Source organism: Bidens hawaiensis, unplaced genomic scaffold (assembly GCF_021521415.1).
Source record: "Bidens hawaiensis isolate Kalapana, Puna unplaced genomic scaffold, B.hawaiensis_p1.1 tig00009224_1, whole genome shotgun sequence".
Taxonomy (NCBI): Eukaryota; Viridiplantae; Streptophyta; class Magnoliopsida; order Asterales; family Asteraceae; genus Bidens; species Bidens hawaiensis.
In genome coordinates this window covers 415,267-485,464 of record NW_027491681.1, presented here as the reverse complement: position 1 = coordinate 485,464, position 70,198 = coordinate 415,267, and the positions used below count along the sequence as shown (strand labels likewise).

Sequence of the window (70,198 nt, the reverse complement as noted above, 5' to 3'; positions counted from 1 at the left end):
CTAATTTGGACTGAGTAGACGAGATCTAAAAAAATCCTCCGGCCAATAAAATTTAGACAAATGTCAAAATCCGACGAGATTTTAAAAAATATTGGGGGACCAGTCCATACTTCCTAATAAAAGTTCTTGAAAAAATACAGTCTTGCCAGACGATCTTTTAATGTTTCTTAACGAGTCCCCACAACTTCCAAAAACATGGGAAAATGTGTCTTCAAATTCAGTCTTTCAAGACGCATTTAGGGTGAATTTATACCAAGAAGACGAGTTTGTAGTTTATTTCTTATGTGTTTAAATTTAGTCTAGACCTTCAAAATTTATTTATATTCCGTCTATACCGACAATATAGTATGAGATTCCGTCTTTTCCGACATGATCATTCAAAGAATACACATGAGTTGTCTTCATCATCTTCCACTTCATACCACCCTAAACCATCCTCTCATACCACTCTAAACCTTATCTTCCATGGATTTTGACAATGCTGTTGTTTGTTATGGTGGTAATTGGCAAACCGGTAACGGAATGTATGATTATGTTCCAATAAACTGTAAACGGGGATGTGTTAGTCTTGTTTCAAACATTAACCATTCCAAGTTAATTGATTTACTTGAAGCTCGGTTTAAGGTAACACACATTTCCCGATTATCATACAAGTTCTCATCGTACTCGTATCCGGGTACCACAATATTTTCAAAAATATGATCCCCTTCGTTCAAATTTTTCAAGTAAGTGTCTTGAAAGACAAAGTTGAATGACACATTTTTCCATGAGTTTAAAATATATAGGATCTAGATAAGAAACTTATATAACCCGTCTGGCAAGACAACTTTTAATATAAAGATTTTGTGAAGAATATGGATGGCTACCACAATATTTTCAAAAATATGATCCCCTTTGTTCAAATTTTTCAAGTAAGTGTTTTGAAAGACAAAGTTGAATGGCACATTTTTCCATAAGTTTAAAATATATAGGGTCGAGATAAGAAACTTTTATAACCCGTCTGGCAAGACAACTTTTTAATGTAAATTTTAGTTCAAAAATATGGAGGGATCCCTAAATATTTATAAATTTATGATCTTATTGGTACAAATTCACCATAAATGTGTCTTGAAAGACTGAATTTGAAGGCGCATTTTCCCATGTTATTGGAAGTTGTGGGGACCCGTTAGGAAACATTAAAAGACCGTCTGACAAGACTGTTTAATTTCAAGAACTTTTAATAGGAAATATGGACTGGTCCCCCAATATTTTTAAAAATCTCATCGGATTTTGACACTTGTCTAAATTTTATAGGCCGGAGGATTTTTTTCAGATCCCGTCTACTCAGTCTAAATTAGATAGGCTATTTTGAGAATATGTTAAAACTTAAGACTATTTTTCACTTTCTCTTTCTAAAAAAGGGCTATTTTGAGAATTTTCTTCCTTAATTATTGGAGGATGCTTGCTTTTGGATTTGGTAGGGATTCAGGTTTTAAGATAGAGAGAGAAATGGTTTCCATAGAATTTAAACATTGATGATGGAATGAATCATTATATAAATATTAATTTGTAAGTTGCCGATAATTTGTTACTGTTCATAAGAGCTGCCAATTGTGTCGTTACACGTTACAAGGGATGCTAATTTCGAGGTGGGAAGTTACACTTTCCCGCGTTCTTCCGCTCATCAGCCACAATATGATAAAATCTGGTTGAAATCAAATTCGAATTTTAAACCACGCAACCTTCTGCACAAATCTTTGTTTTCCCTACTATACCAACCGAGCTAAATATCACTGTCACGAGTACTATATATTAAATGCTTCCTTTGAGCATGAGAATAAAATTTTACAAAATAGACATGGTTGTGATTGAAATTTATATTGGTTTCACATTCAACAACTTGTGTATTCATAAATTATTAAAATAATAATTATTAGTATTTTTTTTCTCATTTTACAAATCAGAAGTAACACTACAATGTTTCTCTTTAATAGTGTAACACTACAAACATCCTTACATAATGTCTTTGTTCTCTCTGATTATTGACTTCGATGGGTTTTTCTTTGTTGTTTCCATGCTGACTCATCCTTGACCTTTAGTATATATGTGTACCATAGATGTATGTTTATGAAATGTGCTCTATGAGCCACACTAAACTCTCCACCGGTGTTTGTCACCAATTGGTCACAAGAGCAACCTTTTTATCTATGTCCTCTTAGATGTATGAAGATGTCATGAAACCACCCACAAGGGTTGTTAGTTACACCTCATATTCTAGCTCAATATGAAGGATGCAAGAATCAATGAGTTTTCATCAATCTACATAAACAGCTAGATCGTTCATTATAGCAGATCAATAGCTTGTAAACAAAACGGATCGGTTGCAACAATTCAAATTTTCACATCACTATTTGTTTTTCATTTATTAACAAATTAAAAATATAGTTTTAAAGTGTTATTAACAAAGATTTAAACTTAACATTTCTTATAATGGAGTTAAATTAAGTGAAAGTAAGTGGGGGCAATAATCAATATCAAAGGGAATTGTTCATGTCATTCAAAAATATCTTTTAATATAACATCTATGTCAGTCAATTATTTCTATAATTCGTAGTCACATTGACTTGGTTTTTATGAATTACTAATGTTTAGTCTCTTTTTAGATGTTTTGAGAAAAATAAGTCAATGGTGATTAAATGAACATTGAAGACATTGCAATATTGAACTCGTAATCCAAGAAATTAAGAAATAATCGTTTGAAAAATACTGTTGAAATAGTTTGTCAAACCCAGTAGTACTACTAAACAGTAGCCAAAATTACACCCACTCGACCTCCAGTCGAGTTTAGCGTTGGGTGGGGTTTGTCAAACCCAGTAGTACTACTCAACAGTGACTCGCTATTATCCAATATTAAACGGTTCGATGTGTAGGACTTCAGTTGTTTCGTTTGCCACTTAGCCTTCACAAGTGATATATAATCTAATAACAAAATCTAAAAGCGTTTCGGAGTATGTTATCTCCCCCAAGTGAAAAGCGTTTAAAAAGTTTAAAAGGGGAAAGTGAAACTCAATGTTTGCGAAGATTACTAAAAACCAAAGTCCGAGAGATGTGCGTCACAGAAAAATCCTCACTCGCGTTCTAAGACACAAAAATGAGATTTTTCTAAGTATCGGAACTATTATCGAGTCTCTAGACCCGGCACATAACTCCTAAGCACAAAAATACGTTTCGTGTTCGTTTGTGAGTCGTGTGTGAATTAACAAGCATATTTGTGATACGTTACACGTGTGAGTAACTACTTACGTGTCAAGTGTTAATAGCGTACGTATCTAGCAATTATTCCCCGCAAAGGTAATTTGGTCAAAACATAATAATTAACTAGCAACTAGCACTTTTCATGTATTTTCACAAAGTTCAGCAGCTAACTTTACCGAGACAGATTACTACTAGTAAAGATTACTCTAATTCACAGATCATAACTCATCAATTAATTCATCAAAAATCATCACAAGAGCACACATGTGTTAGGTTTCCAGAACATATTTTATTGTATTTTTATTCCACATAAACTTCTCACAATGATCAAAACATTACAGCAAACTCACAACAGTCAAATTCATGCGCAACAGAATGTTATTTATAATTTCCGTTAAATGAAAAATCCAACAAATGCAAGACCAATTGGGTTAGGTTCTTAACTCAACAAGTTGACTTCCAGAAGTGGAACCAACCCATTTGGTCTTGTAGTTCATGAGATATAATATTTACAAATCAGCCTAACAGCAGGTCTCACTATTCAGATTTGCACAACCTTTTTGTAAAATCATAAAAGTTAACTTTTTCACATTCAAAAATTGCAAATTTATATTCTTTAGAAACTAGACTCAACCTAGTTCACTGTAGTATCAATTATCTCGACCAATTTTCACATTCACACCCCGTTACAGTCAATTGAACATCAATAACACAATCTGTCCAGAAACTGTTTGCATCCAAACTCAACATATTAACTATCTATGGACCATAATCCGTTCATATGACATTCTAGACACCATAACCACTATCCATGCACATCAATTACACACTACATACATGATTAGGGTTTTATTTGAACTCAAAATCAAAGACACCAACGATTAACATGTAATAACACCAATTCTAGTTATCAAATCACAATCAATACATCATCAAATCAAACAAAACATATGAACACTATACATATGATTTTCGGACCTAGGGTTTATAATTATAACTTCAAAAACACCAAAGCAATCAAGAGGAAGGTAGAAGATGGCTAGAAACGGGTGTAGGATGCTTCAATTGAGAAAGACAAGATCAAAAATCAAGTAATATGTGTGTGTGTGTGAGCCGATTGCAAGGAGAGGGGGGGGGCTGCCGTCGATTGTGAGGGAAAGAGAGAAGAGAGTTAGGGTTTTACATATTATTAATAATAACAAGATGTTACACTTTAGTCCCTCAACTTTTAATTGTTACTTTTCTAGCTTAATTAACTAGTTCTTGTTTCTTGTCTAGCATCACACATAATATAATCAAGTAACACATATGTCTAACACGTAATTATCATATAATTATTGTTTTGACATTTTTCGTTTATTCACCAATTGTTTGCGTCAACTTGTTTGCGTTTCGGTGCAATTCCCGAAAGACTACACATGTAGTAGTTGTCAAGCGTCATTTAAACCCTAGTTTAAATGTAATGAGGTGTGCGTTATAGATTCAATGATCTTTAAGTTTGAATTGACGGAGTTGAGTTAACGGGGTTAACCTGAAATTGACGAATGTCACATCATTCCCATGTTAAAGAATTTTCGTCCCGAAAATTTGAGTCAAGTCGTGATGAGTGTCTGAAAAAGTAAGAAAAATTTTCAGTTTGTCATATCATCCCCTAGTAGAAAGAAATTTCGTCCCGAAATTTAATTCATACCTCTGGTGATTTCTGACGGTTTGTCCTGTTTCGCAGTTTTCTATGTTTGGTCAGCCCTTCAAAAAGGTGAGGATACTTTTTCATCATTTGATCCTCGCGTTCCCACGTGAACTCCGGTCCACGTCTCGAGTTCCAACGAACCTTAACGATTGGAATTTTGATGTGCTTGAGTGTTTTGGTTTCCCAATCCAAAACTTCGACTGGTTCTTCAATGAAGCGTAGCTGTTCATCAACTTGCAGTTCATCCAAAGGGACTACTTGGGTTTCATCAGATAAGCATTTCTTCAAATTGGATACGTGGAATACATTGTGTACGCCACTGAGTTCCGTTGGTATGTCCAATCGGTACGCCACCGGACCAATGCGCTCAGTTATCCGGTAAGGACCAACGTATCGTGGATTGAGTTTGTTTCGCTTCCCAAAGCGAACCACACCTTTCCAAGGTGAGACTTTGAGTAATACTTGGTCGTTCACTTGAAATTCGAGAGGCTTTCGGCGCTTTTCGGCGTAACTCTTTTGACGATCTCGTGCTGCTGCCATGCGGTTTCGGATCTAATCAATCTTTTCCGAGGTTTCGAATACCAATTATGGACCAGTGAGTTGGCTGTCACCCACCTCTGCCTAGCAGAGAGGTGATCGACACTTCCGTCCGTACAGCGCTTCAAACGGCGCTGCTTTAATACTTGCGTGGTAGCTGTTATTATACGAAAATTCTACCAAAGTTAAGTGGGGTTCCCAACTTTTTCCGAAATCCAACACGCATGCACGCAACATGTCCTCCAAGGTCTGAATGGTGCGTTCACTTTGCCCGTCCGTCTGAGGATGGTATGTTGTGCTCATATCCAGGCGGGTACCTTGTGCGCTTTGTAATGACTTCCAAAAGTGCGAAGTGAAACGAGAATCTCGATCAGAAATGATTGAGACAGGCACTCCGTGTCTAGACACCACTTCTTTCATGTAGACACGAGTCAGTCTTTCCATTTTGTCCGATTCCTTAATCGCTAAGAAGTGTGCAGACTTAGTCAATCGGTCAACGATCACCCAGATGGTATCGCATCCCGTCGGTGTTTTAGGTAATCCCGTGATAAAATCCATTGAAATGTGTTCCCATTTCCACATTGGGAGTTCCGGTTGCTGTAGCAGGCCAGATGGTTTCTGATATTCTATTTTGACTCTTGCACAAGTCAAGCATTTGCTCACGTAGGTGGCAATGTCGGCTTTCATGCTTGGCCACAAGTAAAGTATCTCTAAGTCATGGTACATTTTATCTGAGCCGGGGTGGATAGAATATCGGGACTTGTGAGCTTCGTCCATCACTAGAGTTCTCAACTCTCCGTATCGTGGAACCCAAATCCGGTTCTCAAAATATCGGACCCCGTCCGATTTGGTTTCAAGTTGCTTGTTCATGCCCCGCATGAGTTCTGATGGAAGATTATCATCCTTCAAGGCTTCGAGTTGCGCATCGCGAATCTGATCGGGTAAGTTGGCATGAATCGTGAGTTGCAGTGCTCGCACTCGCCTGGGTTTATCGGTTTCTTTTCTGCTGAGGGTGTCGGCCACTACATTGGCCTTGCCAGGGTGGTACTTGATGGCACAATCATAATCCTTAAGCAGCTCGACCCAACGACGCTGTCGCATGTTCAGCTCCTTCTGATCGTAGATATGTTGGAGACTCCTGTGGTCGGTGTAAATGGTAAACTTGGTACCGTACAAGTAATGCCTCCATATCATAAGGGCAAACACCACAGCTCCAAGTTCCAAGTCATGGGTCGTGTAGTTCTTCTCGTGAATCCGTAGTTGTCGAGAGGCATAGGCTATAACCTTCTCAAGTTGCATCAGCACGCAACCGAGACCTTGTTTCGATGCGTCACAATGCACCTCAAAATTCTCTGTTCCCTCGGGAAGGGCTAGAATAGGGGCGCTACAGAGTTTGGTTTTCAACAGTTGAAAAGCGGATTCTTGTGCGTCACCCCAATTGTACTTAGTACCCTTGTGAGTTAAAGCGGTGAGGGGTTGAGCAATCTTTGAAAATCCCTCGATAAAACGCCGGTAGTAGCCAGCCAATCCTAGGAATTGCCGCACCTCAGTCGGGGTCTTAGGCGCTTCCCAGTTTTTGATGGCCTCTACCTTACCGGGATCGACATGGATACCATTCTCGTTGATCACATGTCCTAAAAAGTGAACCTCGCGAAGCCAAAATTCGCATTTCGAGAGTTTAGCGTATAGTTGTTCCTTCTTCAGCAATTCCAGAATTAGCCTCAAGTGCTATTCGTGGTCAGCCTCGTCCTTGGAGTAGACTAGAATATCATCAATAAAAACAATCACAAACTTGTCGAGATATGCCTTGCATACTCGATTCATGAGATCCATAAATACGACTGGTGCGTCGGTTAAGCCGAAAGGCATAACCGAAAACTCGTAGTGACCGTACCGAGTTCTGAAAGCCGTCTTTGAAATATCTTCTTCGCGCACTCTTAATTGATGGTAACCAGACCGCAGATCGATCTTCGAGTAGTAACTCGATCCTTGGAGCTGGTCAAACAGATCATCAATTCGGGGTAAGGGATAACGATTCTTAATCGTCACCTTGTTCAACTCTCTGTAGTCGATGCACATTCGGAAAGTCCCGTCCTTCTTTCGGACAAATAAGACAGGGGCTCCCCATGGCGATGAGCTAGGTCGGATAAAACCTTTATCCAACAAATCTTGCAACTGAGTGGACAACTCCTGAAGCTCCGCCGGTGCGAGCCGATACGGGGCTCGTGCTATGGGCGCTGCACCGAGGGTCAATTCGATTTGGAATTCGACTTGTCGAATAGGAGGAAGTCCGGGCAAATCCTCCGGGAAAACTTCCGGAAAATCTCGCACAATCGGTATATCCTCGATTCGCTTCTCCTCTGCGGGTTTCTCGACAATATGCGCTAAAATTTCCGGATGACCCTTTCGTAGATACTTCTGAGCCTTCATGAGGGTGATGACGCTGGTGGTCATGCCACTTTTCTCGCCCTGGATCGAAATGATCTCGCCGGAAGGGGTAGTGATGTGGACTATCTTGTCGTGACATAAAATCTCCGCTCGGTTCTCAGATAACCAGTCCATGCCGACAACGACATCGAAACTACCAAGCGTAAAAGGTATAAGGTCGATATCAAAAATATGACCTGACAGTTTCAACTTACATCCCGCAAGTACATGAGTCGTTACTATAGTCTTACCGTCAGCTAATTCAACAGGAAACTTAGCATCTAACGGGGTTGGAGTTAAGTCTAAGAGTTGACTAAAGGCTTTCGACACAAAACTCCTATCAGCTCCAGTGTCAAACAAAACAGAAGCAAAACAGTCGTTCACAGGAAACTTACCAGTCACCACATACGGATCGTTGCGGGCTTGACCCGACCCAATGACGAAAGCTCTTCCTTTACCATTGCTTCCGCCACCGCTGCTGCCTCCATTGTTCTCGTTCTGTTTTAGCTTGGGGCAATCTTTCCTGAAATGACCCTCTTGACCACACTCAAAACATCCTTTAGTCGTCGTATGTGGTTTAGGAGCACCTTTTGCCGCTAGGTCTCCTCTACATTCCTTGGCCTGATGACCCATTTTTCCGCATCTCAGACACTTGACACGGTCACACGGGCCAGCATGATGATAGTTGCACCGGTTACATTTCGGGTGTTTCCCAGCATAGCCGCTCGAACCCTGCCCGCTACCGTTGTTGCTATTGTTGGGACCCTGATGGTTGAAGTTCCGGGTGAATTCGGGCTTACGGTAGTGTTGTTGCTGTGGGCGGTTCGAGGATAAGACCTGACGTTGTCGAACTTTCTCTTTCCATTACTCGGGTTATTGTTGCTGTTGTTTTCAGTGCTCGGGTTGTCACGGGCTTTAGCGGTTGAACCTCTAGGTGGTAACGCACCTTGGGTCACTGCTTGATCCGTCAGTTTGTGAGCTAATCGGATCGCTTGTTGGATCGTGGCTGGTCTGGAAGACGTCACCATGCCCTGAATTTGCGGTGCTAACCTATCAATATACATCTCAATCCTCTTACTCGGCGGGTCTACCATCCGTGGACACATCACAGCTAACTCGTGAGAACGGGTGGTGTACGCTTCAATTTCGGAACCCACCATCTTCAATGACCAAAACTCGGATTCCAAATTTGCAATCTCATCTCGTGGACAATACTCTTCACGCATCATATTCTTGAACTCCTCCCAGTTCATAGCGTTAGCCAGTTAAAATCCAAGAATCTGTACATTCGAATTCCACCAAGTGAGAGCAGAATCTTCAAGTGTCCCTGCAGCAAATTTGACCCTACTGGCAGGTGGACAATTACACATCTCAAAAGCTGATTCGGCCTTCTCAGCCCAACGCAGGAAGCCTATAGCCCCCTCAGTGCCCTTAAACGAACTGGGCTTGCAACCCAGGTAGTTCTTGAAAGTACACGTCCCAGTTGGACCTCCAGCTTGATTCTGGACATGTGCGGCTAGAGCGGCTGCCGCGTGGTCGTTCAGCAGGGTTTGGAGTTCTGCTGCAGTCAAGTTGATGTTACCACGACCGTGTCCAGCGTTTCTTACAGCCATTTCCTAGAATCACAGCACAAAATGTTAAACATGAATTTTTCGGTTTTATATGCAACACGCCATAGGCGGGAAATTTCCTCCGGTTCCTCCTCGGGATCCTCCTCAGGCTCCTCTTCGGGATCTTCTTCGGGTTCCTCTTCAGGCTCTGCCTCAGGTTCGGCTGCGTTCTGAGCAACTTGCATTTGTAAAACATCGCAACGCTCTAAAGTTATCTCGGTTCGGGTCCTTGCCACTTGGAGTTGCTCTTGCAAGTCTATCATCTCGGCTTGCATCTTTCTCATAATCTTCATCTGTTGATCACTAGCCTCTTGCATTTCCTTCATCGCCGCTGTCAGGTGGGAAATTTCCTCTTTAGTTTCGGTTCCATCTTTTAACAGTCTGGATACGTTCGCTCTCGTATAGCGCATGTAACCAACGTCACGCTCCAAACAAGAAACAACAGCTGAGAGCACACGCTCTACAGGTTCGGTTATAGGTGGTAGGGTGTTGGGGTAAGCAGGATGGCTCGGGTGAGGTAGTGGGGGAACTTGTTCGCGATAGACCATACTCCTAATCATATTAGGGTACCAATCCCAGCTAACTTCGTTTTCGTACATGCCTCCGGATAAGCGATACCTCTTCGGTGCAGGAGCTTCGAGTTCCGGGACTACACGGGGTGGCGACGAGGTAGGTAACTGCGGTTCCTTCCCATGAGCATGAGTCATCTGATCGGATGATGATGATGGTGGCGTCGACATCCCTACAGGTAAGCCGTGTATGCGCGCGTATGAGTGAAAGAGGTAAAGAGATAAGATAACAAAGACTACACAAACATATGCAGTGCGTATCATTATAACTAATGGGTCGTCGCGGTTATAGTCTAGTATGCATGCAGCTTCTAGTTCGCTATAACCAATGGCTCTGATACCAATCTGTCACACCCTCAAAATCCACTAACGGAGTTTTACCGTCAAAGGGTGTGAACTAACAGGATCGGATTCATTAATTATAATCAAACCATAAAACAAAGTTTTCAAACCACAAAACGTTTACGAGTAATTAATGCGGAAGCGTAAAAACCATAAAACAAATGTTACGTCACGCAGGACGAATTAAAACCCAATGATAACAGTTTAAAATAGTTTGCATAAACAAAAGCGTTTTCAAGCAATGCTTGATCCTATACCGCGCGCCCGCCTCGGCTACCTGAGAATAACATACTAAAAGTGTCAACACGAGGTTGGTGAGTTCACAAGTTTATATAAAATAAAGCGTTTTGCGTTCAGCGTTCTGCGTTCAGCGTTTTGCGTTTAGCGTTTAGCATTTACCAGATAGTGTTAAATCAATTATATATCGATAGGTAGCTAGCCTATACAACAAGTATTACTAAGTGTTCGACACCGAAGCTGACTGTTTATCAAGTGCCTTGCCACCAGGTCATCCAGACCATGGTAATTTGTTAGCCAAAATTACACCCACTCAACCTCCAGTCGAGTTTAGTGTTGGGTGGGGTTTGTCAAACCCAGTAGTACTACTCAACAGTGACTCGCTATTATCCAATATTAAACGGTTCGATGTGTAGGACTTCAGTTGTTTCGTTTGCCACTTAGCCTTCACAAGTGATATATAATCTAATAACAAAATCTAAAAGCGTTTCGGAGTATGTTATCTCCCCCAAGTGAAAAGCGTTTAAAAAGTTTAAAAGGGGAAAGTGAAACTCAATGTTTGCGAAGATTACTAAAAACCAAAGTCCGAGAGATGTGCGTCACAGAAAAATCCTCACTCGCGTTCTAAGACACAAAAATGAGATTTTTCTAAGTATCGGAACTATTATCGAGTCTCTAGACCCGGCACATAACTCCTAAGCACAAAAATACGTTTCTTGTTCGTTTGTGAGTCGTGTGTGAATTAACAAGCATATTTGTGATACGTTACACGTGTGAGTAACTACTTACGTGTCAAGTGTTAATACCGTACGTATCTAGCAATTATTCCCCGCAAGGGTAATTTGTTCAAAACATAACAATTAACTAGCAACTAGCACTTTTCATGTATTTTCACAAAGTTCAGCAGCTAACTTTACCGAGACAGATTACTACTAGTAAAGATTACTCTAATTCACAGATCATAACTCATCAATTAATTCATCAAAAATCATCACAAGAGCACACATGTGTTAGGTCAATACATATTTTATTGTATTTTTATTCCACATAAACTTCTCACAATGATCAAAACATTACAGCAAACTCACAACAGTCAAATTCATGCGCAACAGAATGTTATTTGTAATTCCCGTTAAATGAAAAATCCAACAAATGCAAGACCAATTGGGTTAGGTTCTTAACTCAACAAGTTGACTTCCAGAAGTGGAACCAACCCATTTGGTCTTGTAGTTCATGAGATATAATATTTACAAATCAGCCTAACAGCAGGTCTCACAATTCAGATTTGCACAACGTTTTTGTAAAATCATAAGAGTTAACTTTTTCACGTTCAAAAATTGCAAATTTATATTCTTTAGAAACTAGACTCAACCTAGTTCACTGTAGTATCAATTATCTTGACCAATTTTCACATTCACACCCCGTTACAGTCAATTGAACATCAATAACACAATCTGTCCAGAAACTGTTTGCATCCAAACTCAACATATTAACTATCTATGGACCATAATCCGTTCATATGACATTCTAGACACCATAACCACTATCCATGCACATCAATTACACACTACATACATGATTAGGGTTTTATTTGAACTCAAAATCAAAGACACCAACGATTAACATGTAATAACACCAATTCTAGTTATCAAATCACAATCAATACATCATCAAATCAAACAAAACATATGAACACTATACATATGATTTTCGGACCTAGGGTTTATAATTATACCTTCAAAAACACCAAAGCAATTAAGAGGAAGGTAGAAGATGGCTAGAAACAGGTGTAGGATGCTTCAATTGAGAAAGACAAGATCAAAAATCAAGTAATATGTGTGTGTGTGTGAGCCGATCGCAAGGAGGGGGGGGGGGCTGCCGTCGATTGTGAGGGAAAGAGAGAAGAGAGTTAGGGTTTTACATATTATTAATAATAACAAGATGTTACACTTTAGTCCCTCAACTTTTAATTGTTACTTTTCTAGCTTAATTAACTAGTTCTTGTTTCTTGTCTAGTATCACACATAATATAATCAAGTAACACATATGTCTAACACGTAATTATCACATAATTATTGTTTTGACGTTTTTCGTTTATTCACCAATTGTTTGCGTCAACTCGTTTGCGTTTCGGTGCAATTCCCGAAAGACTACACATGTAGTAGTTGTCAAGCGTTATTTAAACCCTAGTTTAAATGTAATGAGGTGTGCGTTATAGATTCAATGATCTTTAAGTTTGAATTGACGGAGTTGAGTTAACGGGGTTAACCTGAAATTGACGAATGTCACATCATTCCCATGTTAAAGAATTTTCGTCCCGAAAATTTGAGTCAAGTCGTGATGAGTGTCTAAAAAAGTAAGAAAAATTTTCATTTTGTCATACTTTGAAAATGGGTAAATAGAACATTACATAATTAGACTTTTAATAAACTAAAATATAATCTTTTCGGCTTGTTGGTGTGTTGTATCGTTCATTCGAAACACGGCTCATATATATATATATGCATATATATATATATATATATATTCATTTCAAAATTATCAATCCTAATCTCCACACATTAAAAATCATGTAACCCGAACACGGTCGTTTAACCCATTTATTTGAGTGGTAGAGTGGTGCAACTTAAACTTTATTTTTATAATATAAGACAATTATTTTAATTAAGTTATAGTAAGGTTATAAATATATATTTCTACAAACCTTTTACATAATTATGTTTTATAAATATAAATTAAAGAAAACAGAAAATAATATGGTAATGCAATTTTGTTGGTGGTGATGTGGTGTGATTGTATTGGTGTGTTTAACGGCTTGCTATTATTTAATATGAAAAGTTTTGTTGGTAGTCAATAAAAAAAGATAATCCAGCTTACACCATGTGTTTATGAAGGTCGTTTCTCAGAAATCTGAGAAACAGATTCACGTCATAATTGGTGGTCCTTACTCTCTTTGTCAAGTATAGAATAGCTACATAAATGTCATAATTGGTGGTCCTTAGGCTGAGGGGTGTGGGGGGCGCGAGAGGGGGCGCGAGTGGGGGCGCCAGCCAATAATATTGTGACGTGTGGCAGAGAGAGAAACTTGATAAGATGGGTGTTGGTTGTGGTGCTCGCGCCCCGGGACCTGGTGTGGAGGGGCGCGAGAGGGGGCGCGAGCGGTTTATTTTAACATTCCCAAGCGAGTTAAAAAGGTGTAAACACAAATATTATTGTTCAAACCCACCCAGGGTGTCCAGGTTCATCCTCCCAACAAAGTTAATATATTAATCACCATTCCACTAAACCAACTAACCCATTGTCCTGTTTGTCTTCCTCATTCTTCCTTCCAACCTGCATCAATGGCGGCCATGACCCATCTTTCAATCAAAACCCAATTTCATCCCAAGACCCACAAAACCCATTTCAATTTCAAACCCAATTTCTCAAATTCGACCACTTTAATCTCATTCAAACAAAACCCAGGTGAGCTGCTGATAACCAACTCAACCCCACTCTATCTCAATCTATTCTACACTTTCTTTCTTTCTTTCATAGATAGATACACACACATATATATATATATGTATCTATCTCTCTGTACACACATATATATGTATCTATCTCTGAAAAAAAAAAATTTTTAATAAACAAAGAGCCCAACGGCTCTATTTACGCATTCCCAGACCTCCTTCACGCTCCCCCCAGCCGCTAGCCCATCCGCGCCTGCCTCTTTTTCCGCGCTCGCGCCCCTTTCGCGCCCCTCTCGCGCCTCGGTGGTATGGTGCTCGCGCCCCGGGGCGCGAGCGGCTGGCCTCTTGCGCCCTTTCTCGCGCTCCACACCCCTCAGCCTTACTCTCTTTGTCAAGTATAGTATATAGCTACATAAATGTCATAATTGGTGGTCCTTACTCTCTTTGTCAACTATAGTATAGCTACATAAATGTCATAATTTGCGGTCCTTTCAATTGGATATGATAAAATTTAACTTGGTGGTCTAGTGGATAAACAATAAATATAAATATACTATAGAATAAAGTTTTATTTGATTGGCAACAATGATATCAGCCTTTACCTTGATTCTAACGTTTTCATTTAGAAAATTATCCATCAGGGTCAACGATCCATTTAACAAAACTTAAATCAACTAGTTAATTGTTATTATATATCTAACACAACATTTAAAAAAATGCCATAACAACAAAAATCAAATCTAAAATCAAATCTAAAATCTCACTATTACCTATCAACCTAGTTTCTCGATATAAAAATGGCATATATAATATAAGTATGTAACACATTAAACAAAGGAAAAATGAGCAAAATGTTCATCAGACTAGTCAATATCGTCAAAATGTTTTTTTAACCAACAAATTCTCAAAATGTTCATAAAAAATATCGTTGAAAGCCAAATTGAATCCTGTCAGACGTCAAATTAAATATAATCTTGTAGCTCCAACGACAGTTGAAAATAAACTAGTGGCCTGATGGCTTTATGCCGCGTCAGAACCTATTTAATTAAAAATCTCGATTGGTAACATTTTGATGACATTAACCAGTCAAATATACATTCGGGATCAAATCCCTTAAGCAAATCTAAACCTCCGATTCACATTCGACCGAGTAGCTTTCCGAAGATCATGAATCCCAACATTCGAACACGTGAAAACGAATTGTTCCGTTACACACCGATCACTCGCCACCACATTACTCACACTCCACCAATTACACTCACCGCCATTCATAAACTCACAAACTATCACCTCCTCCGGTAACACCGGTTTATAAATATAAACCACGTTTCCCGCCATTCGCACTTCAACAGACGAAACCTGCAACTCATCACACTTCAACTTCTCAACCAGATCCAGTGGCATTTCCGTAATTTCACAAACCGTAAACGACTCACAATTAACTTCAAACACCTTCACGCCGATGACGTCATCCGGATAACCTAACACTCCGATTAATATCAATCTGTTGTAACAGAATCCGATACAGTTATGAATCACGAGACGATCATGACGCAAATCGTACGGACCGCACCACGTGTTCGTCACCGGATCAAACGTGTGCAAAACGCCGTCGTTTTTCTCCAAAACGAACATACGCCGGTCATCGGAAGCAACCGAGTGCCACGTCATCGAAGCGAATCCGGTAAAAGCCTCCGGCATCGGCTCCGGCTTCGTCCAGATGCGTGAGCTGACGTCATAGATCTCTACCGCGAGTGGATCGTGCTCGAAGTCGCACGCGCCGCCGGAGACGATGACGTGGCGGCCGACGACGGCGACGATGGGATCGATCCGCCAGACGGAGGGAGGTGCCACGTGGTGCCACGTCAGGTGAAGCGGATCGAACGAGAACGAGAACTTTGACGGAGAGATCATGTATAGGAGATTGGATTGCGATGAACGGAGTGGTGCCACGTAGGTGATTGACGGCTGGTGGATGTGAATCCAGTGACGTGAGGGTGGATCGTAGGCTGACGTGGTGGTGACGTAAGGCGAGCGTGAGGTTTGAGTATGGAGGATTAGCCATGGTTGGGGTTTACAGGGTTTAGAGAGAGTGGAAGTGACGGCTTTGTGGAAGGATTTGGAGACGAGAGATTTGGGGACTAAGTGGATGAGTGGGAGGTGAGAGAGGACGGCTTCCAGTACGTCGCCGTGGATTGGTTCCGGTACGGCGGTGGTCGGACATTCGTCGACGGAAGGTGGCATTTTGTTATTGTTGGTGAAAGAATATGAATTTGAAGAATATATATATAATTATATATAGATGATAGGCGAACACGAATGTGTTACATTTATATGTATCAATGATGATTAATGTCCATCAACCTTAATAAGTGGCTATGGGTTTGAAAATTTTCGATGGAGAAACGATTAATTGTCTATTAATGAAATTGTCAAAATAAATGAATATATAACACTAAAAATAAATTTATAATCAAACTCGTTCTTAGCTTACTAAATTATCAACTCATTTTCAAAATCTTTATAGGAAACTTGTTGATGTGGTTGCTTTTTAATTATTACTCTAAGGGTTTTAGCTTCCCGAAATAATACTGTCAAGTCAAAAGTCAAAATAAATCTCGTCAGAAGCCAAAATAATCTTGTCAAACGCTAGAATACGTAGCGGATTCAACGGCTTAAGAAAACGAAAAAATAAAAATCGAAAACTCGTTTGATTGAACGCCTTTCAGCCCGTCTGAAAAACTGACGTATCTACGGAGGCATAAACAAAGTAAATTTCGTCAGCTGCCACGATTTAAAAAAAAACTAGCGACTGAATGTGTAACATCCCGAAATTTCTAAAGTAATATTTAATATATTATTTTGTCGGGTGAAATAAACGAGTTAGTGGAACGATAATAATAATAATAATAGCAAAATATGAAGACTTAGTAGGATAGTTAGATAGGATTAGATAGGGACCAAAAGGAAATATGGGCCTTCGGTCCATGGGCTTAAGGGAGTATAAATACCCCCTTAAACCCCAATCATTTCCATTCCATCCATTTATCCATCCTAATATCTACACACCCCAAAACACACAACCCGAACCAAGATCCAAAGGCGGGGACCCGAGCTCGTTGGTGCTAGATCGTCGTGACGAACCAAAGCAACAAGACCATCTCGTGTTCGTAGTTCGACTCATTTACGGTACGTTTATATCGAGAACTTGTTCGTTTAGGTTTGGATTAGTATAGAAATGATAGATCTGTGTTTGTATGGTAAAAACGAATCCAACAAAGCTAAACTTACTGAAAATGGTTACGATTTGATGGGTTAATCGATTGATAAAAGAACCCGTAACCTATATGCCTAAATCGCACCCTTTAAACATCGATGTTAGGTCGATTTGATGGTTGGGGTTTGTAGGCGCTGGTCAGACGATTCCGTGGATACCTAAATCGAGTTATTTGGTTAAGAAACGAAGATGATTAAGGACGAACAGTAGCTGCAGCCGACAACTTCGCCTGCAAGCTAAGTTCGCCTGATGAACTTCGCCTGCAAAGCTAAGTTCGCCTAATGACAACTTCGCCTAAAGCTAAGTTCGCCTGATGACAACTTCGCCTAAAGCTAAATTCGCCTGATGACAACTTCGCCTAAAGCTAAGTTCGCATAAGGTTTAACTTCGCCTAAAGCTAAGTTCGCCTAAGGTTTAACTTCGCCTAAATTTAAGTTCGCTTAGAAAATAAATTAAAAAACCTAATGAAAAATGTGTTAAGACAGTTAATGGAAATAAAAATTTTCCAAGCTGACCTGGCAGCTCGACCCCAGCCAGGGGCTCTGCCCCTTGGGCCCTGCTAGGGGCTGCCGCCCCTAGACCCCGCTGCCAGGGGCGCTGCCCCCGGACCCCCGTTCGTTGTGGGTCATATAAAGATGGAAATACAATATGAGTAGTGATAGTTAATTGATACGTATACTTGTGACACAGTCAGCCGTGCACAACTGAAGAAAGGGATTACGATTAACGGTGAACGTAACCGTGTTCAGGTGAGTTTCTAGCCCCGTTTCCTTGTTATGTTTTCGAGGCTGTGTGCATACTCGATGTGAAGTGTGAATACACTTACCTTAAGTGGTAAGTGTATGCTATAGATGTTATACGAGGTAGCTATTATATAATACTTGTTGGTGCGTGAACGATCTCCGGATATTGCACGCATCGCCAAGATAGTGATTGCCAAGTGGTTATTAGTGTGTATGAATGCTATGATGTGACTTGCTTATTATGTAAATGATATGAAGCATGTTGTAGACAAGTAGAGGTAGAGCGTGTTAGAAGTGGCAAGAGTGTAGTAAGAGTGTTAGTGGCACGACGATAGTACGTGGTAGGGTAAGCCTATACGTGACTAAGTTATTAAAGCGGCAAAGTGGCAAAGTGGCATAATGTTATACGTTATTAAAGTGGCAAAGTGGCATAACGTTATACGTTATTAAAGTGGCAAAGTGGCAAGGTGGTAGGTGTAAATAAGAGGCTAAGTGGTAAGGTAAGCAGGTTAGATAGTGGACTACGTGTCTGCGGATACGTATATGATGCATGTAGTGGTTGTATGATAAGTTACTTGATTAACTAGAACTCACTCAGCGTAGCTGACTTTTAGTATGCACGCAGGTGATCAGACCAAAGAACTAGCATGAGGATGGCACATGGCATGGATTGAACGGCTGGCATCTTAAGATGGAAGAAAAGATGTTTTAAATATAATGAATTGTTTTATAGTATCAGAGAAGAGATTGAATGTTTTGTAACGAATGCTTCAAGTAAACGTTTCCGCGAAAGTTTTAATTAACTCTGATTGCAAGAACTGTGTTTATGAGTAAATCCGACGCTAAAGTAGGGCTACCGGTTTGGGGCCTTACAGAATGGGTTTACGACATGTGACATAAGCAAATTGATTGAAATCTTTTCGACTGTAGAGTGTTAGTTATAAAGGGATGGGATCGACGGATATATCATTCATATATATTTATATTTAAGAAATGGTTGATCAAATAAATAAACACTTTGTTGTGATTTACTAGTTAATTGATATTTTGGTCATGCTTAAAAAAAGTTTGTCTTAATCTACCTATACTAATAAAACAAAATGACTCTTTCACATGTCATTCAACTAGAGTAGCGGACTAGGATATCAGCTAATACTATTACTATTTGTGGAATTACTAATAAAGCTACAAATATAACTTTACATGTGTGTACTAAATGAGATTTTTAGATATTTATAAATTTTAAAATTTTATTTATCATTATTTATATCTTATGAAATCAAAAGATGTGTTATTATGTATATTATTAAATTTATTTTTTTAACCACTCGTGTATTATGTAAGATATATCCTAGTATTTATAAAGTAAATAAAAAGGGGAGGAATAAAATATTCTAAAAAGTAAGTAAGGGCAAGTGTAGTGGGGGTGAGTTTGGGCGACATTTGGGCGCGAATGGGCAAGAACACCCCCCCCCCCCCCCCCCGGCGAAAAGTGGGCTAAAAGGGGCGGGGGCGGCTTGTATTTGTCGCCGTGATGTTTAAAAAATAATATTATTATATTCAAATGACCGTTTGCGACGGTAAAATTTAAAAAAAAAATAATTAATTAAAACAATATATATATATCTATATAAACGTACACCTTCTTCTCCATTTCAATCCATTTCATACACAATTAATACCCAAATTCTTCAAGAAATCTAGCAAAATGAATCCTACCAACAACCCGAACCAACCGAATTCCGTGAAACTCACAGCTCCCCTGAGAGAAATCATCAAAAAACACAAAAGTGTGTCGAGAAACTCAACGATGCCATGAGAGAAAGCAACAAACAACACAAAAAGATTGCCGCTATGTTGAAATTGCGGGAAATGAGTGAAGAATATGAATCTTTCAAAACGGCCGGGTTACACGAAGATGCCGCATTATTGCAACGACAACGAATTGAAAAAATGCTCGAATATTATGGATATTAGTATTTTTTTTAGTTATGTATTTTTTTACTTTTTAGTTATGTATGTTTTGTATTTCTTTTTAGTTTTAATGCATTTTTATTTAATTATTTAAATAAATTAGTTTTTATTTGTTTAGTTTAATTATAAAAAGAAAATAATAAAAAAAGATATTGTAGGCCCAATTTGTAGCCCCTACACCATTACACCCCAAAAACAAATTCTCACTCCTTGCTGACTGGGCGCCGCGTGTCACAATTCGCCCCCATTTGTAACCCCTTCACTACGCATAGCCTAATGGTTTCATCTTTATAGGTATATTACTTTATGATAAATTGGTTGTGACTTAATGGTAGAACACTCATTTTACAAGTGAGAGTTAAGAGGTTCAAACTTCGTCACTAATTTATATGGGGGATATGAGGGATGACCCTGGCTTGTCAGGGTTCGAGTCCTGATCTCACCCGGTTTTACCGGCTCCTCGCTGTCGTGCTGTCCGGACAGACGGAGCCCATAGCGGTTCACCTATTGTGGGATTCACCGAATAAAACCCGACCCCCACGCCCCACTCATTTTACAAGTGAGAGTTAAGAGGTTCAAACTTCGTCACTAATTTATATGGGGGATATGAGGGATGACCCTGGCTTGTCAGGGTTCGAGTCCTGATCTCACCCGGTTTTACCGGCTCCTCGCTGTCGTGCTATTTAGCGGGCGTGGGGGTCGGGTTTTATTCGGTGAATCCCACAATAGGTGAACCGCTATGGGCTCCGTCTGTCCGGACTAGTGGCCGGCTCGGGCTACCTATAGCCAATGAGGGCCGCGTACGAAGTACTCAGCGTTACTTAGTTAGTCGTTAAAAAAAGGTATATCACTTTATGAGAATATAATACAAATTGAAATCATTACGTTTTCTTTTTTTTTTTTTTTTCTGTTGAACAACATTCATGCTGTTGGTTGAGAAAATGGCTACATCGCAAGTTATTGAAATTATTAGGTTGGTATGAATATGCATACCACGTATTTATGCATACAATAATTATAAACAACAACAAACTACTACGATTTATATAATTATAGGCACAACAAACTTCTGTCATATCAACTATCAACTAGTTTTAATAAAACTGTACGAGCTCGCATAACAATACGCCATGTATGAACATGTTCGTTGTACCAGATTTATAGGGTCATAAAGTAAGATTTAATGATGAAAATGTATATTGCTAATATGGTTTTACAAAATTGCATATAGCCTATATAATTTATCAATGGTGTGCGTATGTTTCTGTATTTTATATTTTATCTAATAAAATGAGTACTAATTTAAAAAACGTGGGCGTCGAGAGCAGGTAGAGGTTTTTAAAAGTGATGGCATCGTGGAGGGTAGCAATAGGCTAGAAAATTTTAGTAAGCTTTGGAAAACACTAGCCAAGTTTATAAAAAAAATGTAACATCCCAAAATTATGGACATAGTATGTGTGACTACGGATGAGCTCGGTATCGTACCGGTATCGAAAATACTGATCCAGAAAATTGTAAATTCTTGGTACCGGTATTGAAATATTCGGTTCGTTACCAGGATAGTACAGGTACCGACGGTAAAAAATCGGGAAATACCGGTACCGTACAGATCCCGAAACTTAAAACTTTAGTACCAATTCGGTACCGACGGTACCAAATCGGTACCGAATTTGCTCTTCCCTATGTGTGACCCATAAACACTATTAAAAAAAACTTTTTAAAGCAGTCCAATTTTTTTATTTAAAGCGGTTTTACATAAATCCACAATAAAACTTAGAAAATCACTCTAAATAATACATGTCACACGTCAACCAGACATAACCGTTATAAATACCCCTCATTTAAAACGACTTGAAACTTAGTATAAGGACGATAGAAACTTGAGAACCACAAATCCATCAATGATCGAACGTGGCTATAAGTTTAGTGAAGTCAGCCCCCCTCACAATTAACTGTTTGTTTTTAAATTGGTAACAGGCCCTAGCACTAATGACTCTCTTTGGAAAGAAAGGAATGCAGGGAACAAGTCTTTCCTTTCCACTGGTTCTTGAAAGCTCTCAATCCCCGCTTCTCCCATATTGATTCTCCCTCTCGCATCGGTGAGCTAGGAATAGCAATTGCATCATGTGACTATAACATCATGAGAGAGGTGTATATAGACAATTAAGGTTTTTATTTATTATCTTTTTGACAAATTATGATATTATATACATAAGAACTACGATTAAACTGAAAATTTTAGACTAGTTGGATGAATAACTGACTTTAGACTCACCGGCGATAGCACACTTATATCTCTATTAGAGAGGGGGAGGGGAGGGGGTTGATTCTAAGATCAATCATGTCATCATTATTGTCAAATGCTTGTATAATTTGTGCTGTAGCAATAAAAAATAGACGTGATAATGTTTTTGAAGCTATACTAACACGTATCTCCAAAAATTTTAAAACATACAAGATAAGTGTAAAAGAAATATGTTCATAGCATATTTAATGTAGCGACGCTGTATGATGTTGAAGGTATATTGAAATCTTTCATTATCTTATCACCATTTCCTATTTCTCTTTTCTTATATATATGACCCGACCCATGATCCGACATAACCATTAGTGGTAAAACTCGGACGAAAATGTCGGGAGTGTATGAAAATGCGTATAAAAAAGTTCATAAATGGAGGCGGACTTAAATTTTCAGACGAAAACGAGTAAATTTACATTATTGTGCATTAAAAAAAAGAAAGAAGGCATGTGATCTTCATACACCATATGAATCTTCAAACATCAATTTTTGCCTATACGGCTAGTATAGGCCTTGGGTCGTGTAAGATGCCGGAAGGTGTTTGTTTTTGTTTCTGGTGCCTCGTATAACTCTATACGGGTTGTATAGAACTATAAGCCTATACAAATCGGATATGTCTATATACAGAGCGTATAGACATATATTTTTTTATTAATAAAAGTTGTAAATAAAAATTAGTAGATAGCATCCGAAATGGTTATAAATTGAAAACATGTAACTTATAAATTACATGAGCATTTGGTTATCCAAAAGTTGTAAAATATATAGTCGCTTGATGATAGAGATGTTGGTTAAAAACAAGTCGTTTGATTATGGAGGGAATGATGACAAATCGATTGATGATGGTGTCAAATGACGTTGACAAAAACCTACACGAGTTGTACAGCGTGTATACGAGTGAATGTGAAACATTTGATAAAATTTGAACAAGAATGAGATATTATGGCTTATACGAGACATATAGTTCATTCATAAAGTTGTATAAGGCATTAAGGCGATACGAGTCATATAGGGCCATAAATGAGATATTATGGCTTATACATGTAGTAGGCATTAAGGCGTATACAAGTCATATAGGGCCATGAAGAACTATACTAGACATCAGTGCCTATATAAGTCGTATAAATTGCAAAAAGTTGTATCATTGTTTCCTCCGTACACCTGTCAGTCACGTGTAATCTATACGACTAATACATGTCTATACGAGTCATACATGCATGTATAGACACATTAAGGGAATAAAAACTAACAAATAGAATATTAAAGAGAGATGAGATCCTGGATAAGGGAATCATTTGCTTAGAGCATTCATATCTCATCCCCTAAATTTATGTGAGGAGAGTATGTAAATTATAGGGTGAGGTTTTGAGTGGTTGTGAGTGTAAATTATAGGGTGGAGAGAAAAATGTAGTGATTTTTTGTAAATTTGGGGAAACATTTGGGGAACATTGTTTGCCCCTATTATTTTTTAATATTTGTTGGATTGGTTGTGAGTAGAGGAGAGAGAAAACTGTAATGATAAATGTATAAAAATATTATTTAATTGAACAGTAGAGAGAAATGTAGTGTTTAATGTAATTGAAGAGGTATGTACCCGCCTCAACACCGAGCAAGGCGGGTCAACCCACAAGATAAACACATTATGAAGGCACAAAGCCAAAACCTATGCGCATGGCGCATACAAAACATGCTCAGGCATCATATGCCCAGGCACACATATGCGCGCGGCGCATATCACATGCTCGTGCATATCACATTTGCCCAGGCACACATATGCTCGCGCATCACATATGCGCGCGGCGCACCAGCGCGCGGCGCATATCACATGCTCGTGCATATCACATCTGCGCATGAAATATCTGCGCGTGAGAATAAAGAGAAGACCTCGCGCATCCTCAGGAGGGGCGCATATCACACGTGCACATAATCAACCTCGTCCTTATCCAAATCAGGATTAGGGCAACCTTGATTGTGCACGTCAGACAACCTTCCAGAAGGCATCTTTTTAAGGAATAAGGATATGCTGATGTTGACAGCTGCTAAATGAAAGGTGGACAGCTCAGCATGACTCATGGGTTACCACGTGATCATAACCAATGAAAAAGCACCAGGTGTCTCCAGGGACACGTGGCGCAAATCGATTGGAGGAGGCCAACAAAACCCTAATTTGGTCTCAGCTCAATCAGTGGAAACCCTAGCACTATAAATACATCATAACGTACACAGTTATGGGGGACACATTGATTCACATTGAAGCATATTCAATTACATTCACTGACAGGCAGCCCTAGTCAGTTATTTTCTCATACACAGAGAGACAATCACATAATCATACAGAGTAACATACAGTATTCAGCTATTAAGCAATACTCTCCCAATTCCCTTACTCTCACATTATTATCTTCTCCTACACCATACTTATTCTCACGCCGGAGGGTTACCCCAAAGAGGACCCCTCTGTCCCTTTCTGAGGGGTAAGTAACGGCGCTGTTCATTTTGTAGGTGGAAGAACACTGATCCAGAAGAACCATCGGTGAAATAGTATAATCACACCCGAGGAAAGTAGATCTGCTACCAGTGAGTAGATCCACGTTTCTTCAGTAATTATAGAGATAAAGATGAAGAATGAGATGAGAATGCTCTTAAGTACTTAAATAACTTTCTGATGGAAGCATCTAAATGGACGCCGAATATAAGTACATAAAAGTATGGTATAGATAGTCGAATGGTTGGGCAAGTTTTGAAATGATAACCTTTGTAAATATCGAAAGTTGAGTGACATGATATGGTCATATGACAACAAAATTTTGAAGAGGGAGAATTTATTATTAATTGCAAATGAAAACTTTAATTTATATTTTTCACCTATAGAATTGTAAATAAGTCAAGTCGAATCCAAGCTTGACTCATTTAAGTTATAAGAATATGAGCTCGGATCATTTGACCTCTGATTCTAACACTCAAAATGGCTCTGACTTGGTTAATTAGTTACTTAATGATTTTATTGATTTTATGTATAGTATTTACATAAAATATATATAGTATTTAGTTACCTTCCTCAAATCTATACACATAATGATTTTTATTATCTTGCTATAAAGTACAAACTTACACTAAACTTTCTTGAAAAAGTGCTTGCTACACAAGGAAACGTAAAGAACTTGATTGATTGATGGTTAGTTACTCTCACCCCTTTTAAGCCCGGTTGCCTGCGCATGGACACTTTTAATTTTTTATTATTTTTTTGTAAGGACTTGTATTTTCCTGGACTTGAACCGAGACGTTTAAGTGTTTAATAGATTTTATCTCTGTCACTGGACCTCCAACCCTAGAACACATAGATGCTTTTAATAAGAGACACCCGGTTCCTTCTTTCACTAAAGACACGGAGATGCATCCGTCCGATGTTATTTTTCCTTCATCACACTTTTATTTACTTACCATGTTATTACAATAACTTTTTAAAAATAAAAAATAATTAAAAAAAAAGGCTATAGACATGGGTTTTGGGATTCAAACATGATCCTAAAATCATTATCCTCAAAAGATGCAAGAATACAACTCACAATTCCTTGATGAACAAATACAATCTTGTCATTTGTAACCCACATATTGAGTCACATGTGATGCAATTATTCAAATAAAACAAAATTTTGGGGTTCACTGAAAAACCACCTTTATAGACCTGTCAATGCTGTTATGGTTATATTCATGGAAGCATGCATAAATACAAAGTACAGCAACATAAATGCACATACAGACACACTTAAAATTTAAAAATGGGGCCCACTATCACAATTCACTATATATAATATAATCAGGACTCACAAATGAACAAGAAGTTAGTTTTGAATTTTGATCTTGCTTTAAACTGTAATTAACTATGTAACCTGTATTTAGCTGCTGGCCCGTACACGACACTCGATAATTCCATTATCATTTAAATCTTCAACAAGCGGGTATCGGTTGTCGTCCATTGTGGTGAAAGGGGATTCTTCAACAAGTTGATAGTTCGTAAACGCACCCAACGCCCCGAGGAATCCCTCGTGCCTTAAAAACATTGCTTTTGCCTCGCCTTTCGACCTGAAAACGGGTCAAATAAAAAATTAGACTCACGTTTTGACCTAAAAATGTTATAATTGGTTGATATGGTAAAAAAATAGCTAGACAGACGACAGGTCAAATGGGTTGAAAAGTCAAACGGGTCAGAAAACCATTCAAAGTTGGGGTTATACAAAGTATGGTCATAAACGGGTCGACACGGTTAACCCGTTTAGTTATTCACTTATTCATGTCGGGTTTGGGTTGACATGTTTTCAACCTGTCAATCCATTTAAAATTAAAATATAAAATTTAAGCATTAAAAATTCAACCTGCCAACTGTTTAAATCCTCCAGATAATCAGGTAACACGATTCACGAGCATGTTACCCGTTCAACTGACAGCCCAGTTTAGAGTCCAACATCTTGACACGATTAGTTAATCAAGTCATGTTCAGATAGGGTGATTCGAACCACGTTCAGACCTCGACACAAACGGCCACCAATAAACTGTTTTAATGCATATTATTCATCAATAGCTTTATTTAAGAACTTAAGATTATCGTTGCAATGAATAGTAGTCGCTTTCATATTTAACAAGTTGACCCAGCCCGACCTGTTTCAACCAGCTGTAAAATGACACCATGCGACTAAACAATAATCTGTACCCAAGTACGCTACTTTCAAACACACACATATATACGGGTTTCAAATATCCATTCGCAACCCTATCCTGTATATTATGTTGAAGGTATAAGGAATCAAAGGGTCATTATTAGTTTGTTTATCTAGTATGAGAACATGATGAAAGTACACAAATTCAGAACTTTTAGCAAATAAGACAAGTTGTAATTGCCACTGTTTTTATAATAAAACCTTACCATTGATGCTTGTGAGCATTAGCATGAGATATAAAAATCATAATGTCCAATAATTTACCAGAAATCAACTGCCACGGATATTGTGTCCATAGTGTAAGCATGACCGCGTATAAAGTATCCCCCAAAGAATATCTTTTTGAGACCAAATCGAAGTGCATTCAAGTAAGCAATCTGAAAAGAGCACAACATATCAAGAACAAATATTAATCAACATGAACTTGCACTTTACCTTGAATAATTGTTGCAATGCAGCAATAATCGCAATAAAATCACACATACTGCAATGTGATTCATTCTAAACATTTCAAATTACCTTGACATATTACAATAGAGGTCGCAATTTCGACCCCATTGTTATAAATGGCTCGATTTGGGTTAAACTTTATTTATAACGAGTCAACTATAAAGGATTAGCTGACACCAAAAAGTATGTCATGCATACAACCCTCTAAATAGTTTTATTTTAATAATTATAATAATATTTGAAGTACTACACTTTCAAAACTATACTTGATAAGCCTAAAGTTATCATGTACGTTGCATATCTAGCAGTTATACTTTTCTTAAACGGACTAGTTTGGTAATTTAGAGGACAGACAACCAACAAATCTGGTAAAAAAAACTGATGTCGTTCAGAAATGGGCTACATTGGTAACTATTTTTATAATATTTTGTATTATTGTTTTTAAAAAAAAAACGGTCTAGTTTGGTAATTTAGTGATAAGCCACCTCATCATAGAAGGTGCCACACAAGCAAGAAACCAGTCAACTAGTAAAGCTACCAGGTAGGAATATAGATGGATATAATTAGATAGATGAAACGTCAATCAAATTATGTTGCTTGTTTATAACACACCCTATGGATTATATATCTATGTGATGATAAAAGTTCAAATTATTATAATTCACCTGTCCTATATTGTTGGAAATCATCCTCAATAGGGACCTTGCTACATCTTCTGGCTTGTACTCTTCAAGCTCTTTATTGTCTAATACTGCTTTCCCAAAGCTGGATGCAATAGCTGTTGAAGATAGACCAATCTGTTCCAAATTTGCAACAAAGTCACTAACAAGAATATTATATTAATATGGAAACTACACAAGATCATCATTGCCTTGAAATTATTGGACCAACACATTACACACTTTGCATATACATTATCAACAGCTTAATCATATGCTAAATCTCTTGTTTTACAATACATTTACTTCAGTTTTAAAACCATGAGTTGCAGCCATAAAGGTATAAATGCATAACGATTATGAGAATTTATGATATTATGATTCTTGTTTCTAACTTTTCTCTTATAGCCAAACTTCATAACCAAAAGAAATAAATAAGTTGAACAATAAATCCAGATACCTTTAGGTAGTCCATTCCACCATATATATCTCCAACAAGCATATCAATCACTCTGTTGTTTCCTTGATGACTCATCTCCAGCAAATCATCAAAGCTGAAGGAAAATGTTAAATAAAACAAAGAGTTAATTACTCGAATGGCCCATTTAGTATGCCCATAATGCAAGTTTGGTCCTTAAGTTTAAAAACTACGCGTATGGTCCCAACTATTTTGAAAGTGTAACACGCATGGTCCTTGGCGTCAGGTTTTACAATGAAGTGCGTGTAAATGACCAACATATCCTTGTTTTTTTTTAAAAAAAAAAAAGAAAATTAATCAGCTAACCTCTTACACTTTGTTAAAAGCTTCCCCAAACCCCAAAACGTGCCTCCACCTACACTCGTTCCACTGACTCGTTCAAACTTGCCATCGCCATCAACCTAAAAGCTCATAATAAAAATCTAAGCATCTTATTATGCCATACATGAAAAAAACTAAAACTAGAAAATATCAATTAAATAGCAGTATATGATCACTAAGAAGATGAACATTTACTACAACTGTAAACAAATACAAGACTAGCTAAAAAGTGAATACTGAAATTACCTTTATCATGCTTACACCGGACCCAATATTAACAAGGAGATATGGATATAGATCGTTGTGGTCAATCTGCTCGTAATTCCTCTGGCCATTCACGTATGTGAAAGCTTCAGATGGCACTGACTATCAGAAGGAAGTTTAAATCAATAATGTTACTTAAAAACTTAATGCCAACTTAAGCCTATAAGAAATACTAGAACTATTTCATGTATTTTAAGAAAAAATAAAGGATTTATTTGTGTCATAAGTTTCCGTATGGTGTAAGATTTAAGAATCCCACCTTTAAAAGAAAGTTTGCTCCTGATACAAGGCTGCCCATTTCATCTACCTTGTCAAGACTAATACCAAGTTTTTCTTTAAATAGATCTGCAAATTTAAATGCCCCTCCACCTGTTGCCTTCACCATGATACACAGTATATCAGTTAATAAGTTGCATTGCATGTCGTGAGAAATCCATAATAAAATTGCACGTTGACAGATTAATAATTATTCAAGGATGCATTTCTAAATTGCGTCTGTTGACCTTGAATGGCAACTATTTTCAAGATACAACATCAACACGCAAGTGTTGTTAGATTTTATCTCAAGTATAAAATTCTTTTAGGAAGATTTGAGGCAAGTGTGACAGTAAAAGTGTTGGGTTATTTAATAGAAACCGTCTGGCTTTAATGTTTAGAACGCACGAACATATGCACTTGCTTTTTTTATGTGTTAAAATCTCAATTGTGTGATTAATGGTCTTCACCTTAATAGTATTATTGTCACTGGCTGGGAACCCATTTTGCTGAACACCTGAAGCCAACATGATTGAAATTAGATTATGGAACAATCGCTTTAAAATATTCATGTGTCCACCTTAATTATATTCAAGTTTCATGTGGATTGGTAAGTTAACTTTTAACAGTAATACCAAGTTAACACTAAAGCATGATAACTTTAACTGTCTGTCAAGATGCATACCTCTATAATGAAGCTGTTTGGATGAAATAAAATCCAAACACTCGTTGATCTTGCTTGTTTCAAACATTAAAAAGTAGAGTCTTCCACTAAGAAGATTGTCTTTTGAAGAGCTATTTTGTGTTTTATCTACAGGTTTTTCTCTGTTAGTAGAGAGATACACCATCTTGATGAGAGAACCTGATGAGAATACAGCATATGTATGAAAAGATAGTTGGATTCATATACACCACCAAAGTCTTAACTGAATCAACCTACAAACATTTTGCTATACCAGCTGAACCAACACTTGTTTCATCCCAACATGTATGCTTATGATTACTTATTTGACAGTTTATGCTTATAAGCAGATAATAATAAGCAACTTATTTCACCCTAATGGCACCAACAACAATCAGTTTAAAATCAGCAATATTAAGTTGCAGCAATTCAAAAATGCCACAGAACTCAATTTTAAGTTGCAGCAATTCAAATCAACCGCTAAGCAATTGTTAGTTTGTTACTAAAAAACTCATACTACTGATTTTATTCAAAATAACAATGTATGCTTAGGATTGTTTTTTTAAAACGTATAAGCAGATAATAATAATAATAATAATAATAATAGTAATAATAATAATAATAAACTTATTTCAGGTAATTGTAAACTTGTTAGTTTCAATCCACCAACAATAATCAGTTTAAATTCAAGAATATTAAGTTGCAGCATTACAAAAACACCACAGAAGTCCATTTTGAGAAATATTAAGCCCTAAATTCATCAATTATAGTCATGAGATATAAAGTAGTTAAACGAGTCCTATTAAGAAACGAATTGTGACTCTAAACACTGAAATAATAAATACTAGTAATAACAACAAGTGTGATTTGAGGTAGTAGTAGTAGTAGTAGTCGGCGTTGAATCGCATTATGAAGTAACGATCTTCTGATAAGAAACAAACAGAAACAGTGATTGAAACTGTGTTGTGTTACCTCCGATATCAAGAGCGAGATGAGAGATTTGATCCAACGGCGAAGAAGAATTCAGCTCATTGATTGTATCGCCGTCGTCCATCGTGAAAATTAATTAAGTGAAGTGATTGAACAATCACAGGCAGGTATGGTATTATATGTATATCAGTATATGTATATAATAATGGAGTTAGGAGGATACTGGTAGATCATACATAATATTATTATTATCATCGATTTTCTTAAACCCAGTCGCCATCAAACATGCTTTTAATGTTGGAAAGAAATAATTAATTGGAGATGGATTGGACGGTGCAGAGACATGAAATGAATTTGACCTGATTCATGACGATATTCTTCGGTTTTCGAGATGAACAAACCACGACTCGATCTTCTTCTCCGGTAGCTTAAGATATGCAATAACCACGACTCGATCTTCTTCTCCGGTAGCTTAAGATATGCAATGGTTTTTGGGGGTGTGGAGGTGACTGCTAAGAAATCTCAAGGATCTCTTGTTTACCGACACAAAAATGGTTATGGTGGTGGCTCTTATTAAGAACAACAACCCTTAATAAGGAGGTGGAGACCTCCTTATACAGGGAGCCTCATGGCCACCATCATGGTACCCTAATGGGCCTAGCCCAGTTAGGGTTACCTCCACAAAATCCCCTCAGCCCAATAATATTGTATTAGTCCATATAATAAAATAAGCCAGACATAATAAATTAAGGTCGTAAGCCGGGTTTAGTACCATACCCTTACAAGCCCCCCAAGTCCAGTGTTGCTCCTAGGCGTGCAAGCGTTTAGGTGGAGCGCTGGACTTCATAAGGTGTGTTAGGATATGAGGCGGTTTTTTCCCCTTTCTTAGGCCTTGTCTTTATTGTCTTTGAGTTTTGAGAGGTTTTCTCCATGATGGTGACATGTTGTGATCCTTATGATAATAATGGTGCACTGGCATGAATAAGATATAGCACGCATCATAACAATAGTGGCTCGGGGCCTGATAAAAGATAGAGTGCGCATCTCGATAATAATGTAAAGCAACTTGCGCGCGAGACAGCTTACGAGCTATAAAAATAATGAAGCTTGCGCGCGAGGCGACTTACGAGCTATAAAATAATGAAGCATGCGCGAGTTGCGGCTTATGAGCTATAATATGATGATAATGACTGGCCCACAAGGGCCTCTTCTACGCAGGATGACTATCCCAACTTGTCTTCAAAATAATAATGGAGGCACAAACGGCCAGATAATAATAATAATGTCATAGGTGCTTGTGCGACTCGTAGCCGAACCTGCAAAAACATATCAACTAAAAGTGGATGTATTACAAGGTTCCCATCCTCGGGCAAATTATGAGGTGTGCCCAACCTACGCTGGTGCGTGCATGGCGGGAGTTGAGCGCGCGTGCATGGCGGGGTTGAGCGCGCGTGCATGGCGGGGTTGAGCGCGCGTGCATGGCGGGGTTGAGCGTGCATGCATGGCGGAGAGTTGAGCGCGCGTGCATGGCGGGAGTTGAGCGCGCGTGCATGGCGGAGTTGAGCGCGCGTGCATGGCGGGGTTGAGCGCGCATGCATGGCGGGGTTGAGCGCGCATGCATGGCGGAGAGTTGAGCGCGCATGCATGGCGGAGTTGAGCGCGCGTGGAACAGATCTGAATATCCACATCAGGTAGGTTTTATGTAAAAACCAACAGATCTGAAAGGATTTATAGATCTATGAATATGAAATGTGAATATTGCTCAAACGAACCCAGATCTGAAAAAATCATAATTAGATCTGGTATATTTCACTTATAAAAACACAGATCTAAGGGTTTTCCCCAAAGTTTGGTGGTATTTCTTCTTGTATATTTCCGGATCTAGAAATATTTTCAGATCTACGGATTTTTGGACTTCCATAGAACAGATCTGAAAAGAAGAAATCGTAGAACCTAGAGTATTTGATGAACAGATCGGAGGACCGAGACGAAAAACAAGACGTGGTTCGTTGCCGGTCCCACGGATGGCGCCAATGTAGAAACATGAAATGAATCTGACCTGATCCATGACGATGTTCCCCGGTCTTCGAGATGAACGAACCACGACTCGATCTTCTTCTCCGGTAGCTTAAGATCTGCAATGGTTTTTGGGGGTGTGGAGGTGACTGCTAAGAAATCTCAAGGATCTCTTGTTTACCGACACAAAAATGGTTATGGTGGTGGCTCTTATTGAGAACAACAACCCTTAATAAGGAGGTGGAGACCTCCTTATATAGGGAGCCTCATGGCCACCATCATGGTACCCTAATGGGCCTAGCCCAGTTAGGGTTACCTCCACAAAACCCCCTCAGCCCAATAATATTGTATTAGTCCATATAATAAAATAAGCCAGACATAATAAATTAAGGTCGTAAGCCGGGTTTAGTATCATACCCCTACAGATAGCATCCCTATTTTGACTTTCTTCAATTCCGTTTTGACTTTCTAATTAATAGTTTTCCCTTTTTGCTTTTTTCCTTTCTTATTATTTTATCGTAAGGACGTTCTTATCCGAAATATAAATAAACATGGTAGTCCGTAGAATTGCCAATATACATAGTAGTTTTCATTTTATTATTGTTCTGGTGGCGTGCCGGTGTTTGTGGAAGGCATGTAATGAATATTTTCACTCAGACAAGATGATCAAGGTCGAGAGTATCCTCAGAGACGTTAAAATTTTAAGCCTTGTGTGAATTAAAAGTAGAACGAAACGTGTGAATGTAAAATAGGCTAGATGGAATTTGTCAATTATGTGTCTGATTTGTGTGTTGTTGACTACGCCTGCTAGCTTCTTGTTAGTAGGGTATGCAGACCGGGGTTTTATTGAATGAAATTATGCAGTTAAAAAAAAATATATGCCCATAAACCTTAAAATAAAATTCAATAATTTTTAGGTGATGAACATGACGACGAGCAAGAAGTACCTAAATTCGCTTTTATTTGATATAAGGGTTTTCAAAATAAATAAATTGAAAAAAAAAACTAATGAACACCCTGGTACATGTTTACAAAAATGACAAATTATAGTTTATTAACTCAAACCATCACCTATGGGCTTATAATATAATTCATGCTGATATTTTGACTAGCAGCATCCTAACTATCACGTTTGTTGCCAACCACAATCCGATAACATAATAATTAAATTATATATGTACACCTGATTTCCACTCAATTTCGCTCACAGTGATGATTATGAACAAAACGAGAAAACTTACAAGCGAAATCTACATAAATTCAATCTAAATCTATGATAATTATGCTACTTGGATGTAGAGATGGATAAAAAGATCAGTTAATCAAATCAACCCAACAATTTGAATCGTACTGAACTTAATTTCATAGGAACCTTTCATAGGAACCGGCTTGTAGATTTTGAAGAGGAATCACTGGTTTATGAATCGATATTTAGCATGTATGTATATATGTATGTACATATGTACGTATCTATTTATACTTTATGTATGTGTGTATATTATGTATGAGGGAACGCCCAAACCAAACTTTGAAGCCGACGTGTGCTAGTTAAGGCAACATAGCATGGTCAAAATGGGGCATCGGAGCTCTATAAATTTGAAGAGCACAGTAACCTAAATACAAGAAAGTCGTTCTAAAAAATTATGTATCTTAGTTATGTATATGATGCAGTTGCAGTATATGCTTATTGAAACACTACTTAATCTTGTGCCGGTCTTTCAAATTTTGGTCTGTCTTGCCTCCTGACACCAGGGTTTAACGTTAAACCACTTACAAGACAACAGTCAACAGCTTGAACCTCGTTATAGGTCTATGAACAGACATTATTAGCATGCGATATTTGATAACTGATTTCAGATTGGTCTCAAATTTCCAGAACCAAACATCACCATTAGAGTTTTGATACCACCATAACTACCCTTTTTTTATGTTTTACTTATATATCAAAAACAGTAAAATACAGTCCAAAAAGAGATACAATACAGTAACAGCACCACTGATTGCTGGTATGGTAATTGGGCTTAGTATTTCCAAGTAAAGTTGGCTTAAAGATGGTTTGATAAACGCCCAAAACCAATTATCCAAACTAACTCAATACACAGAGTGAACACTGGACACACAACCACCCAATGCAAATCTTGTTAAAAAATACTAGTGATCTTAAGAACAAATGGTTGATAAAACGATAGCTTATATAAACTTGTTGAAAAAAATTAGCAAAGCATATAGCCCCAACTTTAGCTGATTCAGTCATTCAGGTCGATTAAGAGGTAAGATAGCATTTACGTGCTACTTGTTTATTCACTTAAAAAAATCCATGGCAAGGTGCAAACAAACCGAGCCTTTTCAAGCTCGAGCCAAGCGAGCCTCAAATAAAGCTCATTTAATCAATGATCCCGAGAGCAAGCCTTGTATGGCAAGCTCGTTTAGCCTTGCTAAGCCCTAACAAGACTTGTGTATTTTTAAGTTTTACACTTTTACCTCTTTTAGACTTCTTTTCTATGTATTAGTATTAAGCTACCCAATCAAGCTCGAGCCGAAATTTGGGTCATTTAAAGTACTACACGAGTTGAGACGAGCATAGCCTCGTTTGTAGCCTTTTCTCATCATATAAAATATTAAAAGAAGTGAATAAAATAATTTATAAATAACAACCCTTCAACACTGATCGACCACTTGAACAAAATAAAGGGTATCATATCACAAAAGCAACTACCCAAACACTTCTTTGATCTTAGCATATACCAAATACTTCTAAGATCAAATCATTCACACAAAACAGTTTATACTCTAAACAATACAGCAATAACCATTGTATCCAAATTTCAATATGATCAATTCTAAACATAATCCCCCCACATTGTATAAAAAGAAAGCATCATGATTCTCAGATGATTATCAGCTTCACCAAGCATCTAGTCTAATCAACTTAAATGAGCTCAAGCCTAAGAATAAGAGTGTGCCACTAAATGAAGTTTATATATATGATAAAAAATATATTCTTTGTATATAAATATATAATCAAAATACACATAAAGATATAACTATTTTGTACGTATATACAAAATAGTTAAGATAGAAAACAAGCTGAGCCTAAGCAGAGCTGAAGCTTAAAAAATGCTAACAAGCCATCTCAAGCTGAAAAAAAAATGGCCGCAGGCCATGCTCATACTTGAAAAATCGCTCTCTAGCAGAGCTCAGTCTTTAATATTAAAACTCAAAAGAGCCAAGCTCAATCTCTTGGTTAATAAAACAAGCCAAGCTTAACCTCTCAGTTAATAAAACAAGCCAAGCTTAAGCTCTAGTTAATAAAACAAGCCAAGCTTAGAATCTCGGTTAATAAAACAAGCCAAGCTCGAGATCAAGCTCTCTGTTAAACAAATCAAGCTCGAAGTTACTCAAGCCCGTACTCATCTAATTTACACCCCTGATTTCAATAAACTAAGATTGCCACAAGTGAGCCCTTAAACATCAGTCAGCAACTTGAACAAAATGTATTATCCTAACTCAAAATAATACATTTCTAATGAGTAATGACTAAACTATAAACTTAACACCCACTAAAACTATCATGTAATAATCAACCAGAGCATTAAAAATATTCAACTTAAACCAAAAAAACATAAAATGAAAACTATTAAGAATCCATATCAAGTGAAGCATTCAAATCTAAAACCATCAAAAAGAAGTTCAACACAATAATTCAAAAAGCATCCATAACATAAAAGAAAAGAGAAGATAATATTAAATCAACCTCATCCTGAATCCTCAAGGCTTCTGGTAGACATAGGTCAAGCCACACTTGCCACAATAGTGCCTATCAAAATGATTAGCCATGAACGTCCCAGCACCACACTCCGCATTCGGACACTCCTTCCTGAGCCTCTGCACCTTACCAGAATCATCCACCTTATAAAACTGCAACACAGACAGCTTCACCTTCTTATGCTTGTGCTTGATCTTCTTTGGCTTCGTGTACGTCTTCTTCTTCCTCTTCTTCGCACCGCCACGGAGCCTAAGCACCAGGTGGAGAGTTGACTCCTTCTGGATGTTGTAGTCCGCTAGGGTTCTGCCGTCTTCGAGCTGTTTCCCGGCGAAGATCAGACGCTGCTGGTCCGGTGGGATGCCTTCCTTGTCCTGGATCTTGGCTTTGACGTTGTCGATGGTGTCGGAGGACTCGACCTCCAGAGTGATGGTCTTGCCGGTTAGGGTTTTCACGAAGATCTGCATCTTTGCAGGTTGGGTGGTGAAGGTGCGGCGATGAGATGATAATATGGAGTGACTGAATGAATGAGTGGTTTTTATTAGGGTTAGGTTGAACACAGTTTGGGCTTTTTGTTTTTGGATAATGGACTGTGGGTTTTTTTATATGTTATGGGCTTTTGTTGTAGTATGTATATTATATATGTTTTTCTATTTTTTCTAAAAAGCCGTCGAGCTCGGCTCAGTTACAAAAATGAACCCACTCAGTTATACCGGATTTTCGGGTCTGGTAGTAACTAGTTAGACGAGACCGGTTAACCAGTTAATAACCAGAAAAAAAACCCAATTTTAAATAAAATAAAATAAAAAAATCGGTTAACCAGTTTATAACCGGTTTTGAAATCAATAATAAAAACCGGTTACTAACCGGCGGTTAGGATCAGTTAATAACTGGTTAGGATTGGACCGGTTAGTAACCGGTTACGAAATTGGGTACAAACCAGTCACCTCTATTGCAGTCTGTATTTTTGTTTGTTTTTTAGGAACGTTGTGCTAAAAGTAAGGTTGTTTATGAGACTGCTGGGCTTGGATAGAGCTCGAGCTTGAAGTAAAGTGAGCCTATGATTAAGCTAACAATCTGTGCTTTGACCCAATCCGAGCATAGGTCGACCTCGGCTTAGTTACAAAAATGAGCCAGCTCAGCTCAGGTCGAGCTTTTATCAAGCGAGTCACGAACTTTTTCAACAGTCCTAATTGCAACTAAAGATAGAAGGTGTAGAAAAGAGTAAACCGGTTTTTTTTTCCGAGTTGGGTACTCAAAACCAATCTATCTCACAACTATTTACACTCATATGGGGGGATCCATGATGGTAAAGACGGACAAAAGCCTGTTGAAAGTGGCTACATAGCTAAATTTTAAAAAGCCCAAATAATGGGGAAAACCAGTTCTTACCCGGTATGAACAGTTCGGGTCTGGAACCGGGTAAGAACCATCGGGTTTTATCGTGTCCGGACTAAGTATGGGTCCTACCAGGTACAAACCGGAACTTGTGGTTTTGCCCTACTATAAGTTAAAAGTATTGGAACTGAAATCAAAATGGAGGCAAGTAAGCTCGATCATAAGGACAGCTATAAAGATGAATGCTAAAATGTTAAAGAATGTTTCTAAATCCAACTTTCAACCCCTAACTAAGGGAGTGAGCACCTATTACAGACAGACCCAGATATGATTCACCAAATTTTATATATTTGTGCAACAGATGTTCTTTTTAACACAACCCCATTCATTCACCTTATTAATATCAGGGACAGCAAAATTCTCAGATTTTCATTTTACCATTCACACAACGATCCAGAACTATTATTTCTATAACTAACACAAATTCATATCATTACCACCAAAAATCATTCATAAAACACAACATACTCTCTGAATACAAACAACTGACACAAACCCACTTGCAAAACATGGAGCAAGACTTTAAAAAAATAACAATAACTGTACACACCAAGTAGACCCTTGAGGCACACTTGACATACAAAAAACAGTATCATTTCATAACTTTAATATTAAGCCCGCAAGGAAGCCGAAGGCCTAGGATACGCTACTAACCCAGTCCCAACATCTTGTCTGCACGATCGGGCCTTGTTAGTTTCGGTCTCCGCTTGTTGGCCCTTACGCTCACGTTTGTCACCATCTTGATGCTCTTCTAAAGTGGACACCACTTCATCCATACTCGGTCTCATTTTGGGCTCCATGCATAGACATTGAAGAGCCAGGTTGGCGACTTTGAGAGCCCGCCCGAGTGAGTATTGACCCTCTAGCCGTGGGTCAAGGACCCGGAAAATTCTCCGTTTGCTGCTTAGACACGGCTTGGCCCATTCAACTAGGTTGTGTTCACCGGGAGGCCGGTTTTTGTCTATGGCTTTTTTACCTGATAAGACTTCTAGAAGAACCACTCCAAAGCTGTACACGTCACTCTTTGGGGTTAAATGACCTTTATCAAAGCAGAAATAAAACATAGTAAGAGTTACAAGTACAAATTTACTTCACTAATTTTTTTATGTTCCAAAAACCGACACTTCAGAAGTTACCAAAACACTCTTTTGAGATAACTAGAGAATTCAACTACAATAACTACCTAAATAATCCCAAACAATTGAGCATACCTGTTGATAGATACTCAGGAGCTGCATATCCACAAGTTCCCATAACCCTGGTAGAAACATGGCTCTTATCACCCGTAGGTCCATCCCGTGCTAATCCAAAATCAGACAGCTTTGCATTAAAATTCTGTTATTTGCAGTCATAGTCACAAAGCAATATTTTAGCGACATATAAATGTTACATTTATTAAACTAATAAGATTAACGGTAATTCTAGTTTTGGCCCAATAAGAGCCATCTATATATGACTCAAATGTACGAAAAAGGGTGTAGTCATTGAAATGGTTCAAACGTGAAAGTGCATTGGTACTTTATGCAAAAAAACAGACCTAAGATTATAAGCTTCATAAAAATACATCATACCGAGTCAAGCAGAATATTTGAAGTCTTGAAGTCCCGGTATATAACCATTGGTTCAGCATTATGAAGAAAAGCAAGACCCCTGGCAGCCCCGAGAGCAACTTTCATGCGTAGACGCCAAGAAAGTGTTTGGAAGTACGAACCTCCTGTTACACATAAAGAATTTGTGTAATTAAAATATAGAAGTATGGTACTAGATGCTAGAGATGGGCTGGGTAACAGGTTTAAATGGTTGTTTCGAAGTACTGGCCAGATCGGATTAAGTTGGCCCGTAAATACTTTTATGTCCACTTTTTATAAGGTTCTATAAGTGAGGAGCGATTGAATAGTAATCAGACAATTTTATTGTGTTAATAATCTGAAACTTTGAATAAAATGATTTGGGAGGTTGTATGCATTAAAATTAGACGTTGACTGACTTTTGACTTGTTTGACAGTATTATTATGTTAAATAGAATGTATAAAAAACATTTTGATTACCAAACCGACCCGTGCATATAATATAAAATTGTCACCTTTAAATGTGGTGAACTAAAAACGCTGTATGAATATATTGGTAACTTACTTCTGAATAAGTGATTTTCCATGCTACCCTTTGGCATAAACTCATATGCCAAAAGCCTATGATCATCTTCTAAGCAATAACCGATTAATTTCACAAGATTGGGATGGCGAAGTTGTCCAAGATAATTAATTTCTGCCTGCACAAGTGGAAGATTTAATTGTTCAGAAGCTAAATTTTGTTGACAGAAAGTGAAATATTCAAAAAGTAACTGAATTTATTTGATAACTAGGATACAATTTTGCTTTTTGTAGAAGGTCTAAAGACAAACTAATGACTCAAAAACTATATCATAATTCACAAACTTAGGGGTCTATTTGGATGTGGGATTGCAATATCGTGAGTTAAAGAATGAACATTAGATATCAGGCAATCAGCAAGCTAAAGTTATCTTAACAAGATTTTTGAGTTACATGCAATTTGTTACAAATTATAACTAAAATCACTTATTTATAAAGTTAAAAGCACATGACTTTATTTTAATCTTATATTTACGTACTTATTAAATGGTTATCCATTCATATTATTAACAGCAATCATCAAAGAATGTTAAAAATTAGCATTTCAATTCGTACTTTTTTAAAGGTTTCAATGAGATTGCTTTAATAATATATTTTTAGTATCAATTACTTACATTGACTATTTAATAAAAATGTGAAAAGAATTATGATCATGAAAGTGAAAAGAACTAACCAGCCACTCCTTGTGACCCTGTAATCCTTCTTGGTTCAGCCTTTTTACAGCAATAACAATACCAGTTCCCGGTTTAGAAGCTGCAAGTGATTGCTCATCAACCCATCCTTTAAATACAGAACCAAAGCCACCTTCACCAAGAACACTATCGGGACGGAAGTTTCTTGTGGCGTTTTTAAGCTCGTTGAAAGTGAAGCTTTTTAAGTTGGATGATTGTAAAATTTCACCTTCGCTTCGAGGCGTTTGTGTTTGAGATCCAGTTGAAGTCTTGCTACTTAAATTACTGTTTCCATTCTTTTCTCCTGTTTTAGAGTCAAAACCTATAACATCACACATATATATTTTTTTTTAAATTTAAACAATACCATTCACTTATACAGTTATACACTACTCAATAATAGTAACCAAGTTTCTTAAGTATTCCACTAAAGTTTTTTGTTCTTCTAAACTCACTCAGCTTTCATTATCCAATCCTATGTAATTTTTTTTTATAACTGTTTAAATTTTATATAAAAAAAATGAGTGAGGCAAACAAATGAAACATATATGAATCCTGATTACCAATAAGTGATAATTTTTTCCCAATTAACTTCAAGTATGAAGTAATAGTGAAGAAAAAAATTCACTAAATACAACAAAGTTTCATAATTGTAAGATTTTAAGTCAAATTGAATAATAATAATAATAATAATAACAATAATAATTCAACTCTTTGTTTTCTAATGAAATTTGATTCAACAATTGGCACAATTAAGCCATCCATGTAAGCTTAAGATAATAGAAAAACAGCAAATAATAATAATATTCATGTAAAAGTGTTCAATTAACAGCAAAAAAGAAAACTAATTATGATTAAATCACCAGTCAAAAAGGCACTATCAGCTTTAATCTGAATACTCCAACAAATCCCCATTTCAAATCTCAGATCCCAAATAAACCCTAAAAACTCATATAACTTGAACAAACTCCGAATAGTTGACGTAAGAGCAACAATAACCGTCAGATCTGACTGAGGCGAATCTTCAATTTGAAGAGATCGTTAACAAATTAGGGTTTGAGGTTTCAATTTCTAAAATTTGTATTGCTTTCATTAGGAATGAAATGAAATAGTTTGTTTGGTAGATGATTGAATTGATTTAAAGATAAAAGGGAGAATTTGGAAGTGAAGTAATGAGATGGTTCCTTTAAAGAAAGAAGAAAGAGCCTCTTTTGGTTGACTTATTATTAGGCTGAGGGGTGTGGAGAGTGAGAAAGGGCGCAAGAGGACAGCCGCTCGCGCCCCGGGGCGCGAGCACCACACCACCGAGGCGCGAGAGGGGCGCGAGAGGGGCGCGAGCGCGGAAAAAGAGGCAGGCGCCAGGGGGTTCGCGGGACAGGTTGAGCGTGAGGGGCATGGGGAAAGGTGAAAAGAGCCGTTTGAAAGCTTAAATGAGCCGTTGGCTCTTAATTTTTAAAAAAAAAAAAATTTTTCTACTCCTATATATTACCCATTTTATACAACACTTTAACACAACTTCAAAAAACACCAAACTTACCCATTTCTTTATACAACACTTCCTATATATTACCCATTTCTTTCAAACTTTTTTAAAAAAAACCTTTACAAAATCCTATATAATACCCCTAAATCAACCCATTTTTACCATATCAAACACAACTTCAATCTCCAAACAACCCATCGTCCCATTTTTTTTTTTTTTAAATAATGTCGTCGTACTCGTCTGATTCCGACTCCTCCGAAGAGGATGATTTGCTTCTTCATGTAGGGGGAGTTTTGACCGCAGCCGTGGTAAATCTCTTGCAAAATCAAGCCCATCAACCCCGACTCCCGAGGGTTAGAGCACCACCTCGTGATCGTGATCGATCGGGTGCTAACGATACTTTGATGAGGCATTATTTTAGCCCTCAACCGGTATACGCGGAGTCGGATTTTCGAACTCGTTTTCGAATGAGCAGACAATTGTTCACAGCGTATAGCGAGTGATTTAGAGGCACGGTATCCCTTTTTCCAACAAAGGGAGGATGCTAGGGGTCTTCCCGGTTTTACCCCTCTTCAAAAATGCACGGCTGCTATCCGTCAACTAGCGTACGGCATCTCGTCGGACGCTTTGGATGAGTATTTACAGATGTCGAAAAGGGTTGCACGTGAATCCCTTCTTTTTTTCTGCCAAGGTAAAAAACATTAATTTTACTTTTTATTAAATATTTATTACATTTTTTAATATATATTGTACGTAGGAGTCATATCGACTTACGCTCGGAGATATCTGCGTAAACCTACAACGTATGACATCCAACGCATATATGAGGTGCACGCAGAAAAACATGGTTTTCCTGGGATGCTAGGTAGCATCGATTGTACGCATGTTGGATGGGCTATGTGTCCAACGGCCTGGCGAGGTCAGTTCCACCGTGGTGATCATGAAGGGCCGACCCTCATACTTGAGGCGGCGGTGTCACAGGATCTTTGGTTTTGGCATGCTTTTTTTGGTGTTGCTGGGTCAAATAACGACCTTAATGTTATCGATCAGTCACATTTGATCAACGACCTTATCGACGGGGTTGAACCACCTCAATCTTTTGTTGCAAATGAAGAACTCTTCAAGTACGGGTACTATCTGGTCGATGGTATTTACAACGAATGGGCTGTGTTAGTTCAAGCTTTTACAGATCCAGTCGCCGACAAACGGAAGTATTTTACGAAGAAGCAAGATTCTGCTAGAAAAGATATTGAAAGAGCTTTTGGAGCTATAAAAAAACAATATTATGTTCTGGCGAACCCGATACGTTATTGGACTCGGGAGAGGATAATGGACGTCGTCTACACGTGTCTTATCCTACACAACATGACGTTAGAAGACGAGGGCAAAGCTATATGCCAAAACTACCAAGGTGACATTCCGCCACAACCGTCCACAATCAGTGATCAACAAAAACTTCATAACATAGCAAATATCAAGAGCCGTGAGATACACGGGGATCTTCGACATGAGTTGGTTGAACATTTGTGGGCGAGGCGACCAGAGGATCTTGTATTAGATTAGTTTTATTATTAAATATTATTGTTTGTTTAATTTTTAGTATGTTTTTTTTATTATATGAATTTTCAAAAAAATGTGTGTTTTTTTAAATAATTTATGAGTTTTTTTAATAATACGTTTTTTTAATACATTTATAAAACAATAAAAAAAAAACCGCTCGCGCCCCCTCTCGCGCCCCTCCACACCATGCCCCGGGGCGCGAGCACCACTACCAACACCCATCTTATCAAGTTTCTCTCTCTGCCACACGTCACAATATTATTGGCTGGCGCCCCCACTCGCGCCCCCCACACCCCTCAGCCTTACCTTCTTTCTTTCTTTCTTGTGTGTTGCTTTAGCTTGCTTCCAAAACTAGACTATACTTGGTATGGAGAGTAGTAGTTTATATTAATTAATAGTCCTTGATGTTATGGTATCTTACATGATTAATGCTTCTAGTTTTATGTAGTTACTAACTTACTATGTGATTTGGTATCTAATTTAGGAATTGAACATTCGACGGGAAATTTGTTTATTTAATAGATGAACAACATGAACAAAAAAGTTGTCTTCTTTTAAATTTTAATTAGACGAACAAACATTAACACATGTTATGTTTGTTCATTTATGTTTGTTTATGTATTAATATAAAATAATTAAATATTATCTGAATGAGTCATCTACTTAAAAGTTTTATATTTGTTTATGTTCATTTATATTTGTTCATATATGTTCGGTTATGTTTGCTTGAATTTTAAACAAACGAACACGAGCACGCCCTTGTTCGTGTTCGATTGATTTGTTTACAAGCTTTAATTATTCACATTGATGAATACATCGATCTTAATATCTAAGCTCTGCTGATTTTATTTGTGGTTTGTTTGTGTTCGTGAACACAATCATTTTTTTAACGAACGAACACGAACATAAATCTCGTTTGGTAAGTTCCTGTGAACCGTTCTTGAACACATTAATTCATTAACGAACGAACATGAACATGAACATGAACATGAACAAGTTGTTGCCAAATTTACAAGTGCAATTGATTTTTGGTTAAGGTTTTTTTTTATTTTTGGGTTAATTTCAAATCAGGGCATGAAAATCCTTTTTTAGGGCACCCGGGGCATCGCATGATGATCCACTCATCACGCGTGATAGGTTAATCAACACCGCCGCCAGTGCCTTATCAAGCTTGAGGGAGGAGCATTGCGTGATGGCCATCACGCGTGTGATGGGGTGAAAACCAAGAATTTTGAGCTGTTGGGGATTTACCTATCACACAAAAACAAATTTCATCACACACCACCACACCACATCACCATCCCTACCAAATTCCATCAAAATGTGATAGATTTGGGGTTGGTGATATGGCACCATTTGATTAGGTGGGGTGTGTGATGAGAAATCACATCATATCCACCACCCTCCCTCCTTAGAGTGGGGAAGTGATGTAATTATTCTTAATGTTTATAATAATTAAGAATCTATTACATGCATTTCTCATTAAAAGTATTCTTTAATATCATATTTAAAACTTTATAAGATGCTTTTAGTTATTATTAGCATTGTGTTAGACGTACCTTTGATAAGGGACTAAACATATACATATTGTAAATTGAAAGTAGTTGTAATAAATTGAAAATAAAACGAGCGTTGGGTGATGGGAACAAATATTCTATTTCTGCAATGGATTTTGTTTTTTATTCTGTGGATGAAGTTTGACTATAAGTCAAAGTCAGGTTCTAATATCGGCTTCGTGGAAGCCAGAAAACAGATGTGTCGGCTTAAAATCTTGTTGGACTTTACGTTTGATTCCATTGGGCTTTGCAATGGCCCCTTATTAAAATAATTGTTTATTATATATGTATTTTTCTAGTTGCACAACTAATGAACTAAACACATGTTTTATGTTTATATCCAAACAAATTCAGTGCAAATGAAACATATTTTGATATAAATGATAAATTAAAATGATTTTAGAATCAATGCTTTAGCAAAACTAGTCTATAGCCAAACACGTTAATAAAATTTTGCATATATGATGTTTATATGTGTTATAGTAGGGATGAGATCGGTATCGCACCAGTCCCGGTCTCAAAAATCTCAAAGTTTTGGTACCGTTACCGTTATTGAAGGTAAAAATATCAGGGTATACCGGTACCGATACCAAAACTCAAAACTTTGGTACCGATTCGGTATCGAATCGATAACGATTTCGGTACCCCCGAATTTGCTCATCCCCTGTGATAGTGTTGCCAATTTTTTTTATCCTATTAATTAAACATTATATAGAACAATGTGTGTAGTATGATTGGTTAATTTAAAAAGCTTGTTCCAAAAAAGGAAAATAAGTAAGATACTAATACTAAAAAGAAATTAAAAATAATATTGGTAAGAAACCATGAGAAACTTAAGTTAGCTATGAACTTTCTAGTAGTTACACCTCAAAGAGTCTACACCAATTAAGATATATCATTGAAAGATAATTGGTCAATTTGAAAGGTTTGTTCCAATAAAGGAAATAAGTAATATTTTAATACTGTATTAAAAATATTTAATAATATTATATTTGTAAGACACCATGAGAAACTTATTTAAGAATTTTCTAGTAATTATACCAGAATAAGAATCTAAGAGCAAATAATATATATTATTGAAAGAAACGAATCATTTGGAGACGAAATGTGTCTCATTAGCGAAGCTGACTCGAAGGAAGTATTGGCGTGCGTGGATTGGAAGTTTGGAACCTTACAAATTCATCAAATGCAACGTTTTAAATGTTATGGAATATAATCATGATACCCAATTCATGTCTTAAAATAGAATATTGGTTGTAATGAAAATACACACATTATTATAAAAACTTTTGTGAATAATTGTATTCAGATTATTTTTGCAAAAAAGACTGATAGTATAATTTGAAATATGTTTTAACACAAAATATTTTTAAAATATGTTTTAACATCGCATAGCAATGTGTCGATTCCAAAGGGGCATGAGTGTGTCTTTAGCAGGTTAGGGTTTGCAATTCAGAAAGGGGTGACGGCGCAGCTTGTTGTCCGCTTACCTGCTATGTTGATGTAATATCTATGTTTCTATATAATGAAAAATTTGAATGTTTCAATAAAAAAAAATGTTTAAAGAAAATAATAATAAAAATCGAACGTGATTAACATGGAAAACCCAATATCTGAAGCCGAGTTTACTAGTAGCTAGTTAACTTTATTATAATTTGTTTCCCTTAAAAACTTTTTATATACAGAGACTTGACTTTCAGTAATGTAAAATACATATTATTCATCAATATCGTTATTTTATTCTTTCGATTCTTTCATGATATAAAGTATTATCGTCAATGAGAATCAAATCATTCTACATTTTTGTACGAATTCTCTTCCACCCTACGAATAAGGCAGTGGCATTGAATACTTAAAATCGAAACAACAAATGCGGAGATAACGTGCAAGCTCCGGGCGTTGCACTTAAATTTGAAACCAACACGAAATTAAAACACAACAGAATAATTCACATAAAATGAATACCTAATAATGGATTATAAAGGTAATAATACTTTGATCAAGGTTTCTCACATGCACGATTTGTTGCACCTTATTTCTAGCTATATGTTCCAACCGTCCAGCTTAAGAGGGGCAAGCCAAGTTTATTATACTTGATACCATTTAACATATCATATATATTTAAGTTGTTTTGTTAGTCACTATTATCTCTTTTGTTTGAATATCATGACAATTTTTTATGTCTTATCACACTATTAGTTGGTCAGATTTATCAACATGTATCGGTTAAACCGCAAGGTCTAGTTCTCAAAACATTGCCATGAACTCACGACCAATAAAAAGAAAACAAAAGTAGCAAAGAGAAACAAAGCACAAGATAAGGTGAAATACATAGGAGCAAAAGTACAACCTAAAGACCCAAAATTACAACTTCAGGTCTATCAAGATAAAACTATTTAAAAAGTACTCAGTACTTGCAAGTTGCAATACAACCCAAACCTGGATATTATATCTCACACATTTTGCTACCAACACATTCAAGATCCACAACCAGAATTATGCCTGTAATAAGAATAATTAAATTAGGTAAATAATAGTAAAACAAAAGACCAACAAAAAAAATTTATGTTTACTTGCCTTGTTAGCGATGTTATTGGAAAGCCAATCCAGACCCTCGTAGAGTCCCTCTCCTGAGGTCGCACAGGTGCTCTGGATGTACCTGTGAAAAAGAATAAAAACCAACAAGATTATAATTATTTGAATCATACAATTGTGTGAGAGAATTTTTTGTCCATTTTCTGTTAAAAATAATAGGTGGTGCACATAAAGGCCACTAAGTATGCAACTGACTTTGTTTATACTAAGGGTATAAACAAGCAAAGCAGCTCGTGAGCTACTTGAGATCAGCTCGCTAAAACTCAAATCAAGCTGAGCCTTGAACGAGCCTGAGCCTGAACTTCACGTATCACACTCGAGTAGGCTTGCGAGCCTAGAAGAGCTCATTATTTATATAGATTTTAATATATTAAATATCTGTTTATGTAATAATGATTATTATATAAAAATTATCATTAAAAAACTACTAATAATATATATTGTGCTATATAATAAAATTGTAATTATAAATACGTACGAAGTAATTATAAATGTATATAAAATAAATTATGAGACAATAAATATTATAACAAACAAGCCAAGCATGAGCAAGCTCGGGCTATAGAAAAAGCTCTCGGCTTGTTTACACCCCTCTTTATGCATTGACAATAATTAATCTGTCAATCGTGATGACAGAAACAATCTAGATCCTTGAATAACATAATCTAGGATGCATGAATTAAAATACAGAAAATGGGAGAGTTTCAGTGTTTTTGACCCATTTGAGACAAAATAAAATATTTATATAAAAAAAATGGCCCGTTTAAGTAAGCAGGTCGAAATTTCCATCCAGAAAAAGCCTTACCAGTGGCGCTGTCGGAGGGAATGGAGGCCAAGTTTGTCAGTGATTTCAGCAGCATTCATTGCATTGGGAAGATCTTGTTTGTTAGCAAATACGAGCAACACTGCATCGCGAAGCTCATCCTGCAGATGAAATTGTTAATATCTTCAACTGATATAACTTCATACAGATACATATTTATAAGGTGGAATGTCAAAATCATAAAAAGTATACCTCGTTCAACATCCTGTGTAACTCATCTCTCGCCTCAACAACTCTATCCCTGTCATTGCTATCAACCACAAAGATAAGACCTTGTGTGTTCTGGAAGTAGTGCCTCCATAGTGGACGAATCTGCATTCACATCAATTTAATATAAAATTCTTAAATCTGTATTTGCTTTAATGACATAATCATATTTCAGAGAGCGTGGATGGGAAACTGAAAATACAAATGTATCATAAAACACCAACCAAAAGTCAAACATTAAAGATAGTTCATACCTTGTCCTGACCCCCGACATCCCAGACAGTGAAGCTGATGTTTTTGTACTCGACGGTCTCCACATTAAACCCTGCAAGAAATCACAAATATCAGTAATGAAAACTGAACTAACACATGGAGCTTATGTCTCTTGATGAAATGAATACTACAATTAATTATTTCGTATCCACCAAACTTGCTAATGTTATAAAAATAAAAATAAAAGTAAAAACCGAGACAAAACTGATATATCAATCAATCAATCAATCATACCCAGTAAAATCCCACCGACAGCAGAGCTATAGGTAGGGTCTGGGGAGGGTGGGATGTAGGCACACCGTACCTCTATCCAAAGGAATAAAGAGGTGGCTTCCAGAGAGACCCTCGGCTCTAAGAACATGTGTATGAAGCAAAAGAAGGAAATCAAAGTTTAACAGTTATATAAAAAACTACTACTAATTATAATAATATTAATAATAAGTTCACAGTTTAACCGCAATATAAAAGCTAATAATAATAATAATAAAATATGTAAGGGAAATACCATTATGGTATGTGACCTAAATAAGTTAAGTCTAAGCCCTAAGGTATTCAATTCTCTCTAAAAATCCTTAACTTTAATTCTACTTCTCCACGAATTCCTATCCTCAACCATGTCCTCGGAGAGGTTTAGGTCTATCAAATCATGCCTAATCCTCTCATCCCAAGTCAATTTCGGTCGTCCTCTACCCCTCCTCCCCTCTATAGTAATGTTTTCTACGGATCTAATAGGATTCGTCGTCTGTCTTCTCTTTACATGTCCAAACCATCTCAATCTCCACTCTCTTATCTTGTCTGCTATGTTCGCCACCCCTAATCTCTCGCGAAGCACAACGTTTCTTATTCTGTCTAGCCTTGTGTGCCTACACATCCAACGTAGCATTCTCATTTCTGCTACCTCCATCTTCCGCACTTGTGCCTTCTTAATGGCCCAACAATCTGTTCCATATAGCATTGCAGGTCTAACTGCCACCCTATAGAATTTTCCCTTCAGATTAGTCGGGAAACTCTTGTCGCATAATATACCTGTGGCTACTTTCCATCTACACCATCCTACCTGAACTCGGTGGGTCACATCACTGTCTAATTCCCCATCGCTCTGTACAAATGATCCTAAATACTTGAACTTCGTTACCTGCGGTACCACCTGCCCTTCAATTGTGATGTGTGCGTCTTCACTGTCGTTTATCTCACCAAAATCACAGTGTAGGTACTCCGTCTTAGATCGGCTAATCTTTAAACCTTTTGTCTCTAAGGTTGTTCGCCACTCCTCAAGCCTCATGTTTAGATCTTGTTTTTTCTCAGCAAGTAGCACAATATCGTCTGCGAACATCATGCACCACGGGAGAGTCCCCTGAATCGACTTTGACAACTCATCCAAGACTACTGCAAAAAGAAACGGGCTCAACGCTGACCCCTGGTGAAGACCTACCTCTACAGGAAAGAAATCAGTATCCCCCACTGGCGCACGGACACTTGTTTCACTCCTGGTATACATATCCATAATTATCTCTATGTATTTCCTGGGCACTCTTCTACCCTCCAAGCACTCCCAGAGCACCTGTCGTGGCACACTGTCGTAGGCCTTTTCTAGGTCAATAAACACCATATGTAGATCACGCTTCTTCTCCCTATACTTTTCCATTAATCTTCTTATAAGGTGTATTGCCTCTGTGGTGGAACGCCCCGGCATGAAGCCAAATTGGTTGACCGTAACCTGAGTTTCTCGTCTAAGTCTAACCTCAATCACTCTTTCCCATAGCTTCATAGTATGACTTAGTAGTTTGATTCCTCGGTAGTTACCACAACATTGGGCGTCTCCTTTGTTCTTATAGATAGGAACTACAACGCTGCTCCTCCACTGGTCTGGCATCTTACCTGATTTGAGAATACTATTGAACAGAGTAGTTAACCACATGACTCCTTCCTCCCCCAGACACTTCCACACCTCGATGGGTATGTTGTCTGGGCCAACCGCCTTAGACCTTCCCATCCTCCTAAGTGCGTCCTTCACCTCTTCTCGAGTGATCCGTCGGCAGTAGCAGTTATTCGATTGTTGTCGTTGAAAGTTTGTGATGTCATGTTCTTCTTGGTAAGCTCTCCCATTGTTAAAAAGATTGTGGAAGTAGGTTTGCCATCTTAGCTTGATGTCCTGCTCCTTGACCTGTACATGCCCATCTGTATCCTTTATGAACTTCACCGGTCCTAGATCTTGCCTTCTACGCTCCCTGGCTTTGGCAATCTTAAACATAGCATGTTCCCCCTTTTTTGTTTCTAGACTTTCATACATCCGTTTAAAGGCCGCCTTCTTTGCTTCCGCCACTGCCTTCTTTGCCTCTATCTTGGCCGTTTTGTAGTTGTCCCTCAATTCCACTCGCTCCTCCTCATTCGTGCACCTCATTAGCTCCCTAAAACATCCTTGTTTGTCCCTTATCTTGTCTTGCACTGCGTCATTCCACCACCAAGACTCCTTATGCCCACTTGACTTTCCTGTTGTGACCCCGAGAGTCTCCTTTGCTACTTGGATGATCTTTGTCTCCATAGCTTCCCATATACGAGACAAAACTGATATAAGACAAAATATCTAAAGGTCAAAAAAATTTGTGACGTCCTTCCCGCAACTACACAGCATATATGATAATAACCAAACCACAACACAAGGTTATCCTTTAAATGGAATCGTCATTCAGCGTCAGATAGTTATGCTTCAGGCATACTAAATTGATATTCAGGTATTTTCTTATTATATGTTCATGCTTTACTAATATATCAATACATTGGCGTTCGGTGAATTTATGAACAAGCGTAGTTCTACTTCAAAAAACCAATATGCATATAATTTTGCGTTTTAGACTATAGTAAACATCTAATACACTAATACCCCATAAAAAATTGGTATTATAAATTACTATCACGCAGTATACAATTTCAAAGAAAGAAACAAGTTACAATTGAAAGCATGGGACGTAAGACAAGATAAATATAACTCAAGTAGTGACAAGTTAAAAACTGGCACATGCATTGCCAACTGATTTACTAAAGAAATGAGTCAAATGGCATACCAATGGTCGGGATTGTTGTCACGATCTCACCAAGCTTGAGCTTGTACAAAATGGTGGTCTTACCAGCTGCATCAAGACCAACCATCAAAATACGCATCTCTTTCTTGGCAAAGAGCCGGCTAAAGAGTTTGGTGAATGTTAACCCCATTCCGCTGCTGAAGAAGATCCCTAAAAAAAATAAACAATCATTACAAATCAGTGAAACTAATATGATATTATGATCTAACAAAAAAAAACGGATTATAAACAAAAAAGTATCATAACATTGTCAAGAATATATCAAATCCATATAATCTGTGAACGCATACGTAATCCCAAATTCAGAATAGCTGCAGAACCCAATCGTACATAAAAATATTATTGGCTAAATTTGTGTATACAAGTTACAATGTTACATAGACTACCACATGAACAACCCATATACATACAGTAGCAGAATTCATACCAGCTAAATACCGATCAGTTAATCATAAGCTTAGTTAAGTCAATTTACAGATCAACATTCATGACACAATCTATAACCGATCAATCTAAATACAAAACAACTTCCTAACATAAAACCAGCATTTCATCTCCCAAAGTGATTAAACCTAGCGGATTTTAAAGCTGTGATCTAGCAAACGAACAAATTTGAACGAAATGACAGCTTACACAGTAGATCCATATTAGGAACCTCTAGTATGCCGATCAAAGTCTAACCTAACACAGATCTAAAACTTAAGCAGTAAATTTGCACAAAAACCTAATCACGCAACCAGTCTCGAATAAAAAGCTTAAACAATTGTGTATACCTATCAAAACTAACAGATTCAATACAAATATCTCAGTTTCATACAAACTGTAAGCATGTTAGCAAATAAAGCAATCACAAGAGATCTGAATGCAGATGAACATAAAATTGTAGATCACTTACAAAATACATTTATCAGCTAAATTTGTGTATTCAAGTTACAATGTTATAGATAGAGTACCGCATTAACAATCATATACATGCAGTAGCAGAATTCACATAAACTATAAACAGATCGGTTCATCCGAAGCTCATTTACCTTGCTTTCGAAATCAACGTTCACGACACAATTTATAACCGATCGGATCTGAATAAAACCTAGGTTAAAAGAAATGATAGCTGACACATATAGATCCATGTTAGCAACCAATATTATGCAGTAGATCAGAGTGTAACCTAACACACAAAACCTAAAAATGAAGCAGTAAATTTGCACAAATAAAACCTAATTAGCAACTAATCTCGTAACAAAAAACTAATTAGATTGGATACAGTTATACAAATCACTGAGGTTAATATAAACTGTAAGCCGATTAGCTAAAAAAAAATAAGGCGAATAGGATAGATCTGAATGCGGATTAAGATGAAATTGAGATCAAATACGTTTAGATTGTTTGTGAGGATGATTGATAAAAAATGAAACGAAGATTTGATTTATTTTACCTGAGGGAGAGAACGAGAGAGATGGGAAATGGGGATTTGTTGAGATTGTATTAAATAAAGGAACAAGTTAGCACAGACAAATTAGTAGATGTTACTTTTTTACATTTTGGAAACGTCATTATATGTTTTATTTAACTTTAACATTCCATGTTTATAACATGCCTTTAATAAATCCTTCATTAAAATAACAAGTGGTGGCAATTGGCAAATATTTGGTTATCTAATATGTATCATATCAACGTAATATTAGCTATACTGAAAACCCTAAATCCCGTCACCCCCTTCCCCCCCCACCGCCCGTCCACCTCCACCTAGACCAGCCATCCAGCATCTCCGTCACCCGTCACCCGTCAACCCACCCAGCACCTCCGTCACCCGTCAACCCACCCAGCACCTCCGTCACCTAGCACCTTCGTCACCCGTCACCCGTCACCTCCGTCACCTATACCAGAGTACTAAAACCCTAGCCCCCTCTCTTCAACCCACCCTTCCCGTCACCCCCCTTCCCCCCCCCCCCCACCGCCACCTCCGACCGCCGCCCGTCCACCTCCACCTCCAGCAGCCACCCAGCACCTCCGGCCCTGACCCTCCATCTCCGGCTGCAAGTCTCATGATTTCTTATTTTTCAGGCGCTCGGAAGATGTAGCACAGACTAAGCAGCTTGTCAAACGATCTGATCGAAATATTAATCTCCGAAAATCTCGGGCGATCCACGGCGGCATGGATTCAGAAGAATGGGAACAACCACGTAATCGGAAAGGGAAACGGAATGATCATCAGGCTCAAGGTAATAACAAGGTTTTATCGAAGTTTTTTGTCTCAAATCTTCCCCCAAAGCGTTCTTCGCAAGAATTAAAAGATGTTATGGGTAGCTTTGGTCGTTACGAAGGTTCCTATATAGCTAGGAAGCTGGATAAATGGGGCAAGAGGTTTGCTTTCGTATCGTTTTCCGAGGTGAAAGATGTCAAACGGTTGGGAGATGAGTTATCAGATGTATGGATCGGTTCGTATAAGTTGTTTATTGCGATTGCTCGGTTTGTGGATGGTGAGAATCTAGATAGACCCGATTCTGGTAATAGGAGGAAGACGGCTTCGGTTCCTGTTAATAGCCATGCAAAACCTAGTGGTCAAGCAAACCCTAATTCCGAAGGATCCGATAGGAATGGGGTTCCTTATGCATCAGTTGGTAATGGGCGTTCTTTTGTTGATTCTTTGTTAAATCGGAACAAAGTAGATGAGATTAAGGTGGATGATTCGGTGGAACGGTTTTCTCATTGGAAGGGATGTGCTCTTACGGGGAGGGTGGTGAATCTTCACACGTTAACTTCTTTGAAAAAGTTGGTTCAGAAGCATGGTTGGAGATCATTAGATATTAAGTATCTGGGAGGGCTTTCAGTGGTGTTGGTATTCTACGTTAGTAGGGATAGGGATGCCTTCCTGAATGACAAAGGCAAATGGTCAGACTGGTTTGAGTTTTTAGAACCTTGGTCTGATAGAACTAGTGTGGAGGAGGGTCGGATCGCCTGGCTCCAAGTTCATGGGGTTCCGGCTCAGTTGGTGTTAGACGAGGTATGCGATTTGATTGGAAGCAGATTTGGCAAGGTGGTTCAATAGGCTTCATTATCAGGTGAAGAGAACAACTTATCGTATACTCTCATCGGTGTGTTGAGTAAAGAGTGCAAACGGATTGTGGATCGGGTGGACATTAATTGGAGGGGAAAAATTTTTAAAGTGTGGGTGGATGAAGATGTTGGGGAATGGATACCGGAATGTAGTAGAGTATGAGAGGATGTTGGTTCCGTTTTACCGGAGGAGGATAAGTGTGATGATAATATTGTGCAGGATGAGTTTCATAATGTGCATCGTGAAGAGGGCGAATGTTCTCAAGCTAATGAGTTTTCTGTCAGGGAACATGTTGTTAATGGTTTGGATGGTTGTGTGAACGATAATTCTAACGTGATGGTCGGTGAGTGTTCGAACTCTTATGATCATTCTAATGAGGAGGTGGTCGACAATGGTAACGTTGATAGTACAAATGTTTCTGTGTTGAAAGGCAAGGGACATAAGAAGTTCAGACGGAAGTCTTTATTTTCTAATCGGAGTGGGGGTAGTGGTTCTAGGGAGCGTCCTAAGAAGAGACCAAGGGAGGATAAAGATATGTTTGATCTTGATAGGTTTATCGGTATTATGCATGTGCCTTCGGATGTTACTAGGGGTATCGAGACAGGTGTTGAAGGAATGTTCTTAACACCGGATCTTAACAAAGGGATGTCTACTAATACGGAGGTGGTTCGAGACATCGAGGGAGAGACTGCGGAGCCCTCGATGATTGGTAGAGGTATTGATCCGGTGCAACACCAAGGTCCGATTGAGGTGGAGTTGGAGAAGACCATTGAGTTGAGTAAGGCGTTAGGTGTTGAGAATTTGCAAGATTTTGTTTCTAATGTTAAAGAGGTTCTTGTTTCCGAAGGCTATCAAGAAGGTGTTCAATGAATGTTTTTTCTCTGAACATTCGTGGGTTAGGGAGTTCTAGCAAAAAGCCGATTGGATTCGAGGTCTTCGAGTCCTTCATGAGGTTAGTTTTATTGTTTTACAAGAGTCGCAATTTGTTTCCTTGGATTCTGTGGATGTGGGACGGTTTTGGGGTTATGGTGAGTATTCATTTGATTGGGTTCCTTCGTCTGGAAGGTCGGGTGGGTTATTATCGATCTGGGATTCCCAAGTCTTTCGTATGGAAAGGGTGGTCAAGAATAATAATTGGCTTTTAGTTTCGGGCACTGTGAAAGGAAAGAGTAGCTTGTTTCATATTCTCAATGTTTATTCTCCTCAAAATCTAGTTATTAAACGAGCACTTTGGAGGGAAATTTGTGATTTGATCGGGGAGGGTAATGAGAGGTGGACTGTGGCAGGAGATTTTAACTCGGTTCGGTGTGCCGAGGATAGGCGGAATTCTTTGTTTAATGTGGGTGAGGCCAATGAGTTTAACGATTTCATTGATGATTCGAATCTTCACGAGTACTCCTTGAAAGGGAGGCGTTTTACTTTTGTTGCAGGAAATAAATTAAGCCGTATTGACAGAATCTTCGTTAATTGGGATTTCTTTATGGAATGGCCGTGTGCGGAGTATATTGCTCTCGAAAGGAATAAGCCGGATCATAGTCCGTTGGTTTTGAAAATTGGTTCTTCCAAGAACTATGGTCCCAAACCGTTTAGGTTTTTCAATTCTTGCTTGGTAGAGAGGATTTTGGGACGTTGGTTAAGAAGACGCTTGTTGATGGCTCGTTTCATGGTTCTCCGGACGCGAGATTGTTGTATAAATTTAAAGCTTTGCGTGATGCTATCTCTAGATGGGCGATCGATTGTAAAGCCAAAGAAAAGGAGGAAAGGGTTTTATTGGAGCAAGAGTTGTGTGATTTGGACCAAACCATGGAGGTTCGGGATTTGTTGGAAGAAGAGACATGGTCTTTAAGCGAAATTAAAAGACGGCTAGGCGAGTTGGATAATCATTATTACCGGGATTTGAAGCAAAAGGCTCGGTGTAATTGGGCGATTCATGGAGACGAAAATTCTCGATTTTTTCACGGTTTTATTAATAAATGTAAAGCTTCAAATTATTTTCCGGGTTTGGAAGTGAATGGGGCGTGGGAAACAAACCCGGTTCTCATTAAAAAGGAAGTTTTGCGTTTCTTTGCTGGGAAGTTTAAAGAATCTATTACACATCGGCCTCGGTTGATTGGGTATGGGTTTTCGGTCTTGTCTTCGGTGGAGGCGGATTTTTTGATAAGTGATTTTTCCGTGCAAGAGATCAAGAAGGCGGTTTTTGAATGCGGTGGTGACAAAGCTCCTGGGCCGGATGGTTTTAATTTTAGGTTCATTCGGTTTTTTTGGGAGTTGTTCGAGAAGGATTTTGCGGATATTCTTGATCATTTTCATAGTGTTAAAAGTTTTTGCTCGGGGGTTGGTTCGTCTTTTATCACCTTAATTCCTAAGGTAAACAATCCGTCATCTTTGGGGGATTTTAGACCGATAAGTCTCATTGGTTGTATTTTAAAGACTGTGTCGAAGGTGTTAGTGAATCGACTCAAAACGGTTATGAATAAGATTGTCTCAGAGCATCAGTCGGCTTTCTTATCCGGGAGATATATTCTTGATGGCCCTTTGGTGGCTAATGAGGTTATTGCTTGGGCTAAGAAGAGGGAGAGAAGAATTTTTATGTTCAAGATTGACTTCGAGAAAGCCTATGATAATGTGAATTGGGAGTTCTTGTTGTCGGTTCTTTCTCAGATGGGTTTTCCTTCGGTCTGGTGCGATTGGATTAGTGGTATTTTGTTGGCGACCAGATCATCTGTTCTTGTTAATGGATCTCCTACATTCGAATTTGGGTGTCATAAAGGCATTCGTCAAGGTGACCCGCTATCGCCTTTTCTTTTTATTATTCTGATGGAGGCTTTTTCAGGTATGTTGAAACAAGCCTTTGATATAGGTGCGTTTCATGGTATTACTCTTCCTAATGAAGGTCCTACTTTATCCCATCTTTTTTATGCGGATGATGCTATGATTATGGGAGAGTGGTCTTCTTTTAATTTTGATAACTTGAAACGTATTCTTCGCATATTTTACTTGTGTTCGGGGCTAAAGATTAATCTCCATAAATCAGTGTTATTTGGAGTAGTTGTAGAAGATGGTGAGATCGATATCCAAGCTGGTTTCATGGGTTGTAAGCCGGGTAGAATCCCGTTTTCTTATCTAGGGATTATGGTTGGCGCTAACATGAATAGGGTGGTTAATTGGGAACCGGTTGTGTCCAAGTTCAAGAAGAGGCTTTCTAAATGGAAAGTTAATTCGTTATCTATTGCCGGTCGGTTAACCCTTATTAAATCGGTGCTGGATAGTCTTCCCACTTATTATTTTTCGCTTTTTAAGGCACCCAAGAAGGTTACCAATGATTTAGAAGCTTTGATGAGAATGTTCTTATGGGGTGGTTCGGATGAAGTGAGGAAGATGTCATGGGTGGCTTGGGAGGTAGTCACCAAACCTATAAAAGAAGGGGGCTTAGGTATCGCTCGTTTAGAGGTTAATAATCAAGCGCTGATTACTAAATGGCTTGGGAGATTTCTTAATGATCATCACGCGATGTGGAGAAGAGTAGTGTTGTCTATTCACGGGTCCTCGCGCTGTTGGGGGCTTGCTCCGGTTAATAATGGGGTTTCTGGGGTTTGGAAGAATTGTGTTATGTTTTGGAACAAATTTAAGGTTGATGGTGTGGGTTTTAATAGAGTGATCCTGGCCACAGTTGGGAATGGTCGCCAAGTTCGGTTTTGGATGGATTTGTGGTTGGGTTCGGCGCCGATTATGGACAAGTATCCGTCCTTATATGCGGTAGAAAAACATAAAAATGTCTTGTTAGCAGATCGGTTGGTGGTCACTGGATCCTCTCGTCGCATTGTGTGGGATTGGCTTAGAGCTCCTTGCTCCCAACAGGAGGTGATCGAGAAGCAAGAGTTGGAAGATCTCCTTCAAGGGGTGGTGATGGTTGACCGTGAAGATTCATGGTCTTGGGCGGTTGGTAGCTGCAAAGAGTTCGAGGTTTCGTCGATTAAAAGATGGATGGTGCGGTCCGTTGTAGATGCTGGGAGTTTCGGTTTTCAATGGAGCGATTGGGTTCCGAAAAAATGTAATATTTTTATGTGGAGGGCCGTTCTGGATAGTCTTCCAACCAAGGAGGCTTTAGCTAGACGTCATTTGCATTGTGATGATCATAGTTGCGCTTTATGTGAGAGTAATGAGGAATCGCTCGAGCACTTGTTAATCGGGTGTTTCATTTCTATGGCTGTTTGGAATGCGATTGGTTCATGGTGCAACATCCCTAGATCTTTTGTTTTCCATGTCAATGATTTGGTGGAAGTGCATAAGGTTTGTGGTGCGACGGGGAACAAGAGATTGATTATTCATGGCATTGTCACCATTACTTGTTGGAGGATTTGGCGGGCTAGGAATGAAAAGATTTTTTCGGGCAAGAACACTAAGGTGGTAGAAATGGTTGCGGATATAAAATCTTTGGGTTTTCTTTGGTACAAAAATAGATCTAAGATAGGGGTAGTGGATTGGAAAAGATGGTGTTTATTTGATGTAACGTGATTGTTCTTTTTGGTTTTTGGATTTCGGCGTCTTTCTCCGTCTTGGGGAGAGTCGTTGGTTGTGTTTGTTTTTAATGAAAGTCAATTTTCAAAAAAAAATCTAATATGTATCATGGTATGTGTAAATTATAAGTGTCTTCGTAGTTAAAAGAGATTGTAGTTTTGACAATCTTGTATTAAAATTATTGACTGATTAAGATGATATATGAATGAGTTAATAGTTTCTATAATTTATCCATTAAAAGGTGTTTTTGATTTAAACCAAACACATTCTACCTTGATATCTTTGACAGGTTCATCATCAACCTCTTAATTTAATTATTAAAAAGCTACAAGAAAAACCTCACTAAAGTGTGTTATGTTAAGTTTAAATGTAATATTTGATTATGAGGTGCGTTGGAGATATATTATTGATTTAGTTATTAATAAATAACTATAAAAATAACGAAAGAAGTCCCTCACATCCACGATTTTGTTCACACCAAAGCCCGTGTGGTCCTTTTCACACCTATATGTCTAGCCACATAACTTAAACATTTAAATTGAGGTGGTGAAAATATTATAAATTAATATTAAGTTTGTACTCATAAAAAAAACAATATTTTTTACAAAATAAAGACCAAAGTTTTTCTACATAAAATAACATAAAGACTGACATGCGTTGATTTTGGAATCGAAACTTCTGTATCTAATGATGCGCGGGTACGACACGCTAACGATCAATGACGTTGTTGTCCCCTCCCTAGTTTCTCTTTTAGTTGGTTTGGCTATAAAAAATCATATGTTTATCCTGAACTTTTAGATTAGGAGGAACCAACCTAATACGCATAAGTGTTGTGGTAAAGTCACCAGCAAGATTCATCATATCACGTTGCACTATTTGGTGTTGACTGTGCAGTGTATAAAGCCCTTGCTGAATCACTTGACATTGTTGTGGTGGGTGAGCCAATAGCGCCAGTCAAACCATTTATCCCATTCCCACAATTACCCATTAGCGTTCGTGAGCTGGCTGAAGCCTCATTGATAGCGCCTTTGCTAGCTTGAACCAACTGTGGTGTGCAAAAGTGACGCGGGAACGGCAATACGGCTAGCGACCCCAATAATTTACCATGACACAATCTAATATTACACAAACTACTACTATGTTTACACTTATGGTCCCAAATATAGTAGGTCAACCCCTTTACACCCAATAAACCTCAACCCATGCATATGTTTCATGCCTAATTGGTTAATGTGGCTTTTCATGTCCCAGTAAGTCCCATAACAACTTTCAAATATATTAATGACAAAGTTTTATACAATTACAACTTATGATGCCTACAACGCCAAGACCCAACATTCCCCCATACATACTTAGCATGTCATGTAAGTTTCCCACCCATATTTTATAACATGCTCATAATAACCCAAAAGTGCCATACCTTTCTTCATACATGCAATCACATTATTCATATTGAATACTATATGCGTGAGAAGGGAAAATAAAGTTAAACTTTGTTTTATGCCCGTACAAACCTAAGGGCGATATCGGCGAATTGAGAATGCCTCATAGTAGCATGCTACCTCACCGTGGATGATGTAAGGACGGGTGCGAATGAGATAGTCTTTCCGTGTTCTTAGGCCATATTTGAGAAGAGAAGTGGAAGAAATGAAAGTAAACAAAAACACATTTGTATGTCATATATTTTAATAAAAAAAAACTTTTATTAATTTTTTCCTCAAAATGAACGAGTATGAAGTTAAAATCTTAAAAAACTTCTTTCAAAATTCTTAAAGGGGTGCTTAGGTAAGCTTCTCATATTTGCTTATTTTCTATTTGAAAAACAAAAAAAAAACTTGAAACTCCATCTTGAAGCTTTTAAAGCTTAAAAACGAAGCTCTGTCAAACACTTTTACCTTTTAAAACTCAAAACTTGAATATTAATATTTCTCATGAAACTCAAAATGATTAAAATAAAATATCATAAACGGGCAATAAGTTACGTCAATACCCACTTTTGAATAGCACAACTAGGGGTGTGCAAGAAATCGAAAAAGCCGATCTGAAATCGAAAACACCGAAAATCCAAAACAAAAACCGATCCGAAACAAAAACCGACAGTTTGGTTTTATGTTTTTGTAAAACCGCACTAACGACTCGGTTTTGGTTTTGCATCTAAAAAAACCAAAAAAACCGAATCGAACCGAATTCCTACATTTTTGTTTTTCTTATATTTTATATTAAGTAATTTATATGAATTTAATAAATATGTAACTCCAATATTTTTTATCAAATGTATAACATTCTATTATTTTACAATTAATAAAATTATTTATATCTAAATTCATTATTTTTTTACCAACATTTTTTTTCGGCCTAAAAGTTTTCAAACTCAAATGGCAAAAACCGAAACAAAAAAGAAAACCGAAAAACCCAAAACCGAATGGTTTCAAAAACTCCAAAAACCAAAGTTTTGATTTTCGGTTAAACATGTTTTAAAAGCTCAAACAGCCCCTAAATTACTTTTCATTTCCTTGACCTCAAACCGTTTGGCAAAAAATTAAAATTTATTTTTCGTTTTCCCTCCTTTTATTTATTTTATCTTATTACTTTGTTTTCTTTAAATAAATATAAATAGTTTACTAACTTTACATTTTACAGTTTACCAAACAACGACAGCGTCTGCTTCGATCCGCTGGCCTTCCAACAGGTACTATAATCATGTTTATTCCATTTTACTTTTTGCAGTATTTGTATCGACTAATCAATATAACGAGTCTATAGTCTTCACATTATGTGATGAGCTGATGATAAGTTAAGTTTATCTTATTAACCAACACTGCCTGAAAAAACTGTACGATTAATTAGGATCAATTAAGTTAACCGCCGTTATTTGACCAGTGATTCTTAATCACCCAGTATGATTGCTGAAATAGGTACTTGAATAAACCGAATGCTCACTTTCAGAATTGCAAAGTTTCAAAAAATTGGTTAACCTTACGCGTGTTGTGTCAGGGATCTTAAGAGGTAGGTCCCAGCAGAGCCCAGTTGGACCCGCAAGACTCACCTTGAAGAGGGACGTCTGCGCAGAAACCAACTGGATCCGCAGGACCAACCATGCTCAGAGACGTGACGTCCTTACGCGCAGTACGCAAGCTGTTCCCGCAGGAAATGCCTCCCAATGGTGAAGTAATCTGCCTGTTCCCGCAGCTGCGGATACAAGCCATCAGGGAAGGCCACCCGCGCAGCAAGGCTACACGCACAAGGCACTTAGCTCTCAACCACTCAGTGTCACCTGAAGGAATGAGCAAAGCCGGGAACAATCCCGCACAAAGGCGGGAGGGGGAATACTCCCGCCCAACTAAGCCAGTCCGTACGATACGGGAAGATCTTCTGTACTGTACCTGACGAGGTATGGGCAAAAGATCTGACCAAAGATACGACAGCTTATTGACAACAGTATGGCGAGCAGCATGCTCTTGTACTGTATGTCACTATTAGCCGCTGCCTACTCACCAACTCCTGTCATACCACGTGCATAGCCGACAGTTGGTGGAAAAGGAATAGTACACAGCAGGCCTGGTCACTGTCAGCCGCTGCCTACCCACCAACTACTAGCATGGCACGTGCGTAGGCCACAGTTGGTAGAACATGAATACTATTCAGCCGGCCACACCTCCTTGGAAACCTACCTTCGGCTATAAATACCCCAAATGGTATGATCATCTCATCTTATCATATTATCATCATATTATACCTGATATCTGCTCTAGCAATCTCTTAATATACATTTATATTTAAAGAGCAATCTAGTCTGATTCTCACGCCGGAGGGTGGTCACAAGGAGGAACCCCCCCCCCCCATTCTCAGTGACAAGCTCACGGTGTCTGTTTTGCAGGTTATCAGAAGAACCATCTTTGCCGGGTCCAACCCCTCGTGGGAAACATCTATCTAACTCCCAGGTTACTCGTAATCTGCCCGGGGTCCGGTTAGTGTTTCTTCATTGGCGTCATCCGTGCATAAAAGCTAGAACTTCATTTCTTTTCAGTTTTTTCAAACTTCTGGAAAGATGGTTAAAGAAACTCCGGTAACCACAACCCCACCTACTGGGGAGAATACCGGCTACACAGTCTTTACAAACACTACCCCGGTTACCCAAGCCGGGGCAAGTGAAGTAAATTTTACAAACACTACCCCAGTTACCCAAGCTGGGGAAAGTGCAGTAAATAATCGCTCACTGGGATTCACCGATACCCAGTTAGAGAAACGAACAAGACTCCCCCGCCAAACACTCGATGAAGTTAAGGCATTGGCGGAGGCACGTCAGAAGGAATTCCAAGCTGAGTTGGACGAACGCTTGCGTTCCGTTCAACAGGCTGACGAATTCGAAAAATACTTGGACGATGACTCGGAGGAATCCGACACCGACGCGAACCCTCGCCATAGGGCAAAAGGGAAGCGTAAGGAAACGGACTCCCAACCGAGAAGGCGTTTTGGAGAAGCCTTCAAACCAAAAAACACAGGTGGAAGCCCACGTGACTTCTCCAAAACATTTAGAACAACTGTTGCAAATGCGGGAACGTCCAAATTTGCAAGGGACATTGCGGAAGCAATTGCCCCAAAAAGTGCCAAACAAATGTCCAACATAGGCACATATGATGGTATATCTGACCCAGACGATCATTTGAACAGATTCATAGCGGGGGCAACCGTCAGCAATTGGACGGAACCTACGTGGTGTTACATGTTCCAAATGACGCTTGTTGGGCCAGCTAGAGCGTGGTTCGATCGTCTACCGGTCAACCACATCTACGACTGGGCAGACTTCCAACAGAAGTTTAGCCAACACTTCAGCCAACAACGAAAGTATACCGAAGAGCAATGGACAATCCTCAAATGCATTTGAGAGGAAGATGAATCTTTGCCAGACTTCATCACTCGCTTCAACTCAAAGAAGCTAAGTCTGGGTAACATTAGCGAAGATCTTGTTCGCGCTGCTTTTATTCAGGGCGCGAACGACTCAGAGCTCATCCGCACCTCAACGGGTAAAGATGGCATGCCATCCACATGGGATGCCATCATGACAGCAGCTAAACGCTTTGCGGAAACTGAGAGGCAACTGGGTAGAGATCTCCCACAGAGCACAAACCTCTACACCCAGAAAACAAGAGAAGACAACGTCCTTACCGCCCGACTAAACAAAAAGCGGAAGCTAGGCATTTGGCAGTCAATGGTAAACTTTGACACCTCATCCGGCTTGCAACATCGGTTAGGCGGAAGAGATAACGTACAGTCAAACCAGAACTCCAGATGGACGCCACTCACCAAAAGCGTCACCGAGATATTCGCCACTGAGGAGCTCCCATGGCCAAAGGCTTCAATAATCCGACATCGTCACAATGCCGATCGGAGCAAATACTGTGACTTTCACAGGACAAAAGGCCACAACACTGAAGAATGCATAGACGTAAAGGACATGGTCGAAGCATTTGTCAGAGATGGGACGCTCGCGCACCTCGTGGCGCAATGAACGCTGAGCAGGCTGATGCGTGTAGAACCCCACTTGGGAAAACACGAATAAAATTGCAGCTTCAATGTTGGAGACTACATACTGCGCAAACAACGAGATCCCGAACCAGGTGCATATCGGCTCGATGGCACTCCCATCCCAACAACATGGAAGGGAGCTCAATTACACAGTTTGCATGTAGATCAATTCCAAATTTGTAAAGAAAAGGCCCAGAGCCACTTCTAATGGAAATGATTCTCCTTAGAACATCGACGCTGATGATTTTACATTTATACTTTATGAACTATCAACACTGATGCCGGTCTTCACCGCATACATAAGTGTGAAAGTCGTTGCGTGGGGAAGGCGGCAAAACCCGCATAAACCCAAAAAACGGCAAACCTTCACGCAGGTCAGTTGAAGGGTAAAGTTCAGTCATCCCACTAAATGAAAGTGCCGGTCTATCCGCATGAATCATGATAGAGGAAACTGAACACTAACCTATTAACAACCGCGCGTCGAACGGTTAATTTATTCAGCACAGATATGCCGGTTCTCACCGCATACATAAGTGTGAAAGTCGTTGCGTGGGGAAGGCGGCAAAACCCGCATAAACCCAAAAAACAGCAAACCTTCACGCAGGTCAGTCATAGGTAAACTTTGGTCAACTAAATGAAAGTGCCGGTCCTAACCGCACAAATCATGAGAGGAAACCAAACCTATTGACAACCGCGCGTCGAACGGTTAACTTATTCAAAACAGAGAATTTCTAACAAAAGGATGAGGAAAACCTACACGCAGGTCAGATATAGGTAAAGTTTAGCCATCATACTAAGTGCAAGTGACGGTCCTACCCGCACAATCACGAAAGAGGAAGCAAAACTTCAACCTATTATCTACCACGTTCAAAGGTTAACTTATCCTAAACACTTAGAAATTTCAAAAAAGATGAGGAAAACCTCCACGCAGGTCAGATGTAGGTAAAGTTTAGCCATCCTACTAAGTGCAAGTGACGGTCCTACCCGCACAATCACGAAAGAGGAAGCTATGAAGTTAAAGATAAATAAAATTTGTACTTACGGGTTTTCTTGAGCCTGAAAGTGCGGACAGGCGGGGACGAACCCGATGGAGCCGGCCTTTTTGCGCCGCTCACCGTCGTCATCCGGGGCTCTCCGGAGGTGACAGTCACAGCCTCCGGAGCAGTGGTCCTATCACCACCCGGGTTCCCCGCTACCTCCTCGCTCTCGGCCTCTGAGTCAGACCGAGGCACCGGATCGGCAGTGGAGGCCATCTTCTCCTTCCCCTTCCCGCCGGCAGCCTTCTTCTTCCGCACCAACGGAGGACCATCTGCGGATTCCTCATCAGAACATAAGATTAAAGGAATTCCAGCAGAGGTTTCAACATTGAGGGGTCGAGGGTTGAATAGCGCCTTACCTGGCCGCCTGGCGCTCAGGATCTCGTGGCCTAACGGATAGACCTCCACGAACCGATCCGCCGTTTGTTCTAGGATGGGCAACTCGTTCTCGTCTAGAGCGCGAGTACCCATCCGAGCGGGACTGTCAGCCTCCCGCGGGTACAGGAGCGACTGCAAGTCGTTCCCCTCTGAAATAAAAGAAAAGCAGTTAGAAGAGATTCTAAATCAACAAAAAGAAACAGAGCATACCGTAAGGAACAGAGTTCGAACCGTATTCAAGGACGATTGGGATCTTTTGCGCGTCTACATCCTTCCACACCCGGCTCATCCCGAGCATCACCATCCCGGACTCCGCAAACCGGTAAACCGGAGATTGGACTCGGGATATCTTCGAGAACCATTCCGCCTCCTGGTAGTTGGAGGCGTGAAGGCTGGGAAGTGCTTGCCCATTCTTGAATTTCATGGCAAGGGGGATGGCGCGAGCGGAGATGTAGAAGAACTCCCGCTTCCACGAGCGAAGACTGCGCTCGGTTGCGCAAATCTTCAAACCCTTAATCCGGGTTATCAACGTATACCACCCCTGGATGCACCTCCAAGAGTAGAAGGTCATCAGGCGGTCGACATAGGGCTCAATGCCCAGAATCCGGCACACCCACTCGAAGTGGCGAATCTTCGCGATCGCCATCGGGTGCACCTCGGTCAGGTGCACACCGTGCCTCTCCAGGACACGGTACACAAACTTTGTCAAAGGGAACCTAAGATTCCCATAGACAAAGAATGCAGCATAAACCCCGATCTTGCCTCTGGGGGCATCATACACCGTTTGATGGGGTTCAGGAAACTCAGGCTCGAGAGACTCGAGCATGAACTTCCTGACGATGTACTGATACAGATCGACAGGCAGAGCACACTGGCACTCGCCAGCAGTACTCTTGTCATCGGCAAACACCCCAGCCTCCTGGGCTGTAGATTCGAGATCACGAGAAGACATCTTGCAGATGAAAGAAGAAAACGATTTCAAGAGAATGCTCGACTGAAAGGTGAGTATTCGCCGGAAATCGTTTTGAAGATGAAGAGAAGAGTGAAAGTGTGGATTACAAAGAACCCTCTCCCCCTTTATATACTAATCGCAATTAATGCGATGAATTTAATGCGGATGAGAGAGAAATCGAAGGTGCAATGAAACTATGACACGTGGCAAAAAGCAAGCTGGCAACAGCTGTTGAAAGGACGCGTACCATTAATTTCGCGGCCACTGGCCGGAAAAATCGCGCCCACGCGCCTGAAAAAGCATCTGGAATGACAAGGTACTGTCACGTCACCATAACTTCCTGCACGTCATGACACAGTCAGAAGAAACCGTCGCACGACGTTTCAGAGGTTTGGACTGTTCTTATCCTTTCACCAACTCTTCGAATTTCAAAATTCAAAAAGATTCAAAAGTAAGCGGGAAAATACCCCTTACCTTGGCAACCAAGTAACCATAAGACGGGTGCGGGTACAGTGTTAAGGCAAAACCCTTCACATACTTAGCACCTGCAGGGAATTGAAGCCAAGAATACCTCGGCAACCAAGTAACCATAAGACGGGTGCGGGTACAGTGTTAAGGCAAAACCCTTCACATACCTAGCACCCGCAGGGAATTGACGCCAGGAGTACCTTGGAAGTAAAGTAACCGTAAGACGAGCGCGGGTACAGTGTCAAGGCAAAACCCTTCACATACCTAGCGCTCCGCAGGGAATTGAAACCAAGAAGGATCTTCTGGGCAATGCTTGCGGAAACGGAAATAACATCCCCGCATAGCGGGAACGTCGAGAACTACATTGTTTGAAGCTCCAGGATGGAAATGGTGGTTTTAACATAATTGATCACCATGTTCAAAACTACCAAAACCTCATGGAGAATCCACACAAGTGGGACTCAACGCTCCTGACTTGCGAGGAGGTTACAGACCTACCCGCATCATACCCAAAGATCAAGCAGGAAAGTCGGGAATTTCTGCAAGTGACAAGGACTTCCGCGGGAAGAATCCCCATGGAAAACCTTAAAACTAAACCCTTTTCAAAACCCTTTGCTTAAGTCCAAAAGTTCACCTCACTTTATTAAACATTCATGAGAAGAACATTGGACTGGGGGGACTTGAAGAGGTAGGTCCCAGCAGAGCCCAGTTGGACCCGCAAGACTCACCTTGAAGAGGGACGTCTGCGCAGAAACCAACTGGATCCGCAGGACCAACCATGCTCAGAGACGTGACGTCCTTACGCGCAGTACGCAAGCTGTTCCCGCAGGAAATGCCTCCCAATGGTGAAGTAATCTGCCTGTTCCCGCAGCTGCGGATACAAGCCATCAGGGAAGGCCACCCGCGCAGCAAGGCTACACGCACAAGGCACTTAGCTCTCAATCACTCAGTGTCACCTGAAGGAATGAGCAAAGCCGGGAACAATCCCGCACAAAGGCGGGAGGGGGAATACTCCCGCCCAACTAAGCCAGTCCGTACGATACGGGAAGATCTTCTGTACTGTACCTGACGAGGTATGGGCAAAAGATCTGACCAAAGATACGACAGCTTATTGACAACAGTATGGCGAGCAGCATGCTCTTGTACTGTATGTCACTATTAGCCGCTGCCTACTCACCAACTCCTGTCATACCACGTGCATAGCCGGCAGTTGGTGGAAAAGGAATAGTACACAGCAGGCCTGGTCACTGTCAGCCGCTGCCTACCCACCAACTACCAGCATGGCACGTGCGTAGGCCACAGTTGGTAGAACAGGAATACTATTCAGCCGGCCACACCTCCTTGGAAACCTACCTTCGGCTATAAATACCCCAAATGGTATGATCATCTCATCTTATCATATTATCATCATATTATACCTGATATCTGCTCTAGCAATCTCTTAATATACATTTATATTTAAAGAGCAATCTAGTCTGATTCTCACGCCGGAGGGTGGTCACAAGGAGGAACCCCCCCTTCTCAGTGACAAGCTCACGGTG

The 70,198-nt window shown here is 39.0% G+C and overlaps 5 protein-coding genes across 7 annotated transcripts; all 5 read right to left on the bottom strand.

The window, feature by feature from the left end:
- Positions 1-15,117: 15,117 nt before the first annotated feature.
- On the bottom strand, positions 15,118-16,357 carry LOC143531701 (F-box/kelch-repeat protein At1g23390-like). 2 transcript variants are annotated; one of them, XM_077026946.1, is made up of 2 exons: positions 15,667-16,357; positions 15,118-15,579 (listed from the first exon to the last, which is right to left on the bottom strand). In XM_077026946.1, the coding sequence occupies exons 1-2, from the start codon at positions 16,340-16,342 to the stop codon at positions 15,212-15,214; spliced, it is 1,044 nt and encodes a 347-aa protein (XP_076883061.1). In that variant the 5' UTR covers positions 16,343-16,357; the 3' UTR covers positions 15,118-15,211. The 2 variants fall into 2 exon arrangements, with proteins under 2 accessions (XP_076883061.1, XP_076883060.1); XM_077026945.1 differs by having other exon boundaries at positions 15,118-16,357.
- A 9,564-nt stretch (positions 16,358-25,921) lies between these two features.
- Positions 25,922-31,443, bottom strand: LOC143531700 (pantothenate kinase 1-like). The gene is made up of 10 exons (XM_077026943.1): positions 31,188-31,443; positions 30,219-30,395; positions 30,004-30,050; positions 29,538-29,654; positions 29,261-29,380; positions 29,000-29,094; positions 28,676-28,769; positions 28,222-28,353; positions 27,371-27,483; positions 25,922-26,474 (listed from the first exon to the last, which is right to left on the bottom strand). The coding sequence occupies exons 1-10, from the start codon at positions 31,267-31,269 to the stop codon at positions 26,288-26,290; spliced, it is 1,164 nt and encodes a 387-aa protein (XP_076883058.1). The 5' UTR covers positions 31,270-31,443; the 3' UTR covers positions 25,922-26,287.
- A 5,471-nt stretch (positions 31,444-36,914) lies between these two features.
- LOC143531727 (ubiquitin-ribosomal protein eS31 fusion protein-like) lies at positions 36,915-37,427 on the bottom strand. Its single transcript, XM_077026972.1, has one exon. It carries the CDS (start codon positions 37,389-37,391, stop codon positions 36,930-36,932), a length of 462 nt encoding a protein of 153 aa, XP_076883087.1. The 5' UTR covers positions 37,392-37,427; the 3' UTR covers positions 36,915-36,929.
- Positions 37,428-38,702: 1,275 nt separating this feature from the next.
- On the bottom strand, positions 38,703-42,247 carry LOC143531726 (putative serine/threonine-protein kinase PBL10). 2 transcript variants are annotated; one of them, XM_077026970.1, is made up of 6 exons: positions 42,007-42,247; positions 41,146-41,465; positions 40,456-40,591; positions 39,894-40,036; positions 39,534-39,657; positions 38,703-39,361 (listed from the first exon to the last, which is right to left on the bottom strand). In XM_077026970.1, the coding sequence occupies exons 1-6, from the start codon at positions 42,056-42,058 to the stop codon at positions 38,934-38,936; spliced, it is 1,203 nt and encodes a 400-aa protein (XP_076883085.1). In that variant the 5' UTR covers positions 42,059-42,247; the 3' UTR covers positions 38,703-38,933. The 2 variants fall into 2 exon arrangements, with proteins under 2 accessions (XP_076883085.1, XP_076883086.1); XM_077026971.1 differs by having other exon boundaries at positions 41,146-41,447.
- A 6,891-nt stretch (positions 42,248-49,138) lies between these two features.
- On the bottom strand, positions 49,139-53,051 carry LOC143531725 (ADP-ribosylation factor-like). The gene is made up of 4 exons (XM_077026969.1): positions 52,703-53,051; positions 49,622-49,692; positions 49,353-49,472; positions 49,139-49,261 (listed from the first exon to the last, which is right to left on the bottom strand). Exons 1-4 carry the CDS (start codon positions 52,848-52,850, stop codon positions 49,139-49,141), a joined length of 462 nt encoding a protein of 153 aa, XP_076883084.1. The 5' UTR covers positions 52,851-53,051.
- Between the last annotated feature and the right edge of the window lie 17,147 nt (positions 53,052-70,198).

Excerpts from the sequence above, each read along its gene's own strand:
- LOC143531701 (XM_077026945.1), bottom strand. The coding sequence starts at position 16,342 with ATGCCACCTTCCGTCGACGAATGTCCGACCACCGCCGTACCGGAACCA.
- LOC143531700 (XM_077026943.1), bottom strand. The coding sequence starts at position 31,269 with ATGGACGACGGCGATACAATCAATGAGCTGAATTCTTCTTCGCCGTTG. Across the intron at positions 30,396-31,187 it reads TCTCGCTCTTGATATCGGAG|GTTCTCTCATCAAGATGGTG; the intron begins GTAACACAACAC and ends TATTCTCATCAG. Across the intron at positions 26,475-27,370 it reads TCCGTGGCAGTTGATTTCTG|GTCGAAAGGCGAGGCAAAAG; the intron begins GTAAATTATTGG and ends ACCCGTTTTCAG.
- LOC143531727 (XM_077026972.1), bottom strand. The coding sequence starts at position 37,391 with ATGCAGATCTTCGTGAAAACCCTAACCGGCAAGACCATCACTCTGGAG.
- LOC143531726 (XM_077026970.1), bottom strand. The coding sequence starts at position 42,058 with ATGGGGATTTGTTGGAGTATTCAGATTAAAGCTGATAGTGCCTTTTTG. Across the intron at positions 41,466-42,006 it reads TGATAGTGCCTTTTTGACTG|GTTTTGACTCTAAAACAGGA; the intron begins GTGATTTAATCA and ends GTGATGTTATAG. Across the intron at positions 39,362-39,533 it reads TCCTGAGTATCTATCAACAG|GTCATTTAACCCCAAAGAGT; the intron begins GTATGCTCAATT and ends GCTTTGATAAAG.
- LOC143531725 (XM_077026969.1), bottom strand. The coding sequence starts at position 52,850 with ATGGGGTTAACATTCACCAAACTCTTTAGCCGGCTCTTTGCCAAGAAA. Across the intron at positions 49,473-49,621 it reads ATGTCGGGGGTCAGGACAAG|ATTCGTCCACTATGGAGGCA; the intron begins GTATGAACTATC and ends ATGTGAATGCAG. Across the intron at positions 49,262-49,352 it reads TACACAGGATGTTGAACGAG|GATGAGCTTCGCGATGCAGT; the intron begins GTATACTTTTTA and ends TTTCATCTGCAG.